Below are 61,682 nucleotides of genomic sequence, written 5' to 3' on the forward strand. Positions count from 1 at the left end.
AAAATATGACATTTTTGTGTCAGTATAAGCATTTGTTTTTTGGAAAATCTAGAGGCTAGATTGCATCATTTTTCAAAATTGTAAAACACAATGTGTTTGCACAGTGTTTTAGTTTCTTTTGTTCCAACTTGAAGGAAAAGTAATTCTGAAACACAGATTTCTCCAGCCAAAAGACACTCTGTTCTTCCACAGTGCCTTAGGTGCTGCAAACACTGTCAAGTTGAGCACTTACCATTTGCTGCTCTGCAACCTCCTTTGCTCGGAGCTTACTGTAACTGTTCACCTGGGTTCTTGTGTCAAGTCTTGTCTGAGCTGCCAAGGCAGTATTTTCTCTCCATGTTGTTTAATTCTGTCAGTCTCACATGGCTTCCCTTGAGGCCTTGTGCCTGCAAGCCCATATACCAATCATATAGACGGTTCTTATGGGATGCAATAGCCATCAGCATGGAGAATCACCCTTCCAGCCCCTCCCTTTAGCTCATCTTATGACTTTTAGTTTATATTAAGGAAATTAAAAACTTGGAGCATAGCAAAATAGACAGTGGTCATCTAGATACCTGGACAGGATTATCCAATGAAAAACATGTACAAAAGTGTAGTGCTGGTCCATGTGCAATGCCTGTGCCCAGTTAAGCGTGCTACAGTCAGCATGAGGAGCTGACATCATGAATGCGAACAGCCCATAGTATCTGGAGATCATCCTAATGGAAGGTACAAAATGCTAGAGGACAAGGATGATGATGGCTACCATCACTATCATAATCTTCTGTGTTAGAGACACTACAGAGGTGGATGCTCACCTGGCAATGACTCCCAGCTGATCACAGGGAGAGGCTTTCCTTTTTTTTCTATCTTTCTTTTCCTATTGTTTTTAATACCCTTAGTAACTTTGAAGTTGGTGTATATGCCTTCGTTTCCAGATTGGTCTAATAAAGATGTGTGCAAAATGCCAGTAAGCCTGTCTCAATTTCCTTTATGTGACACTTTTTTGAACACCTGTACTATTCAGTAAAGCTGGTTGTTGGTAAACGTGGTTTATTGTGAGGCCTGGTTATTTTGACTAAGACAAACTCTGTCAAACTCTTCCTGACTTGAAAAAAAAAAAAAAAAAAATGTTTTCTTCTTGCAGGGTATAACAGACAGCCAAGAATTCATTATGTACTTATGTGAATTCTGTGTCGTGCATTCCTGTTGTTTGTTTTCTCCCTACACAGAGTGAATTTCTGCTTGAGAGCAGGACTGGGCAAACCTGCACAGTCACAGTGTCAAGTTTCAATAGTTAAGTTGCCAGGAAAGATCAAAGCTGAAACAGAGAACCAAAAAAGCAAGCTGTTACTTGCTTTTCTCTCATCACTGCCAGCTTACCCCCATACATATCTACAGTATCTTCAGGTTTAAAAGACTTTGCTTAAAGTAATCTGTCCACATCCTCAGACAGTGTTAACTTATTCTGTGGCTAACATGGACTAATACCTAACCAGTTAAAGGTGATAGAAAGAGTCAGGTTTTGGGTCATCCCCAAAGGAATTTCCCTATCTTTGTTGCTGGTGGCCATCCAGAGAGCTTATGTGACTTATTTATGGGAGAGCACATTACACAGGACTGCAACCCTCCTGGATACAGTCCTGTATGATGGGCTCTAGGTGATCCTGCTTTAGTGGGGTAGTTGGACTACATGATCTCTAGAGATCCCTTCCAACTCTGACAGTTCTGTGATTCTATGAGATTACATCATTATGATTCTTATACTCTGCTAGTGGAGTGCAAAGCATTGAACAGGCTCTTGAATTGCATCCCTCTCTCTACACAAAGGCTGCAAAGGGAGCCTAAATGACTAATATATGCTAGGTACTTAAGTTTTAGATGGCTCAAGGTAGGTATGATCATTCGCAGCCTAAGTGCTCTGCTCTTCTTTATCTTCTGCTTTTCTTAATGGTGCTCATTTTCTAGCCTTATCTGAAGAACATGGAGCAGCACTAAGTCCTGGCAAAGCACTTGCTTTTGCTCTGCCTGAAGTCAGTGGGAGATTTTGATTGCTGTTAGTAATTGCAGAATCAAGCCTAGTGACCTTTCTTGTTTGGTACAAATGCAAATATTAAATAGCAAAGGCAGATGCTGCTATCCCAGTGGCAGAGCACGTTAAAGGACTCAGCTTGTGGATCTCCCTGTACTTCTCTGGGCTGCCCAATTCCCTCTTCACCCTGGCTGTGCTGGAGATCGCAGAGGGTAATTATGCACATTTGTTTATTTACACTTCTTAGCCTAACGAGGAATTGATCACTCTTACAAATTAGTTATGACCCAGGGAATGGAAATGAAGCCACATTTTCCTCCTGATTGGGTACGCCTCATTAGGTCCACGACAGCCTTTGGCTGCACTCCCTGCCAGGGTAATTGGTAGTGACAATGGTACCATTTTACCACACAGCAGTCAGCGTTGGCAGGAACAGCCAGATCAGTGAAACACACAGAAGGAGGTGAATCAGAAAGATTACAGAGACGTCACAAGATTAGTAATTACGTAAGACCTCCAGAAAGGCGTGTCTTAATCTTATTAAGAGCTGTTGAGGACAATCATCTGTCTTAAGTAACAGATGACTGAGCATATAATTATGAAGTGCCAGTTAATAGAATTAGCAACAGACCACAGAAGCTTCCAATGTTGGCTTGTAAACAGAGCTCAGTGGAAGAGGCAAACTGTTCTTCCCTTTTTTAATTTCTCATATATCAGCCAGAAAGACTTGCATGTGTGAGCTTTCTTTTTTTCCACTCTAAATAAACTTTGGTGAGCTGTTTACTGCTGACTTCAGACAAGCCTGCAAGTCCTATCGGATAGAGTTTATTGTGAAACCAAAGAAGGGAGCTATATTTAGCTTACAATGACAGAGCTACTGTGAAACTGATGTTAAAGTTGTCAGAGGTGATATAGCAAGTCTAGACTGACATTGTTCTGATCCAGTCTGATGCTGCTGTACTCTGTAAGCAATCTAATTTGACCTCACTTGCACCTCTTACATATGACCTTGATGCCATGTAAGCAATGCAAATATTTCAATGAGCAAATTATTCACTTCTTTCCACAAAATATAGGAAATTATCTCAAAACCTTTGTTGTTTGATTTGCAAATACAGACGTCAAGTGTGAACCAAACAGGAATATTTTAATCATAATTTCTAGGATTATTCTAAGAATTTGGCTGTAATTTGACAAAAGATTTGTCTCCAAATTTTGGAAAGTAACACAGTTAACTATAGTGCAGTAATGTGCAGGAAAAACACTGCTAGAGCCCATACAGAAGTAAAAGAGGAGAAAAAGACTGTCATGAGGATCATAAATTCTGAATATCTTACTTAAAGGATTTGTCTGCACAACTTTTTACTAATTTAATTATATTATAAATAGAGCTGTTCAAACAATGTGTGGATCAGCCAAAACATATGCTAAATATATAGTTTCTATTAAGCTTTGCAGCATAAACAAGCCACACAGCACAACACACTGTCTGCCAAAAGCTGTCACGTGGCTGATACAGTCTTAAGGGTCATATAAAAGTTGAGCTTTTAGAAGTATGGTTACAACGATGATGGGATTGAAACAACTAAGATTGATTAGCTGTATAGATGTCTCTATTAATATTACATAAGAAGTGTGTTTCTTGTTTTATGAAAAATTAATACTGTAAAAAACCCAAACCAATTCCTTTCCAGCAGAAATATAAATAAAGAAACATTATTTAAACTATTTTTCATTGTTGAATTGTATTTTTTGTTTCATTTCATAACAGAAACAAATATTTTAAAAAGTAAACTATGCCTTTCATTTCTGAAAGGGAGTCGAAATGCTTTGTTTTGAAAGTTCTGCCAAACTTTCCTGGAAAAATGTGTAAAAAAGCTCAGGAGGAATAGCTTACTCACAGAAATTATTTTTTTTTATTATTTTATTAATCAGGAATTTCTGAGAAGAGATGTAAAAAAATCCTACCAGTTCTAATCAATATAATGTATATAAATCTAGAACAATTGTATTGTCTGAAATTGCTTGTAGTTTTCACTATTTTTTCACTCAGTATCTTGTCTCTCAAAATTTCATTGAAACTGTGTAAATCATTTAACCTTCCTGATATAACACTGATGTATATTCATTGATAAAGGTATATATATATATATTTATTTTTTTTTTTCCCCATAATCTAGAAATGAAAGGAATTTTTCCTTCTTTTCATGATGTTTTCTGGATCTTCAAGTCTCTGCCTGTGCCTTAGTGTTTCTGATCTCCCTTTTTATTTTTGCTTATTCGAACTTTGCTCTGTTCTCTTGCATGTTACTGAGCTCGTTGCTCCCCTTACTTTGCTCCCAAACATTACAAAGGGAAGGAGAGCTTTCATTTAAAAAAACTGAACTCTGGGTACAAGTAACATGGAGAAGCATGATCTCCTTTCTATATTAATTGATGAGGTAAGAACCGATCATGAGTTCACTTGGAGCTGTGGTTTTTTAGTTTCTCTAAACTAAACATGAGGACCAACACATTTGTTAGATACCCCTTGCTTGATTCTTCCCATGTGTTTTCCATTGCACTTCATTCACCTTTAAGTGGGGACCTTTAAGGCAGAGCCAGCAGCTGTTCAAAAAAGACACTAGCAAAGATTACATCCATCACAGGGGCATTATATAGGTGTAGAAGGCATAAATAAGAGCACCTGCCTCACAAACTTGGGCAGTCATGGTGGGGAGTGATAAGCAGGTTCAGGACAGCCTCTCAGAGACAAATATATAAGCATAAATAAATCAAAATAGTGATGAACTGGACAAAAAAGTACAGGCTTCTGAAACAGGCTTTCTCTATAGCTTTGTTGGTGTTGCTGTTGCTCTCATGCAAACACAACAAATTGGGAAAATCAAGAAAGGAACTGATAATTTTCTCCTTTGGAGATACAATTGGAATTGTGCTTAGGACATATTGCCTCATGTTTACTTGTTCCCCTTATGTACTCTTCCTCTCTGTAAAGTGATTATTAATCCAGTGGTATTCATGCTTTGCCTGCCTGTGTCTTTTCTTGCCTGCAGAGAATCCTGCATGGAGCTTTTGGTACCTGCCCAGATTTTTTTGCTTTATACTGGGGCTGTCAAAACAAACGCCTCCTGCCAAAACACCATCTCTCATTTTGGGGAGTGGCGCATGTATTTCTTTTACCTGCCTTTAGAAGCTCTTCTTATTAACTGCCTTTTCCTAACATTTGAGAAGTCAGTTCTTGCCTTTAAGCCATATTTCACATCAGATAAACCTGTCACTCAAAAAGCAAGAAGGGATTTGCCTATGCTGTGTCTTTAATCCAGTCTAATTCAGAGCAGATGGTTCAGAGATACCTGAGGTACAAGCCTGTCCCTCCCCATGCCAGCACCTGCTCATCAGCAGCAGGACAGTCCCCGACTGCCCATGAGACTGGAGAGGCTGGAAGCTCCTCCCCTGCTCTGTCCCCTACCTGTAGGAGTTGAGAGTCTTTTCACATGCCTGACTCACCTTATTATTTGTAATCTTCTGGAAGAGGTTAATTAACCTTAAACCTTCTTCTGTCTCTTCAAATCCCATGACCTCATTGTGGAGGATGAATGCTGTCTGGTTAGTGGCTTAGAGTGTGCAGAGGTTGGAGCCCTCGGCGAGGCAAGCAACTGTGTGTGCAACACACAATGTCAATTGATAGTGAGAAGTAACAGGTTAACTCGCTGTTTTCTTCTTTCAGAATTGAATTAAATGCACCCTTGGAAACTACTCAGTGATGGATTTCCCTGGCAGGCCCTTGAGAAGAACTGAATTCCCCAGTGGATCTCTTGAAACCTCTTGTATCAGTGTCCTATAGCTGTTTGCCTGCTCTTCTAGATGCTATAAAAGATGAAGTCAACAGGCTGCTCCACAACTGGGCTGTATTCTGAAGGGACAAAGTATGTGGTTTCTTTCTGACCGAGTTTAGCACACAGGATGGATGGCTTCAAGTGTTCAGAAATCTTGAGCAAGACCTACTGCAACCCATCTTCAGAATTTGAATTACCTTGCGGTTTTCAAATTTAGAAGAGGTTTTTTGCCTCAGTCAGGAGGGGAAAAACTTTGTATTTTTTAATGGAAGCTGACAATCTGCCAGAATAATGTAAGTATAGGACCTTTATGAAAGACACCAAATATAACAATGTCATGATAAAAATCACTGACACTGGATCAATTTTTTGCCCTGAAGCATGCAGTGTGACAGCCCTTAGAATTTTTATGCCAGCAATAGTTGCTGCAGATCTTATCATTATTTACCTAAATGAAATATATAATCCTTTTACTGAAACATTTTCAGCTAGAAATCAGCCCTAATAATTTAGTGGTTCCAGCCCAGGTACTTACTCTATTCCCATCTATTCAGTATCTGAACAGCTTGTAAAATTAAAATATACTAAGAATTTCAAGGTCACTGCCTGTTTGCAATAATTGAAGTAGGCTCTTTTTCCCATGAATAACTGATTGCAATTATTTTTTTTTTAGATAGAATTCTGCACTTGGTTTTGCATGTGATCTGTCAGTGGTAGCATCACAGAATCTCAGAATCTTAGGGGTTGGAAAGGACCTCAAAAGATCATCTAGTCCAACCCTCCTGACAGAGCAGGATCACCTAGAGCACATGACACAGGAATGTGTCCAGGCGGGGTTTGAATGTCTCCAGAGAAGGAGACTCCACAACCTCTCTGGGCAGCCTGTTCCAGTGCTCTGTCATTCTCACAGGAAAGGGGTTTTTTTTCTGATGTTTACATGGAACCTCCTATGTTCCAGTTTCCACCCATTGCCCCTTGTCCTATCAGTAGTCATCATTGAAAAAGACCTGGCTCTGTCCTCCAGACACCCAACTATGTTTTAAGAAAACATTGTCTCTGAGGGACATGACAATACAACTAAAATAAAAGTGAGAGTGAAGAAAAACTTGAATACAAACTAATTTGGATGTTTTCATAAAGTCTTGCAGACTTCTTTCCACAAACCATTAAGTCCTAATTGCCACACTAATGTTATTTTATATTGTAAGTGCATCTCCCAACTCCTGATATTATGGCACCCGGTGGAATTAAAGCAGGCATTTAGCTTTCTCAAGTTCTCTGCTGTAACCTTTTCAATCCGTGATTATTATTCTGTCAACGCACGCTTGTTCATTATTACTTAAAGGTGCCGTCCCTTCCACCAGGATGACATGCTGCTGTGTAAATGAGGGCCATAACTAACTTGGTTGGGTGCTGAAGCAAGCGTCTTTCTTCTGACATGCCATGAATTAAGGGCTTTTTTCCTCCCAGTGGAAGGAACTTCTCTCCTTCATTCCTAATAAGGGCAATGCTGAGGTGGATTTAAAAGGTTCCTTTCTGTTAAAGGAGTTTGAGCTGTGATAATCTCTTATAGTCTGGAGACTAGGAGCAAACTGTGCATTAGGCCTGGATTGCAGATCCACCTTCAGCCTTTAAAAAAAATTTAATTGTTTGAAAACATCCTTTACCCTTCCATAACAGACTCTAAGGAAATATCTTTCCAATTAAGATTCAAATTTTATTAAATATTGGTATTTAATCCCAGTTCTGGTAATTGCATTCCTCATTCAGGAATTTCACAATCATTAAAAAAATTACAGTGTTCAACAGCAAACTGCTATAACTCTGTTATCCTCACAGCTGATTTTCTTGTTCTGAATGTATATGGAGTAGATGCTGTGCCGTTCAGGAAACTCCTCATTTCCATTTTAATTCAATATTAAATCTCTTAGAGTTACATTTTCCAAATAAATCATCCTATTAATTTGATTTGTTTTGTTCTTGTGTTTTCAGTCATGAATTGTTTCTGACCTACCATAATGCTAGCAAATCTTAGTCTCATTTGCACATAATTTTGGAGAAAGACATTTTATTTTAGGGTTTGTGATTATATTGCTAATTTCAGCTGTTACATTCCCTGTATAGCTGTTTGTGGTAGATCAAATGTTATTACTTCTACTCCCTTGCTGGACAAGAATAACTTTTTCTATGGCCAAATAAAGAAGAAGACATAATGAACTGCAAATATTGAATGGAGCATACTGGTACTCATGCAGGAGTATGGGATGCCAATGCAGGCAGCCATAGAAGGCTCATTCCCCATGCAGTCATATGAATGAAAAATAATGCCATAAATGTTTATGAGTTGAAGATAACATGGGATAGACAAACCACACTGGAACCAAACACATTTCGAGTCTAGTTGGGTTTTCATCAGCACAGGTGGTAAAGAGAGTTTCATTCTCTCATCAGCTGCTTTCTACCAGATGAAAAATAGCAGGAAATAAAACAGCCGAGGGAGACTCTTACCAGTGCAGGAAAAGACTCTCCCCCAGCTGTTTAGGCTGCTAAATAAATCCTTCTCAGTGCGCTGAGGATGAGAGAAAAGGAGACAAAAATTTAGACCTATAGAACTGCTATAATTTAGACATGTCTCTGGCACTGCTTGAGTTCACAGAATCACAGAATTGTTAGAGTTGGAAGGGATATCTAGAGATCATCTAGTCCAACTTTCCCACTGAATTAGGATAACCTATAGCACTTTACACAGCACTGCATCCAGGTGGGTTTCGAATATCTCCAGAGATGAACACTCCACAATCTCCCTGGGCAGCCTGTTCCCGTGCCTTGTCACTCTCATTGTAAACAAGATTTTCTTATGTTTAAATGGAATTTCCTTTGTCCCAGCTTGTACCTGTTGTTCCTCATTCTGACACTGGGAACTACTGAGAAGAGCCTGTCTCCGCCTTGCTTGCACTCACCCCTTAGATACTTATGTACATTGGAAAGGTCTCTCCTTAGCCTTCTCATCTCCGAGCTAAAGAGTCCCAGCTCTCTCATCCTTTTCTTATAAGAGAGATGCTCCAATTCCCCAATCATCTTTGTCACCCTCCTCTGGACTCTCTTCAGTAGCTCACTGTTTGTCTTGAACTGTGGAGCCCAGAACTGGATGCAGTATTCCAGCTGTGGCCTCACCAGGGCAGAGCAGAATGGAAGAATGACCTTCCTTGACCTACTGGTCACACTCTTGTTTATGCAACCCATTTGCCTTCTTTGCAACAAGGGCACATTGCTGGCTCACGGATAATTGAGGCAGGCTAAGACCAGAGGAATACATATCCACCTCTGTGCAGCACATTTGGAGTTGCAGCTTTGTGAAGAAAGCATATGTGAACATTTCTGTCAAGAGGTATTTCGTATTTTGCCTAATTGACCCACAGTTTGAGCTTGGAGTAGAAATTCAAAATAAATCAATTCTTGAAAGACTGGAGATATATCCTGGTGAATTTTGGAGCCCATTTGGTCTAATATACAGGATTTCACTCTGAACAGCAGTATGGCCATCTAAACTCACCACAAATATTATGGATAATTGGGAATATGCCACACTGTACTCTTTATATTTTTAGGAATGAAATTCTATAGGTATAGAAAATAAATATATATGGCAATTTACTCACTAAACAGATCAAGCAGATTCTCAAAAATGTCCAGAAGAGAATACTTCTAAAGGGTATGAGATCCTCTCTTCACTAACATGAGATGCAGGTCACCTTCTCCTAAAGATTAATGCTGAAGCTCTTCACCAGATGTAATCCATATTAATGCCAGATACAATTTAAACATAGTGGCATTAACAATAAATCTAACATATCTGACATAGTAATACCTTCTAGCTATTTGAAAACTGGGTCACTAGTCTGATGTTCGTAAGGGCTATACTTTGTCTCCAGCTGGAGCAGTGACAAACCAATGGGTCTGTTTAGTCAGCATACTTATGGTCAATTTATTTGTTTGTTTTGTGGTTGTTCTGAGGAAATAATCCTGAAACAGCCATTCTAAAACTACTAATCAGGAGTGAAAAGGTAGCAAGGGCTCCACCAGTGAATTGTGTTCATGCCATCTCTTGGGAGAAGGATGTCAGATACCTCTCAGGAGCTCAGTTAATCAGATCTTGTTACACTGAAGAATTAAAACAACTATAGTTGTAATAATCAGTCACAGTACTCAAAGTTGTAGTGGCATAACTGAGAAAGGAGTATGGTCAAAAAGCACATCAGCCATGTTCTGCCTGCCTATTCTTCTGTGGTGTGCAGGTACTTCATAGTACCAACTGGGCTGAGATGCAAGGTAGATTTAAAAAATAGCCTCTTGTCTGAAATTAATGATAAAATAAAGTGCATGGAGGAGATGTGAAGCTTGGTGAGGGGTGTGGGAAAGTCATGGGTCCTGAAAGGCCATAATATACAGTCCTTCCCTCTCAAATAAACTCAAGCTGTCATAGGCAGGTCTAGGTGGCAGAAGTGGGGGGCCTCCTTCTGGACTGAGGTCCTGGGGGATCTGTAACCTACACTTCCCAAGGAGGTACAAGTTCCTCAACCTCTTTCAAGATCATGCTTAGTGGTCTTTGTGGAGGAAGTCCAACCCAGGTGTCTCTGCCCCTCAGACTTGGGGTGGCCAAAGCCAGAAGCAGCACAGTGATTTTGGCCCCCATCCACATGCAGATAACTGTAGTCCAGAAGCGGCAGCCAAAACTGTATTACCCTCATCTGTATTCATGATTTCTAACCAATGCTAACCATTAGCCAACACTCTGGATATTATGGGTAGTTAGATTTCAATCGTTTGAGTCTGTGAATATATTTGTGTAGCAGCCCAGCCACACAGCAAGCTGAGGCTCTCTGGCATCTGTTAAAAGTATTTGTACTAATGGCCTCAGGACTGTATTTTCATGCTTTAAAGGTTCAACTTTAAAGGTTCACAATCCCACTAGGTTTTCTTCAATAGAAAGCCATCATCTTATGGTTTGTATTAAACACAAGAACAGATAAGATAGCATCTTCTGCTGACCTTAATTCTAGAGACACTGGTTTCTTCAGATCAAATTGGTGAGTGTTTCCTGTCTCATCCTCAAATATTACTACACAATTTGATATTGTGCAATGGTGTCTTGGAAAATGAGACCTTTTTTTCTATACATTTTTTTGTTGTGTGCATATCTAGAGGTGTATTTTAATGGAAGAGAGAATATCTGGTCTTTTGTTTCTCAAAACCATGTAAGAAAGGCACTTTTGAAGTGATGATGGGTTGCTGGTTTTTTTTGAGTTTTTTTACATTACGGCACAGAGATTCATATATTATAAGGTTTATACTCATTTTAATATCATTTCTATTGCTGTACACATCAGTCTGTATTTGGCAACAGTGAGGCACATGGGAGGTGTATTCTGACCTTCTTGCAAATGAGGAATGTTCTTATCATCTCTGTAAATAATCACCTGTCCATTCCCAATCTCCTTGGGCAACCGAGTCTCAGATGGTAAGAACTGGCTTTTTCTAAGTCAGGCTTGAAAGGCTCAGAGGCAGAAATTCCAAAACAGAAGTCATCCAGAGCTCGTTCTTGTCCCAGTTTTAGTTCTAATTTGTGCTTTAATTGTCAGGGTTTGAATTTTGGAAGAAAATATTTGTTTCCTTATGGAGAACAGGATAAGCACTCCTGGCCTATTAGGCTTTGGGTCAGCATTCACTGAAGTTTACCTGAAGATACTTTCTCTGAAGTAACTAGTGTTGAACACTATCACAGGATATAAGGCTAGGAAGGATTTAGTGGGCTAGCTAGGTCTAACATGTTCTTACATCAACATGCCTCCTGTCTGTGCTGTGAACCATATAATGAAACCCTCCTGGGGATCCTGCTTCACCAGGTCCAGATTTTGTGTGCAACACCAGTTCCATCAGTAATCAACACACAATTCTCTGCTGCAGTAACACTTGAATCATATCAGTCCAATGAGTGCCATTTTCTGTCTATGGTACAGCAGATTTATGCACCTAATTATTTGAAGTTTCACGTCTCTGTGTCATGTTCAAAGGAAGGAAGATTAACATATCTTCTGTCTGGCTTTCTGTTTGAGCCTCATTACCACAGAATGAAAAGTAGACATTGCACTGCATACAGCCCTGCCTCTGCCATCCCAGATCCTACATTTCATACCAATGTGACTACAACACTGGCAAAGAGGACCAACTTCCCAAAAGTGTCATAGTCTCTTTCTCCCTGTGCAGACACCCATTTATGATTTGACTCATAAATGATACAAGTGGTAAATAACTGCTCAATAGTAAAATATTCCTGCATTATTAATTGCAGGGAAAAGGATAGGATTATTAATACTTTAAAAATAAACTAGTCTCACAGAAGGAACTTTAAAAGTGTCACAAAAGACGTCCATTCAATGTTTCATTATATGAAAAATATGGGCAAACATGGCTGAGCAACTTTAACAAGTTGATGCCCACCTCTGTACAGGTAACTAATGGAGCATTTTCATCTTCTGTTTTCAAACTAAGATTTATGGATTTTAAAGCCAGGATTTACTTTCTCCTAATACAGGCCATTGATTTTCAATGTTTCACTTTCCCACCAATTGCTTTAGCCTTGTGTTCAGTCTCCTTGTGTGACTGACTATATAACATGTGATGCTGTCCTCTCTCAAAAAACACACCAACAAAATGAATCATGGCATTGGCAGCACATTTATGGGCACAAACAGGGGCAGTGAATGCAGAACAGTAGCTCCCTATGACTGCTTGGCTCTCTACAAAATGTGAGTCCTCATCAAAGGAGATCTGTCTGCAACATGTGATGGGAGGATCAAGTGAATAAATGCTCCAGAGTTGAGCCTTTGCTGTGTTCATGAAAGGAATGAATCCTTTTACCTGCAGTTAAGTTAATTTGAAGCACTGAACTCTCCCAGCTGGGATGAGATGCAGATTATCAACTAATCTGCTTGTTAGTAAGAGGAGGCTTCTCTTCTGTCTCTCCCATTAATGTTTCATAAAATATGTAAGTGTTCCTTTATGACCAAACTAGGAAATCTGACCACCACAAACTATACAGTTAAAGAGCACAACGTGTACAACTATGCATGTGTTCACATGAATGTGAATGCATGAATACAAATTCACAAACTTGATAATGTATCTATATCTAGAAATATATTTTTATCTCTGGCACTTACCGTCTGTTGGGAGTGTAATACCAGGAACAAGCATCTGGCACAGTTTCATATAGTAGTGCCTTTTGACAGCTGATGCTAGGGAGTGCTGTACCTTTGGGGACTGAGGAGTAATTAATTAGGACAAAGAAAATATACTGCAGCAGAGAAAATTCCTATATTGAAAGTAAGAGTTTCAAGGAACTCTGATTTAATTTTCATCTGGCCTACAGTGTAAAACCAAACCTAACAAAGCTTTTGGAGGGAACCCCTTATCGTGTTCAGGGTAACTCAAAGGTGAAATATACAAGATGTTAATAATATCACTTGTTAAGTCCACATCCAGAATATTATTAATTATACATCCAACATTTTCCAAGTGTTGAATTGCAAACACTGAAAACAGAGGTGAGAGTTAATGAGATGTTCCAAAGAAACGTGATCAGTGGAATTAATCCAGTGTTCCCCAGGGCTCAGTGTTTGGGCCAGTTCTGTGTAGTATCTTTATCAGTGATCTGCACAAGAGGATTGAGTGCACCCTTAGTAAGTTTGCAGGTGACACCAAGTTGGGAGGGAATGCTGATCTGCATGAGGGTTGAAAGGCTCTGCAGAGGGACCTGGGTAGGCTGGATTGATGGTCTGAGGCCAATTGTATGAGATTCAACAAGGCCAAGTGCTGCACTTGGGTGACAACAAACCCATGCGTTGCTACAGGCTGGAGGAAGAGCAGCTGGAAAGCTGCCCAGAGGAAAAGAACCTGAGGGTGTTGGCTGACAGATGTCTGAATATGAGCTGGCAGTGTACTCAGGTGGCCAGGAAGGCAAATGGCATCCTGGCTTGTATCAGGAATAGTGCTTCCAGCAGGACTAGGGAAGTGATCATCTCTCTGAAGTGGGCACTGGTGAAGCTTTGCGGGGTTTTGTTTCTTCTCCCGAGTAAAAAGTGATAGAACAAGCGGAGATGGGATGAAGTTGTTCCAGGGGAGCTTTAGATTGGATATTAGGAGAAATTTCTCCACCAAAAGGGTTGTAAGGCACAAGAACAAGCTGCACAGGGAAGTGGCAGTCACCATCCCTGGTGGCATTTAAAAGGAATGTAGGTGTGGACATAGTTTAGTGGTGGACTTGGCAGCGCTAAGATAATCATTGGACTTGATGATTTTTAAGGCCTTTTCCAACCCAAATTATTCTAAGAATCTATGATTCTGTAAATAAGCTGCAAGAAGTAGAAAGGGGTGCTGCGTGCACCATATGGTGTGCTGTATGTTACCCACAGGTTAATGGGTACAAAGCATTGCAAACAGATGTGACATTCAAGCTATTCAAAGACTAAAATGTTTTCTTGGCTATCATCAGGTGGAATTATTCATTGTCCTCTAGGTTAGAGCCTCTGGGATGCTTTAATCATTGCTGCATTTATTGCACTTGCTCAGATACCTCCAAGGGCTCTTAAAACGCTTTGCTGAGTGAAGAGTCAGAATGGAACAAGCAGAGACTTTTGGAATATTGTTTGGTTCTGTTCCCAGAGTGAATCAATCCCATGGTGTGGGATATAAACAGATTTAGCAAAGGAAAAGCTTTTCAGTTTTGCATCATACAGAGCAGAGGTACCTTTCATTGTTTTGTTGCTATGCATTGCTTTATGACTGAATTTATCCAAATTGTAACCAAGCACTGGGTATAGTGTAGAGACATATAAAAAGTTATCTTCCTTTAAGGTTAAGAGGAAAGCAAATTTGTTGCTGTTTTCTAGAGCTGGCAAACTCAGAAAAGACATTTGAAACCAGAAATATGTTCCAATTAATTAAATCTTGGAGGAAGATATAAATAAAAGGAAGTAATATGGTTTGCTTTGCTATGCATATGTATATACATAAACATCCATGCACACACACACACAGTTTCATTTTAATTTCATTCAATCATTTGGTTCCTAGCAGACATCAAATGAAATCCACAGTATCATTAATTTCTGAAATTTCCATTTTGTCATCTTGTTTAATAGCCTACAGGATGTTATTTTGGGGATTTGTTTTGGTTTTTTTTCAGCAGGACTAACCGTGTGCAGAATTTCACAGTGGACTCATAACCTATTCATTTAAGTAAATGGAATGTTGTCTTTTTTTAAAGAGAAAAAATATTTTTTTTAAAAAAAAAGTTTATTCCACTGCTAGAAAAGATGTCAAAAAATTAACTAGCAGGGTTTGTATACTCATATGCAGTTGTCTTTAACTATTCCCACAGGCTTCACTTTAAATTCTGTAGCACCTTTAATTTTGCAAGCTCCTTTTTTCAGAAGGCTCTTGTTTATCTCCATTGTCCTCATCACTATCTGCTCTATCCAACACTTGCATCTGAAGCATTGCACGCTATATTTTAATTTGTGAGATAGCACTGCTTCTTGAGACATGTATAAATTTCTCAGTATAAGGTTGTGAGACCAGAGGACTTGGCCATTGGAGCTAGCTCAGCTCCTCAATGTTGTGTGAAAATATTTATTACACAAAAGTAAGTATTCACCAGCTCAGGTCATTTCACCAGCCGCCAACATACAGCTGCTCTCAGGAGTGGAGGAAGAGAGAATCTTTACCACACAGCAACATTACATAAAAATTATCAAATCCAGAGATTCTGAGTGAGGTGCACACATAAAAATGAAGGTAAAATAAAGGCAAGGTAAAGACCAGTCAGGTTACATGTAGACAACCCTTGGGTCATACTGGTACATTAGCAATTAGGATATAGATTCAGAATGTAACATAAAAGACAGATATCAGCAGATATCAAAATGGTAAAGGGAAAGCTAAATAATTTCAGAAGTCTGCTTGGCTGGCTGCGCTAGCAGGAAGTCGTTGGTGGCACCTGAAGGACGATCACAACTCAGCAGGTGTCCAGGCACTGACACCACCACATCAGGCTGCTCCATCCCTCTCTCAGGGTTGGCTGCTCGTTCACTCGCATCGGGCTCCCTGACTCACCTGAGTCCCTGAGTCCTCCTCCTCCCAAATGCCATGGGCACCAAAGGTAATTGCTGGGGACTTAATTTTACTCAGTATATGCAAATTTGCTGATGTGGATAGAACTTCATTCATTAAAGCTAACTGAATTAAAATTAACAGTAATAAATGCAGCTGTTAGATTGTGGACTTTATTACTTAAGTTCTTTGGCAACTATCCATTATTTTAAAGCAGCATCTGTTGGCTTACTTCTTCTAATCTTGTATGAAAAAGTAAAAGAGATATTTTCCTTTTAATAAAGAAAGTAGTATAGGACATTACTTTTGAAAATTCACAACTACATGTGCTACTAATACTGATGATTAACTCTATGGCTAAATTGAAACAACCCAGATGTTGGGTTCAAAGTGAAGCAGCAACATAATAAAAGAGACCAACCACACCACAGTGTAACAAGGAAAAGAAAATAATGACATGAACGTCTTTAAGAGTCTTCAGTACATCATAAATGTAAATGTCACTAATGGCTAACATGAAGGTGCCATCTGGACAGTTGGATGATATAGATTCTGGGACTGGAGGTGTCATTCCTCTTGAAAACTGTGAGAAAACTTTGAAAGATGTTGCAAATAAAGTTTTACTGTCTCTCTTTCGAATATACTGGTGTTGGCTGTGAGCAATAATATGAGCAAAACCCTACAGTCAGGTCATAAGCCTAAAAAGGCTCCCTTTTATTTATGAGGATTTTGAATCAGGGTTTAAAATACATTGGTGATGTATATCTGAAAAAAAAGTTAAATGCCTTTTTACAAGATCTTTGCTCACACTTTCCAAGAAGGTCTGTATTTCTTGATTCTTACTTCATACCTAAAATCATTAAGTCAAAGGTAGTTTGAGAGAAAGAAAATGTAGATTTTCAAGATATTTTCAGAAATGAGTACTTAGGCTTCAAAGCAGACCACAGAACAACAAATAAATGAAAAGCAGGTACTTTTTTTTCCCCAAGAATGTTTTTACTGTACATTTTGTAGCAAAAAGAAAAAAAAAGAAAATAAAGGAAAAATATTCTGATTACAGGGATGTCATTTTCTAAAACTCCAAGTAGGAAACGTGACGAATACAAGATCAAGTACACAGCCATGTCACAATATATCTCTGCACCTTTAAAAAAAATATACATTTAGTTTTTTCATGTGTTTTCTTCTCTGTGCCTTGCATCCTTTTTTCCATATAACTTTTACAAAACCATAGAAACAATGTGCAATTTCAAAATGGTTCCCAGCAGATGATCATTGAATGAATTAATGAAAGGACAGTTGCAGCAGCCACCAGAATGCTGGAAATCACCATAAGGTCTTCAAAAACAATGAAGTCAGCTGAGTGGGCCATATGCATTTCCACAACCATAGCAATGCTCCCCAAAACCAAATTTGACTATCAGTTTACAAGCCCTAAATAGCTCCTGTTCTTGGTTAGCAAGTACCTTAGTGAGGGCAAGAGACAAGGGGACAGGAGTACACTGAGGACTGGGAAAGAACTCACTGTAATGTTGGGGACATATAGGAGGCCCCCTGAACACCCAAATTTAACTTGACTTCCATGGCTATTTGGAAACATGCCAAATCCCCTGAAATACATGAAAACCTTATATTTCTGGTGATGCTACTGATGCAGACAAGCCCTATCAAGGTGACAATACAGACAGAGCTCTTGTCACAATAGGGTAAAAGTCTGTGTTTCCTTTTTCTGTTGAAGGGAGTGACAGTATGACTTTTTTCTAGAAACAACCAGCATTCATAAAGTGGAAATTTCATGGGAGCCACTTTTGTTGTCATCTTCTTTATCTTTTAATAGGAAAACTTGATTAATATTTTTTCCATCTTTGATAGCAACACCCTTGCAGATATCAATAGCTGCTGCAATCTGCCTTGAGCATTCAGAAGCAGAAACCATGGAGAAGATGGAAGAAAGAGGATTTTTGTTTTGTTTTGTTTGTTTTCATTTATTAGCCTCTAAATTTAATTTTGCCTAGGATGTAAGACCCATCATGGAGGTGAGTTATACAATGAATCAGAAATTTGACCTTCATTCATACCCTCTTTTCATCTGGGGGATTTGATGAAACTGAAAATAAAACCAAAAAATACATGGAAATGTACGTTCTGCTGTGGAGAAAAAAAAACAACAACCAAACAACTCAAAAACAGTAACAAGGTGAAATAGAACAGAAATCATTAAATCCCAACCAAAAGCCCACTCAACAAGTATTGTTTTCCCAGATGTCACAGTTAACACCATGAGATTACGCCGAACAATTTGTTCTGATCTGTCCCTGTGGGTGCCCTGCCTGCGCTTCTGAGAAAGTCACTTGCAATGACAACCAGATATATACTAGCACCAGTCTTGTATCCACAGAAGTGTATTTCTGTGGCTAAAAGAAAAGAAAGAGGTGCCCTTTAAAGAAATAACATTTTAAAAACTCTGTAAAATAAATTTTGTGCTGTGAAACCTCTATTCATCTTTCCTGTTTAATCTTGTGTGATGGTTCACCAAGAGTCTGAGTACCTTTTGGAAAGCAATGTTAAATACAACTAGTAAATTCCTCGAAACATTCACACGTGGTTTAGTTGGGGCCAGACAAGAATGGTGCCATATGTGCCTATTCACATTTCACAACATTCTTTCTCTCTTTGTATCCCTGTTACTTATTTGTTTACCTGTCTTTTTGGCCAGTACAACTGAAAACGTCTCCTCCCCTCTCTTTCCAAATGCATGGCCCTGCAGCAAGCCATGCTTTATAACACATGAGGGGAGAAGAGAAGGAGGGGAGACACTGATATTTACACTGTGCTTTCCATTACCCACTCTGAGCTTCCGAAAGTTCCTTTCGCCCCTGTTAGGTCATTGTCATCATACTGCAAAAGCATGCCATTCACCGAGAGGCTCCTCTTTGTCCAAATGTTTGTTATCTTTTTTGGGTAGGTGCAACACTGAGATGTGGTGAAGTCCCCCATGTCAAAAGAATGGCTACGTTTAGTTTTGCCCTCCAGAGGCAACGTGAGGAGGCTGCGAAATTTGGACTCTGGCTGGCCCAGCAGTGGCTCTTTGTCCGAGTGGCGGGCCACTGTTGAAGTTCTGGAGTCTGTCATCTCCTCCTTTTTCTGACATTTCAGTTCCAAGGAGGCAAAAGCTCCCATTAGCCGGTCAATGTTGTGTTTTGACCTGGATGGAGGCCTCCACTTACTGGACAATGTGCCCTGTTCACTTTGGAGGCTATAGTCATCACAGTCACGGCTATTTGCAGAGCTTGAGGAAGAGGAGATGCTACTCCGTGCAGATTGACAGTTAAACTCCCTAAGTTCATTTCTCACCACCACTTTGGGGTTGACCTGGGGCAAGACTCCGTTTTGAACTGGTTGTGCTCCATTTGTCTGTGAGTAGACATTGCTGACGTTAGACATCTTCCCCTGGGAATTGTTGCAGACCTTATAGCGGACCATGAGTATTACAATAAATACCAATAGAGTTGCCACAATGATGCCTCCAATGATCAGAATCATGGTCCCACCCAGGAACTGGCTGTGCATCGACTGGCATTGTGGATAGTCCTCTTTGGTGAAGAACTGGGCGCATCCCACAATATTGGTGGCAGTAAGGGTTGTGGCAGTGTCATCCCACATTGCCAGGACACAGAGGTCATAGCCTGTTCCAGAAACAAGGTTGTTTACAACAAAGGCTTTGTTGGTAGCTGGAATCATCCTTTAAAAAAAAAAAAAAAAAGAAAAAAAAAAAAAAAGGAAGAGAAAAAAAAATGGTTACTCTTGACACTAGGGAAAAAGAGAGGAGAACAGATATAAGAGCAGTGTGGTGTTTACTGTGCTCAAAACAGGCAGAGGGGAGTCAGAGCCATAAAATTCCAACAAACATTCAAGCTTCCCAGCTCATGTGGTTCCAACATCCCAGTATTCAGTAGCCCACAGGTTTTGAGAGGTATTTCTCAAATATGAAATAAAGGGAACAAGAAAAAGGAGATCAGGCTAGTCTAGGTTTTTTTACCTCCTCACTTGTGTCTGTCCTAATCTTTAATCTATTCAAACCTGAACAAATAACTCAGAATAAAAATGTATGACTACAAAGAGCAGATCTTTTTGAGTGTGCAAATGACCCTAGCACTTGCTGAATATGAACTTGGGAGTTGTCACATCAAATCACAGGTGCCTGAACATTTACTGTCTAACATCAGCAAGTTGTTTGTCTCGAGATGAAGAGGGACTGCATTTAGTTTTCTCATTCCCTGAGAAAGTAAGGTAGGCCGCCACTTCTTTCTCTGACTCCCCTCCCTCACCTACTTTTCCCATCCTCCTACTCCTCACTGTGGAAAATATCTCCTAGAAATGCATAATAGAAATCATATTAGCCAGAAATGTCTTCCTGCAACCATCTTCCTCTCTGTGAGTGAAAATGAAATCCTGGCATTGGTGGTATGAGCTGTGGAAGTTTAAGGAGAGGTAGGAAGATACAGAGGCAGAAACAAAGTTTATTTAAAATAAATATTCTACTCAAACAGAAACCTGTTTTCAAAAACCAGTTAGCTAGGCTGAAGCTGTGCTGCAAGTTTGATCATTTATAGATGTTATTTTTTGCCATCACAAAACTTAAGCAGTCATTTGAACTCATGCAGTATTAGAGCATGGCTAGCATTCCAAATTAGCAGATCAGAATGTCCATGGCCAACCCCCACTTCAAACTGGTGAAAATGGCAGCACTTTAGTGGAATACAGTGGAGAATCACAGATTTGGTGCCTAGCGTGTAGCCAAGAATAAAACCAAAGAGATACCCCATGCATGTTTCTATTTACTTTCATATAACAGGCATGAGTGAGAGAAAAAAACCTGAAATTAAACCCAGTCCATTCTGATTTAGAGCTGCAGATCTTCAACAGTAGCATCAAGGGAGCCCTACCACACTTGCACCACACAGCAAGTTGGTGTGACGGCTTTTGGGACTGCATTGGCCTGGCCAGAGGAAAAAGGCACAGTCCTTGCAGGAGTGACAGGCTGTCTTAGCCTCAAATCATCATCAGAGCTAGCATTAATTACAGCTCTGCAGAGGCCCTTCTGTGCAGTGGGAGGGAAAAGGCCTGCACAGAGAAGCAGCCACGTCAAGGCACTACGAAGATGAACTTCTGATCATCTTTGCATTTATGCATTCACACCACTTACACAACCCTTCAGTCTGGCCCCAGGCAAGGATGTGGCTCCTTTGTAAAAAGCAAACACAAATAAATTCTGTAAGGAAAAGAACTATCAGTCAGAGACACCTGGAATATAAACATCCCTTGGCAGGTTTACTCAGTGTTATATTTGAGATTCTTGGCACATTTTTCATCCTAATGGAGACGGTCTGCACAGACATAGATGAGCTATTCAGGATGAGCTGAGAAATGATAAATTAGTCCTCCTGGAAAACTCCAGATAGAGATGCTAAAATGGTTTCTAATAGTCAAAAATGGTTGGTCTCAAGTTATTTCTAGTTGTTCTGTTCTGCCTGTGGCTCAGAGAACACCAAGCCACTGTCCAGAGCAGATGAGGCACTGCCTGCACTCTGTTGAATTGTTCAAGGAATTTCGTATGCACACACCAAGGAGGATATATATGGAATAACAAAATGCTATTGATCTTCAAACATATGACCTTCAAACTGTTGAACAGTTTCTCCAATTGCTTCACACCTCCTTCAATAACACCTAGTACTATGCTCCACTTTCTACCATCACTGCCAGCCATGTGCCTAAAAAATTCTGCAGTCCTTCAGAAGTTATTTCACTGTGAAACCTCATTACAAACAAGTAGCACTGTTAGCAGAAAGAATAGTTAGCCCTATAAACTGGGTCTTGGACTTGGTTCATAACTCTCAAAAAGCATAGCACTGTATGGTGAAGTAGCTCCTTTTGCTTTCCACTGATGAAGCACAGAAAGACCTCTATATTCTTTCCAAGTAAACAGAAAACAACTGGGCTTGCATAGGATATAGCGTTGCACATAATTTACACATACAGAAATGCAGTCTTTCAGCATAACATGCTATGCCAATTTTGTGGAGTGTACACAGGTAACTTTAATCATTTACAACTTGTTTTCTTCAAATATAATTACACACAAGCTTCCAAGAAAGTGTAACTACCTGGAATATTTCAAGGAATGGCAAGTAGTGATAGTAAAGCCAGTCCATTCTTAAATGTTCCACAGTGAGGCCACAACCAGTCCTAACGTTTGGCCAGGCTGACTGATTAATTTTTAATCTCAATCAGTCCTGAAAGCTATAGCTGTGATAATATTTGAACTAATAATAGCTTTGGAGAAGTTTCCAGCTGCAGTCCCAATTATGGAAAAAGCAATCAACTTTCCATATATATCCAAAATGAAAAATTGTGGGTATTTCCATAAATAAAATTCAAATATTCTTGTAACACATTCAAATTAATTGTTATTGTAATAGAACAGCTGAGCATAGGAATAAGGGATAAGTTCAAGAGTATTAGGACTTAAGTAATTAATGTCAGACTTAGTTTTTTAGCTTGCAGGGAAGATGATATTTTTTTCATGAAGTTGCCAAATTTTATGAGCATTTTGGCATTTCTCCATGTTTTAGCACACCCTCCCCAAACATCCTGCCAGTCAACTATGATGAATGACACCTCTCAACATTCCCCACACCTGAAATCGATACAGACATATTTTCACTCTGGGATATTGATGACTCTTTGATTGTCCCCAGCATGGGTAGCTGCAAGATGCCACTTCAATCTTTGCTTTGCTGCCTAAGAGAAGGAGTCTGTGGCTGCTCTGTATGTCTAACACCATTAATCATGGAGCACTGTGTCCTGCCATTGAGACTCAATAACTAGAAGCTGCCACAAAACTAAAAGGGGGTCATTAAAACTGTGTCTAGGCAGAGATCTTGCAAGGCTTTTTACAGTCAATGCATCAGCTAAATGCAGAAGGTTGATTCCAGAGAGCAAGATTCTATAGACTGGTTCACTGGAGACCAAAGCCAGCCTCTTTTGAAAGTTGCTAGCTTTCAAAACTCAGAAGATTCTACTGCTCACTTGTTAACCCTCAGATAGCAAACATGCTCAATTGCAGCAGTATCTTGAGGCAAGGAGCCTGATATTTTCCACCTGCTCTTCAGGGCAGTGTGATCTTTTAGCCATGCTTCTTGTCACCGAGGAGGAATAGAAATTTAAATTTAATACTAGCCTTTTTTTACAGGAAAAAAAAAAATATCTGCTGGCAAACTGCAAGAGGAGATCAACGTGAAAAACTCTTGCTTCTTTTTAAACTAATGATAGTTTATGATAGGTTTAAATGTGTGCAGTTTATGAGCCGAGGAACAGTGAGAACTCTGAAAGCAAATGAAAACTCAAACGTCAACATGTAAGTGCACATGTATTCCTAGCTAGGACAAGAAATTTGAAAATTTCTTTATGGGAATTTCACTGTGCAGACACATAAGACACAGTGATCTATGCCTTTCTCCAATGGTTTATTTTCCTTGGGGTACAAAGAGTAGGCAAATCTCCACACCAGTGCCAGGATGTCATTACCTGATTGTTAAGCTGGTTTCTGAATCCTAAGATCACAATGCCTTGAGAAAAACTATTAATACAAGAACATATTTCTGACCTTTCCAAAAATCTTGCCTCTAAGGAATTGAAGGAATATAGGAGTCTTACAAATTAAATTAATAATTTATAAAGAAGTCCTCTTCTCTCTTTGGTACAATACTGTCAGTTACTGGAGGAGAAGATCTACGACTAGGGTTGGGTCATAACAGAAGCATCTGGAACAGAACAGCAATAAACAGATGCTCCTGTGAGAGTTTATGTGTGATGAGCTATGAAGCTGAGATGGAAGTTTGCAGGGCTTTTGCAAACAATACATTCTTTTTAATCCATAGAGATTTGTCTCATTTTTTGAAAGCACCTTTTTTGAAAGAAGGAAGGGGGGATAGTGCCAGCCCCCTTCTTTGAAGTCAAACTTATTTTCTACTACAACTACTAAAAAGTCCTTGTTATATCCTTGTAGGCACAACATATGGAAAGCAAATAATTTTGTAATTATGCAATTCAGTGTGTGGTGATATTAAGAAAATTAGAAAATAAATTACTTAGGAATGCAGGAGAAAAAGGTTTGCTGCACACTTCCCTTGTAATCCCAGATGCAAGTGAGCACTGAAGCTTGCAAAGAGTGAACTGTGCTGAGAATTTAGGAGATCCAAATTTTATTCTCTACTTTATCAGTTACACTGATATCAGGCTCTACTTTATCAGTAACTCTCAGTTCCTGAGAAATCATTTTGCTGTACTGTAAGTCTCCTCATTTAGAAAGTGAGGATAATGCCAGCAATCTCCTTTCAAAACTGCCCTGTAGTGTATGGAAGTAAATTAGTAGATACTATGATTACACTGCAATATACAAATGGATTCTTTTCTTCTTTGTAGCTCTGGGGATTAGCGAGGGTGAACTGCTGGTTAATACTCTGGTTATGCAAAACAGACAAATGAGAGAAAAGACAGATTAAGCTAATTGGCTGAGCAATTCTCTTGCTTTTCTCCATCGCAAGAGAGGCATGATACCATCTAGTTTTAGCTTGAAACTGCTTTAATTGCAGAATTTGTAGGAGCTGTAAAAGCAATTCCTTTGGAAAGACACTTGCAGATCCCAAGACTCAGTTTTATACAGACCTGTCAAACTATGTTACTTTTCTCAAGGTCCTTTTTTTTTAATTTTTGGATTTTCCAGGGCTATAAGCTATCTATATTGTAATATGATTTCTCCTTTTGAAGTTAATGTAAAGAGTTTAAAATGGAAAGTCACGATAAATTATTACATCTTCCTGTAAGGTTTTACATCTACATGCAGTGTCCCAGGACAGACACCTCACAAGATATGGTCCGTATCTCTGCTGGCAAATTCTCTTCCAGAGTGTTTTCAGAAAGCTGCATATCAAAAACAGCCTTTGGAATATTAGCTCCTGAACCATACTGGAAAAAGCATGCAAGGAAGTGTACTAAGACACTAGCAATATAGATGATGGAGTTCTGGCACATGGGAATGTTTCTGTATTGTCATTAATTTAGCAGAGCAGTTGTAACTTATACACTAATTATGAAGCAACTGCTAAACAATATTTCTGAACAACGTCATTGTGCACTATAGTTTGCAAGGAAGAGAGGAAAATGATGAGGAAGAGGGATACCAGGCTGAAATAGCTAGTGTTTCATAAAATCAGATTGCAGTTAGCTAGCACACACACTTTCCTATATAGTAATGTCTTAGTGTGAAAAAAATCTCACAGTACATACCTATTCTTAAACTTCCTCTTACACAAAGTAGAGTTCACATAAATACAAAATATTACCCTGATTGCTCTCAGAATTAGAAATTGATCCAGAAAAAGTTAACACTGGAATCTGAACAGTTTTCTTTTTTAAGTGAAGATCTCAAGCCAGAAATATTTATTTAGTTCAAGAAGTTTGTCCCCTATTTTAAAATCTTTGTTGTTTTTTTGTGTTTGTTCTTTTTTTCTTTTTCTTGTTGTTTTTTTTTCTCATTCACAGGTAATTCTGAAAAGTGTTGATTCCAGCTAATCTTAACTTAAAGTATTGTATAGAAGTAGAGTCCTACTTTTCAGATAGAATGTCCACCTCCTGTTACAGTGAGATTAAAGTAGGAAGACAGAGAAAGGGGAGAGGGAAAGTGTCGGTGGTGAGACAGTGGAGAAGGACTGGATAAAGAGTACACAAAAATAGAGGGTGATAAGAGAATAGAGTTAATTGCCTGAAGAAAGACCACAGAAAGTATCCTTTAAAGCTTGTTGGATGTAGCTCATGACTCATATATCTTGCTTCTTACCAGATAGAAATAGCAATGGGTTGTTATTTAATTGAGAACAGGTAAGGAAAGAAGAAGGAAGAGAAGGATGAAGTGAGAGGAAACACAAGAAAGAGAGAGTATAGTGAGCACTGGCAGCTCTGGCAGCATCAGAGCAGCAGAAAATGATAGAAAGACAAATGAGTTCAAAGCAGCCATCAGCAGGGCACTGTCAGGCACGTGGCTACCATCAAAATGATGGAAGAAGTCCAGGTGGCCACTGAATGGGGACCAAGATCACATAAACAGTTCAATACATAGTTGAGTGCAATCAAACACAGGTGAAGATCTTTCAGCAAAAACAAGACAATTAGAAAGATAGTGAAGTGAATCAAGGCAATAGAAAGAGTTCAGATGGTGGACAGAGATTAAGGCGGCTGGAGAAAAGGGCAAAAAAAGATCAGAGGAAAACTAGAAGGATCTAAATTGCAATGAAAATGTCACACAAGATGTATTGCCCAGGAGCAAGAGCAAGTAATTGACAAATTTGGGCTGCACAGTTGGCATTCTTCTCTGCTGCCAACTTTTGTAATTTCCTTGGAAGTTTTATGGTGTATACTGTTGTCATTTATTGCTGTGTTTTTATCCCAGAAAGCCTTAGTCTCTGCAGTCATGGAATGGAAGTAGAATCTAAAATGTTATTAAAAATTAAAATAACAATGGGAATTAATTTTTTACACTTTTTTTTTTTTTTTTTTAAAGCCCTTAAAAATATTTCCACAGATCATCCTAAAGCTTCAGGAATAATAATAATAATAATAATAATAATAATAATAATAATAATAATAATAATAATAATAGTTATTATTATTAAATACAAAACACGAAGTATATTATTGTGTGAGATTTCACAATCTTTTGGCACCTGATTCAAGATCTTTTAATCTAAGAATCTGAGAAAGACAGAGACCTACTGTGACCTGCAGCTCAAAAAATGACAGTCATATTTTTACTGTCCTGAGAAAAAAGAGAGTTGTTAGTATTAGCAACAGGGTGTAATTCCTCTGTCAGTCATGTCAACATAAGGAAATGTCAGATAATACCAGGAGGTAGCTAGACTTGTTCAGTAAACACTAACTCAGCTCAGCATGAATAATTTCCTGCATTTTTTATTTTATTAGTTTTTGGGAGTTTTATGACATACAATCATAATTTTGCCTTCAGATGGAACATTTATTATTAAACACAAATCCCTTCCTGCTTTTCTGAATCTCATCTCCTCATCACTCCTGCATCCAGCTGCTCTTCAGAGAATCTGTCTTGTCAAATGAAACACATAATACATATCGTTTCATTATTTCCCAATTTGCTTATGCTCTTTTCTGCTCATTTGAAAAAGTAGGTTGGGAGGTGGGAAAGAGAAGATGGAGCCAAAAGCATTTGATGTGTCTGTCACAAGATGGTGAGCCAGGAAGATACTAATAATGAATATATCCTCTGTGCTAGAGACAAAAGGAAAAAAACAATGCCAAAAATTAAATAATTAGGTCACAGAATATATATTTCCGGTGATATCTGATAGACTGCTGAACTGTGTCCCCTGGGAGGGAAAGCACTGAAGTAATTCAGCAGGCGACAGAACCAAGAGTAGACATCTAGGGGACATTACTGCACAAGGTTAAGAAAGGTATTCTGCTCCCTTTCATTGGCCATTCCTCCTAAGAGGAAATGTTCCTCTCTCTCTGTCCTTCTTAACCAGATTCTTACAAAAAATAGGCAGCTACAGACAGACAGAACTGGTGAGCACTTCTGGATGAATGAAGATCACCATAACTATCTTATATTGCCCTCAGCCAAGGAAAGTGCTCAGTTGAGCTGTCCAGGTGCAAGATACTCCACTGGGACAACCTCATTTTGGTTCATGTGGGTATGGCAAAAGAAAAACTTTCAAGCTCCCTGAGTTATGCTATCATTTCCTTCATGTGAACAAGATAGCAGCAGGCATTTAGTGCCTTGATCATTAAATTTTATCTTTAAGGGGCATGCAGACATACCCCAGGAACATTTGACGGCACAAAAGATAAATCTAGTCACACCTAGGCTATTCAGCTACACACAGAACACCTTTCACCTCAATACATCTGGGATGCTGACTGTCTGTGAAAAAAAATCATCACACTAATTCAAACCCAGTAAAACATGTTTAAGCTCATTAGCAGAGTAATTGAAAGCCCACGCTATATTTCTGTTAGCAAATGTGAAGCTGAAGTATTTCTGGAGACAATGCGTAACCATCCTAATAAATTCACTCTGTATCCTGTTAACATAGAGTTAGAAAAATAGCATAATTCACACCAATGTTTGAAAAAGACAGAGAGTAAATTTTAAATTAATCAAGTAAGATCTAAAGCCAGGATGCAAATCTGTTGACGGTCACAAGATGTTACAACTACCTCATTACTAAAGATGGGAACAGATGAAAGTTACTCATTAAAGGTGTGTTCAAGTCAGAGTGGGAGACCTGGGACATTCTTTTCTTAGTTTGCTATAAACAAATGGCCCATTGACTTGGCTGAAGTATCATTCTTATTCTTTCTGACTCAAGTGATTTTCAACTCTTTTATGCAGAGTTGGACAGTTACACCAGAAATGTCATCTTACCATATCAGTAAAGGTTCCCAGAACAGGAGCAACATTAAAAGCAATGAGCACATTTAGGAGCTCCGAGGAAATTAATTTGAAAGAGGGATTCTGTTCTTTTCCTGGCAGAATACAGCTGTGACATTCAGCTATATGCTGTCCTTTCCTGAGACTTACAAGTGGGGCTTTCCACTTATTTCTAGACAGTGAAATCTGTGCAAATTATAATTATAGGATCAAAAACCGCTGACTGGGATCTTATAGTGGTTGGCAGCTGCCCATCCCCTTTTTCTGTAAGAGCTCATATGAGCTGAGGTGTAGAGGAGGATCTTCAGGGATTTACTAGCAATTCTTGTTCATGTTTACTGTGCAAAACTTTTATACTAGGTTACAATTCATATGTCCTGTAGAAACTCTGTGTCCTATCACACAGGCTAATTTTATCTCTGAAAGATTGTGCTGGAATAGCAAAAACTCCAGGCACTGCTTGAAGTTATGTTTGCCCGTGTTTTGTGATTGGATGCTCAAAGCAAACCTCAGCATGCTGTTTCAGACTCTTCTGTCACAAAATATTTATGCACTTGTAGGAGAAGTGTGGTGTCAGCTATCAGCTAACAGGACTAGTCTAACTATTCTAACCAAATCAAAGAATCTATGGAGTGAATCAGATGTTTCACTACCCATAGAAACTCGGTATGCAAGGATATATCAATCTGTATAAAAAAATGTTTCACCATCAGTTTAAGACACAATTTATGTGTTACTAAAAGGTTTAATCGTGGGTCATGTAAGGGTACCCCCACCTCAACAATTGAACTTGGTGTGGTCTCAAGAGATTTAGAATGCTTGCCTACCAGAATCTTGAGCATGTCTCTCATTATCAAGTTGAAAACATGAGTTTGATTCCCAGTGGAGAGGAGGGGAGAACTTAATTTTCCAGTTCTCCAAAAATGAACTAAAGAAATACCAACTCACCAAACTTACAGTCAGAGTATATCTATATTCAGAGAAGCACGTAGCCATGATTTAGAGACATGAAAAGGTGTTTATTTGGGGAGATTTTGGCCATGACTGGCAGATTGAAAAGCAAGTAGAAAAACAATAAGATTGAGGACCCAACCCTCTAACCTCTTAGCAAACATTGGAAATACCTTTTACTACCTAAGATGGCTACAATAGAATTGTTTGCTTCTTGTATATTAAGAAAACATATTGGAAAAAAAAAAAAAAAAAAGGAAATGTTTGAATAACAAACTCGTATTATTAAACACTAAGTTTCTGAGTTAGAAAAGGGAGAAAATCTTTTGCAACAACAATCTCTGTGAAATGTGCACAACAATGCAAAAGGTAAAGAGAACAGGGTGAATTTTGCAGTAACACTAGGAAAGTGTCTTTTTCAATTGAACGATGAGAACATGGTGCAAAACCCACTAATGGTGAAAAGCACTGTCTCTTGAAGGGGGGGGGGGGCTGGAAAAGCAGGGGGAAAAAAAGCAGCATACACATGTAATAAAGTAATTTCTTAAGGCAGAGGTTTGACATTTTGCTACTTTCTGGTTATTGCATACAATGCAAAACAAAAGGAAGGCTAGAAGAACTAGATAGGCTTAAAAGGCACGGAGACATTGAATTTCAGAATGCCCTACAAAAGGCCAGAACACAATTCTACCTTTTAATTTTGTGATGTCAAAATTGGATAAAAACATTTCTGAGCAACCAGAGACACCCTGGTCCTTTCAAAGATGAACTTGGACTGAAACCATCCTGTGCAAAGAGTGACATATACATTACTGAAAGAGAAAGTAAAATCCATTCACTAAGAAAACAACTTTTGATTTATAATGACCACAGAAGGAAGAAAAGGAGAAGTCAATGATAGATTCCAATAGTAGCGCAATATTATAACCTCGAAATATCTTTGCTAAAGGATCTTAGGAATGTGTCACAGATTTCCAGTACATGAAAAAAAAGCGTACTAAAATGTAGGCTACTAGTTCTTTAGATGTTACAAATGAGACCCAAAAAAACTGAAGGAAGCTGACATGAGTCCTCTAATAGGTTAATGGTGTGGCCCAAAAACTGGATGTAAGCAGTCCAGCATCCCAGGCTGGGCATTCCAATAATAGTGAATCCATCGCAAAGAGGAAAAAGATGAGCAATGCTTATTGGATTTTTTTCCTTCCAGGTACTAGCCATGTAGTTTACAAAGACATAATTGGCACTCCTCATGTTATTTCTCACTCATGGAAAGAACACAGAAGGTTTGGAAGTACTTGGAAAGTAAAATCTTGGAAGTAGTACATGGAAATCCTACTTTACAGCAAGGTTACCTATTAAATGAGTTTACAGCTATAAGACTGCTCAAATTTGGTGCTTCCCTTTTATTTCAAAGATCCACAGATTATCTATTTAGCTTTGATGGTGTAACATTAAGAAGAGGCTAGAAATTCTTACGTTTCAGCTTCTCCAATTGATGAAAATTTTGCCTGATTCCACTTACAGCTTTAATTTAAGCAATTTTGCTGACTATAGTTTTAGTATCAAATAGACACAGGCAATGAGAAGCTGATCAACAAGTTAATAAGCTTTCACATGGAAACCAACTACAACAAATCCTATGTATATCATCCATCTGTCGCAATACCTACATGCAGATCTGCTAAATTTATTACTTCTTTACCACAAAGGTTTTTGCAGTCACGGATATTTCATTATCCACCAGTAAAACAAAAGCTTCCACATGTTATAGGCATTCCCATGGAGTAATTTCAGATAACAGAAACCAGCTTGTAAATAATTTTATTGAAAAAAATCTATAAATAATTTGGAATCTTATGTGTAAGAGGGCCCTATACTGTTGAAAGTGAAATAAAAGAAAAACCTATTCTTTATCTTTACTTGAAAACCTTTCAAAGCACTGAGTAATGAAGGGACTGGCAGATTGCTCTCCTCTGCAGAGTTTCAAGAGTAAAGCCTGTAAAACTCTCTCTTCTTCACTCTGAGCTTTCCTGCTATAACTCCAGATAACATAAGTAAGTAGGAAATGCAAAAATTACTCTGAGAACTAAATAGGGAGTGCATGGAATAAAATGCAGATGAAATACACAATGATACTAAGCCCACAGTTTTTGCCCATTTGAATAATACAGAATCCTTTCTCACCTATATTTTCAGGTAAGGGAATGCTGTCCTCACCCTGTCAGAATCAGCAGTTGTAGAAATTTGCCAAAAGTTGATTGATATTTAGACACAAAAATATGAGTTGAACATTGATTCGTGACATCAAGCAGAATCACAACCTCAGTGTGACTCCTCTGAAAAAAACAAGGATGAAAAATCCAGACTCCGTAATTCCTAACAATGAGGGTTAAAAAGATACGATAAAAAATCATTACATAGAAAGATAAGATTCCAGGCTTCTTGGAGAGTGCAGCCAGACTGTATTCTAAGGTACCTTAGTTCTATGACTCTGTTTTCCCGTACATCTATTCATGGAAAAGGGGCTGGAACTATATGATCTTTAAGGTCCTTTTCAGCCCAAATAATTCTATGATTCTGTGATCATTAATATTATCAATAAGATAATTACATTCAACGTTTCCAATAGCCAGTCTAGTCCTTCAGATAAAACTTGAGCATGTCCCTTCTTAGGCACTATATAGGCTGGGAATGTTCCTTAAACCTGCAGTCAAGAAAGAACAAAATCTGCTACCTTCAGTAAAGCATTTTCCCCTTCTTTTCTCAATAAATGATCCCAGAAACATTGGAGTGCAGCTCAGAATGAGAGAATGAAATAGACAAAAACTATTCCCTTATGAAGTCTTGCAAAGTTGTGCTTCACTAGCAGAATGGCTGATTCTGGTTTCTCTGCAGTGGGGTGGGTTGGGAGGAGTCCTAAACTTGCTTCTGCACCACTTGATACACAGCTGCTGGGCTGCAAGTTCCCTTCTCTAAATGATGATTGAATCTCCTTTCTAGGTCACACCAAGGTAGTGCTATTCATGTGACGTGGAAGTTGGGTAGGTACTACCATCTGTCTGCAACAGAACTTCAACAATGCTTAGTGTTTGTCTTTTTGCTTGAGGAGAGAATGAGGGCTAGACTTGAGCATCTTGACTGATGAGATGACCTTTCCTACTGGTCTTGGTGAGGAATTCAGCCAGCTTTGGAGAGAAGGGATTTATATTCTTTTTTAAAGTTTAATTTCCTTCCTTACTTTTCTGCCTCACCAAAATCAAAGAAGGAGGGATAGTCACCAGCAGAAGAAATGAAGCTGTAAGCCTGCTGAGCAGCAACTCTGACCAAACTGGAGGGTAGGATGTGGCGTGTATCCAGGTGTCTGTAAGAAGAACACCCACATTCTCCCCAGAAGCTGTAGCAAAAGAAGGAAAATGGAAACATTCTAAGAAGAGCTGTCTTTTGCCATTAAAATCTGTTTTGAAGCTTCGTTTCCACAGTCTCTAAAAACATCTCAAGCAGAACAAAACAGGGGTGTGTGACTTTCCCAGGGTAAAGATAAGAAAAATCCCCTAAAAACATCTCAAGCAGAACACACCCCTGTTTTGTTCCTTAATGACTTTCCCAGGGTAAAGATAAGAAAAATCCCATGTCCAAGCACCTCAAGTGCTTTTGATCCACTTCAAGATTCAGGATTGCTTTCAGAAGAAACATCCAGAGTGCACTCCTTTCCCGGCTGTGTGCATACTGTCTTTGCATGAATGTGTTTGTACTATCCTCCAATGTTTGGTGCAAATCTTTTTCCTAGACCTCACTTGAAAAATACTGGTCATACTGTGACGCTTCCACAAATCATTATTTGGTGATAGAAAAGTTTTGCAATCAGGGATGAAGTGGAGATACCTGTGGCACTGTGGAAAACTTCCACAAGCTGCTGCCTTTTACATAGCTTGGAGAAGTTGCTATCTAATGTGCCTTGTGAGCAGATAAAAAATAACTTACTCCAGCCAACAGAAACTACTGACAAATCCAAATGATTCCCCACAATACGTTTCTCTGTTCCACATTAGCCTGACTATAAGCCACAAGTCAAAGACGGTCTTGTCCTAAGTTCATGTGGTTTGCACCTAATGAAGGTGTAACTCTGACTCATGGTGATTAAATTTTAATGAAATATTGAAGAATGCTTAATTGGTTTTAACACCTCAGAGGCAGAATAAAATTTATTCTGTCATGACTAAATTTAAGAATTATGTTTCAGATAATTAGTTGCTTTTTAATGACCATGCTGACAAGTTTTGCAGTGTGATAGAAAAGGTGAATGGATGGAAAAGTTTTTGCAGTTTCTCACTCTAGTGTAAATGCACAGTAGCCTGTCACAGGTTTAGCCTAGGCCTTGTTTTCTTACATGCCATCTGGGTTTGTCTGCAGATACTGGCCTCTTTATTCTCTAAATGTCTCAGAACATTCATAGACATATTTTTGAATCCACTCGTCTGTGGATTTATTTTTTTTTTTTTTTTTTTTAACTTTACTCTGGAATGAATTACTCCACCCTCCCTCCAGCACAAAGACAAATGGGTTTGCTGCTGCTGAACATATGGTACAGCCTAAAAAAAGGGTTCTCTTGTAGGAGTGTATCTATGGATTACTTATCACACATCCCCCAATGGAGGATATAGGAGATAGCATCTCTTTACTCCACCCTCCCTCCAGCACAAAGACAAATGGGTTTGCTGCTGCTGAACATATGGTACAGCCTAAAAAAAGGGTTCTCTTGTAGGAGTGTATCTATGGATTACTTATCACACATCCCCCAATGGAGGATATAGGAGATAGCATCTCTTTTTCTTTCTCAAACTGCTCATGTTCAGCATTTTCCTGTCTACTGCTTTCCAACATGTTCATGATTCCTTGAGAGAGAAAAGCTCTCTCATTATAACTGGCCTTTTACATGTTACTCAGCAAACTTGGATCCACTCTACTGCCAGGGACTAGTTGCATGAAGATGTAAAAACAAGTATACAAAAGGTATCCTTCTTTCTGTGTTCATCATCCTAGATTTGTCTAGATTCATTCCCCATGATAATGAAATTCAAATTTCAGAGTATTTAGTGACATTATGCTACAATGTTTTGTCTCCGAGAAGAGCAGCCTGTAATAATGTGAAAAGACAGATTTTTCAAAGTTGTAAATTTCTATGCTGCTCTGAGTTTGTGTGTGGTTTTACAGTCATATTTTAACCCAAAGAAATCTTCTCAGATTACACCGTTTGTTATTGTGAAGAACCTATAAACACTTTCAAAGACAGCCGTGTGATGAAAGCAAAAGGTCATGATTTCACAGGAATTCACCACAGTTTTAGGCAAAGACTGAGATGACTTCAAAATACTTTAACCAATTTCCACAAATATCTAACTAGAATAGTCTCTAAATAAAACCCTTAATAAAATTCAAGTTTGAATTCTGAGTTGAAGCAACACGTGGCTCTATTCTTGGCTATAATACATTCCTGTACAGGAGGAGTTGGCTCCTCCAATGTTTCTGTGCATTAGCTAAAATTGATTTAAGGCTTGGTAGAGCAATGGCTACTGTGGTTGCCCATAAAAAAGTTTAATAAGGCATGGCAAAAGTGGATCTAGCTCAGAAACCTGACTGAAACACAAACCCTTTACCAAAACAGAAGTTGCAAGTTTGAAGATGGCTGGTGTCAGGAGTGCACACTTTGCAGGGTGAGAGGAAGAAAATTTTGCAGTGGTTGTAGGATAACTTGGATAAAGATGAACTGTAAGTCTGTGACACAGTATAGCCGTAAAAGATGATACAGCAAAAATGCAAATGCATTAGCAGGTTTCATGTTGGTTTTAAATTAGAGTCATGAGAATGGGCACAGTGGTCCTAGGGAGTTTTGTGATACTGAGACTGTTCACCCAGCTGCCTGCACAATATGCATTAACTCTTCCTTTAGTGAGTATCAGCAGAAATCTTGTAGGGCTATGCTTGTGCTCATTAAATCTGGCCAAACCTGCACCTTTGGACTGAGCCTGTGATTATTTTTTTAAGAGAAATCTGATACTGCAATCTCTCATCTGCAACCCTGCAGTAGTTGAGAACTTGACACAGACATATCAATAATACCATCAGAATCTTCAAAAAGGAAGATACTGGTGAATGACTGATCACCACTAACCATCCTAGACAATAACAGACCCAAAAAAACATATCTAGAGTAAATCTTTTCCAAAATGACTAGCAACACAGAAGGCAGAGAGATATGTCTGCAGTGTTCAAAGTATCCTTGGATGCAGCTGCCCGAGGACTGGCTAGCAAAGAGCATCCCTACAGTCAAATAAGAAAGAAGTACACATTTTCATATCCTTCCTTCTCAGTTGCTGCCCAGTAGCATAGTACATTCTTCTCAGTTTACTCAAAAGTACAAGTGTTTCTTGCAATCTGGATCTTGCTGAGATAAAATAATTGAAAAGATTCCAGAGGAACAGGACAGGAGAGACTTAATGGATCACAGCTTAATTACTTACTCAGAGAATAAATATTATAGAGAGATACTTTGATCCTACCATGTGCTTTCTGCAACTGTGGACATTGTTAAAGGTTTGGTAGGATCTTTTCTGCTTGAATTCTAGACCAAGAATCTCTGAAATTATCAGTACCTGTTGTTTTTAACAGCCTTACTTTCAGGGCATTAAGAAGATGGTTGATTCTTGAGGACAGGACCTGACTGAATGCTTGGCAGCCTTTTATCCTGTCAGTTAAAAAGACTCTTAGTTCTAGAGGAAGATGAGGCCATGTAATACCTATTTTCGATAGAGCCTAAGAAGATTCATTCAGCATACAATTGCTGTGGCATGACTGCCAGTTAAAGTAATGAGTATTCACACTCACAAAAGTTAAGGCAATTGAAATCTTAATGCATACAATTGTAGCATTAGTGCATAGGGAGATGTTCAGTTTTATTGAACCTGCTGACTTTATGAGAAGACTTTGATTGACACATTGACTGAGTTTACATTCTTGCCTTTGCAGGGAGCTGGTTCACAAATGGTAAGAGCAGTACAAGTAGTCATGATCATCTATAGCCTGACCTTCTGAACAGCCAAGGCCAGCACAGGCTGAGGAGTTTATGCTGGGATTCTTGTGCTGCGTCCCAGCACAGAGGCTTACTGGACATATGGTCCTAAGACAGATGAGGAGTTGATGACTCCAAAAGGTTAAAATGACACATCTTGTTTCCAATTTGAGTATATAGGTCTTCAAACTGAGAAATATAAAGATATGTTTACACATCTGCATATAATGACAAACAATTAAGCAATCAACGGGCTTTGAGGCAGGATGGAGACAAAGTCAGCCTATGAGGTTGTGAATTATTTAAGTTGTGACTTTTGCTTTTGGAAGAGTCAGAGTATGATACGAGCTTCTATACTTGGAGGAGGAGGGCAGGAGTTGTGAAGATTTGGAATATAAAGAATAATGTCATAGATGATGTCTTATTGGCTAAGATGACTTGCTAAATAATCAGTGTTTCCTCATTAAATATTTGAGGGATGTGATTGAGAAAGCCCCAGTGGCCACAGGCAATCTAACCAAGGCCATGATAAACATGAAGACAAGTATCTAGAGTTTATTTATGGGAAAAGGCCTAGGAGAACTAGTAGAAACTGAAGACGATGCAAAGACACCATGAAAAAATGAAGACTATGACATTTCATGTGAAAAAGTAAAAATAAGATTGTTCCAGGTATTTAAAGCCAGTTCTGGAGTGTCCACAGATAGATAATTTGTTTTTTATCCAGCCACTTCCTTTTGAAATGTGCCTGTGACTATGAGGTTCATTCTGTGTGTTATAATCACTATTAAAAGAGGCATAGTAAAAAATCCCCAACCATTTAGAAGATTTTCTGGAGGTCACAGGACCACATGAACACAGAATAATGTAAAAACCATTGTAATTTCATTTTAGCATGTTAGTTAAAATTTCTACAGTACTACTCAGTTCTAAGGTACCTCTACTATCACTTTTATCATCAGATAGTCTGTGGGAGAAGCCAGTATCATTCAGCCCAAGGGCTTTGTGCAGACCTTTAATGCTTTCATGACAAGGCATTTTCAAAACTTTTATCATATAGATGAAATAAAGATGATCTGTATCCTTTACTTTTCTCCAATCAAGGTCAAAAGTAATTCTGTGATCTACTGACAAAGGCACGTGATGCCCATGGAGGATATCCCATTGCTGCCAGTGATTAATAGTTGCATTTTGCTCTCCTCAGGGCCATAACTCAGTCAAAACTTCAGCATTTGAGAATGATGGAACATCGCTGGAACAGATAAATCCATAAATCCTCCACAACCAACACAAAAATTCTCAGCTCTCTATGAGTTTCTTCACATGTCAGGCTATAGTTTTTAATTTAATCTGTGCATGTAACATGAAGGGGAGGGAGGAGGGAACCAGATGATTTGTAGGAGAAATCAGAGGATTAATTTAAGGCTGGTTAATTTAACTTTCTGTACTCTGTTTATTGTTGTTCCCTTCATGGGAAGAGAATGTCAGACAGGCAGACATCACTTACTGTCCACAGTATGTGCATCTGTGGCAGTCACCTCATTTGCGGTTGTGCTGGTAAACGCATTCTGAAGCACACGACTTATCCCAAAGCAGCTGTATAATAACATCACAAGCCAGCCTTCAAAAGGACTGCCTGTGGGAGTAGTGTATCAATCACGCCATTTGGAGATATATTTATTTCTGATAGCTCTGTAGAACAAATTCGTGGCTCAGAGAGCTGGACTATGTTTAGGTTACTGCATCATCTACAAATGGCTCAGCCACTAAAAGCTCCGCCTTCCTAGCTGGCCAGAGCTCAACATCTACTGCTATAGAGACACAATCTTGCCTCCATCCTGGCAACATGAAGGCAAACTCTACTGGTTGGAGCTGTGGTGAATCCAGCTCACAGGTCTATCTGAGGCATAAGCCCCGGAGAAAGGAACAGATGCTTTCATTCCCCTCTGACTGCATGCTGAACCTGGCCAGAGCAGGAAGGGCAGCCCTTCTTGAGCTGTCTCTGCAGTCACTACCTAAATTAGATGCTGGAGGCCAGTGTTACTAAAGCCTCTCCTAGGGACACAGGAAGTCTGTTTGTGTAGCTTTTCAACTACACTCAACTTTTTCATAAACAAAACAGAAGGCATGTGAGGTTGGCAAAATGCAAACTGTAGGAATACACACCGTGAAGTTCTGCTTTGGAATTTTTATAGAGATTTTCTGGACTTGTAAGAAAAAAAGTCTCCTATAGTTCTCAGAAGCTATGGTTTATTTAAAAAAAAATAAATTAAAATGAAGTAGCTTTATTTGCATCTTCTATTTTTAATAAGAGTTTTCACAGGTTCAAGAAAAAAAAAAACACATCTTATTCAGCTATCCATTTTCAAAAGTGAAACTTAGAAAGCTCTTTCTTACTGCTTGTTTTTCAGAGAAAAATCTTTAAAATTTTAATGGAGTAGAAAATTATTTCCTATGCATATTTTCTTATATGTTGTATAATTTAACTTTTCATTTTGGGGGAAAAAGATCTACGATTTTCTGAGTTGTTCTGCCTATAGATATTTAGAATTACCATTGGCCTAATTAAGAAAAGCATGAATACTTCTTTGAATAGTCAGTCTCTGCAAAGTTTTGGTGCTTATCCAAATATAACTGAACAGCAGTGAAATTTCCATAGCTTCTGAGGATACAAAATAGGACTGGAACCCACAGAAAAGGCTGTTCGGTTTCCATTCTTGGATTGCTCTACAGCAAAAGAAAGCACCTCATGTTACCCCTGTGCTGGAGTATAGAAAATACTTATTTTCTAGAGAACTTTAAGCTGTCATTGGAAGCACTATTGCATTTCTCTGAGTACTCATGGCAGGTTGCTTCCACCTCTGATTATCTCAAGTCTAGTTGCCATTATGTATATAATGGACACATGTATCAGGAACATCTTATGTTAACTGATGAAACTGTGTCCCAAGTGGATATTCATCTGCCTGTGCTCAGTAAAAAAATGGCTAGCATTAAAGGTATTTCAAAATAGCAGAATGAGAAGAGAGTGTTAGGATAAATAGCCAGTCAAATCACAAAACATAGTCCCAACTGATTTATCTGGCAGAAACTTTTAAACAAAGAATTCATGAAACAGAAAAGTCAAGAGTCATAGCTGTCATAGTAACACTAGTTAGCAAAGAACCCCCACCCTCCAGCTTGATAATTCTTAATAGAAAATAAAGCTGAAAAAATCTCAGTCTTATCACAGGTTAAATCACAAGTGGAAAAAGGTGATTCAGTCCTGACAAGTGGTCTGTTGTGACTCAGCTCTACTCAGGCATTGATTTGTAAAGAAATCCATAGGGGATAAAATGAAAATAAATAAGGATTTTGTTAAGCAAAGTTACATGTAATTCATATTTGGGAATGGAGGGGAGGAAGAAAGGAAAATACTTTTTTCTCTCAAACTGATCCCTCTGCCTTCACGTACTTTTTTAATGTGTTCGCATATGTCACCTTTTCATACTGTACCTCCATCCTTCTGCCTTTAACTAAATGTTGTGCAGCTCTCTGCCTCTTTAAACTGTCATTAAAACAACATGCAAGAGACAGCTCTGCAGATAAACAGCAACGAGTGTCATCTGTTAAGTTGGACTATTAATGCAGTGGAAAAGACAAAACATCAGGCACTCAAAACTCAGCAAAATATCTGAAAATGTAGGTGGGGCTTATTGTGTCAACTAATTGCAAACATTAGTTGGGAGGGTGTAGCTGGGATGGGACAACTGTAATATCTGTTGCTAGTGTTGGAGAATGACTGAAAATTTGATGGCTCCCAGGACAAAAACTTCACCTGGAGGTTTTCAGCTCCTGAAGCTGCAGAAAGGACAGAGCCCTTCAGTTTCTGTCTGGCAGAGGAGTTTGTTAACTCATGCTAAATCATCCCCTCCCTGAGGTAGCTTGTGTAAAGCACTCAAGTATTTTTGGGTAGTTGGTCATCTCTCTTACACTAGATGCATCTAGCAAAACCTTGGTAGTATGGTAGCAAAGCTGGTCATATACTTCAAACGAAACACACTTTTTGGTGTTAAAATAGGGATTTCTGCTAGATACTTTTTAATTATTTTTTTTATTTTTTTGTTTCTTGTCAGGAAAATTAAAATGAAAGCTAAAAGTATAGGCAGGCACAGTGCTTTTCCTCTCCCTGGCACCTGGGAGGAGTGCTTCACTTCCAGCCCTTGCTCTGCTCCACGCCCTTCCCAATCCCCTCAGAGACAACTGCTCCTTTTCCTTGTACAATCTGACCGTCCTTTTACCACTGCAGGGACTGAAAGTGGGGACAGTAAGTGAGGAAGGAAGATCTCTGCAGTGAGGGGAGAGACAAGTGAATGGGATGAATCTAGGGAGCTTTGCTTCCAGGAGGAGAATACTGCCAAGGGACATGATGTATGGTGGGGATGGGGCTGTCACTCACAAAGCTGCAACATCCACAAAGAGATTGATAGCAACAATTCCATGTTTCCAGATGAAATACTTCTAAAGTTTTTGTTGTTGTTGTTGTTGTTGTGTTTGTTTGTTTATTTTCCATAAGCAAACAAAACAACTGTTGTGGAGAATTTTCAGCCTGATGCGTGACAGAAACAGATGTTACAATACTGGAATTTCCCATGGGACAGATATTCCAGGGTTTTTTCCATTTTAAACAGGGTTGAAAAAAAGAACTCAGTTGATAGATGCTTTGCTTTTTCATAGTCATTGCAGAGGCAGGTGACTGGTTGGAGGGTATGCTAGACAGATGTTGCATGCTGCTGCCATGACTGTGAGACAAACTAGTGCAGATCTTTGTTTTTTATTTATCAGTTTCTAAATCTACTCCTTGTTCAATGTAAGGAGCAAGCAATTACTTTGTGGTTCTGTTCCATTATATGGCAGATTATAGTTTATTTTGGGTAAACTGAGACACTAGCTTCAACATTTCCAGAAGATAATGCCTCTTGTTTGGGAACTAATAAACATATCTGATTTAAATAGCCTGCAGCCTTGCTGAGTATATGCCTTCCTGTCATCAACTAGCTTAACCAGGGTTAAACAGAAAAGAGGAAAATGGCAGAAGCCTGGAAATCACTTGTGAATCATGTCCTCAGGGACTATCTCTAAGTAGGAAAATCTTCTATGTTTTTTCCTGGACTCCCTTTGCTACCCTAAAAACATGGAATATTCTGGACTGAAGTCACATGAAGAGGGCTAGAAAACAGCTTTTGATCTAGTGCAGACATACACAGTTTCATTAACCATTGGATTTGAATATCAGCAAAAGTGTCAGTCCAGTCTTAACGGAAGCTGTATGGGGACCAGCAAATTATCAGGAGGTGTTTTACTCTAACCAGCAAAACTGGAAACTTCTCAGCATCATGAAGTTGTAAGGTCACTGCTTGGCCACCTTGAGCTAGAGAGCCATCCTGACTAAGTTCATAGGAAATGTAAGTCCCTACACATTTTGTCAAAGCCTTGGTGTTGCTAAATTGTCTACAGCACAATCCCACATATACACATTGAAAGTTTTCCATTAGGCAGAATTTGTATAGTTCAAGACCTCACTACCACTTCATCCCACTCCAACTTGGTGTGGTGCAAAGGTGAAGCACTGAGACCTGACGTGGGGCTGTTGCAGTCTCTCAGGGTTTTGCTAACACTCTTCACAGGCATGAATCCTGCTGAGTGTTTATTTCATCCTTCCCCTGTCCTTCACCTCATGAAAAGGCATTAATATCTCCAGATAAAGAAAACAGAATTTAAACTACTAGCTGGACCTGTTGCCTTGTGTCTTATATTTATGCGACTCATCTTCTCCAGCAAATCTACAAGTGCCAAGTGTCCATTAGAGGTACTTCTGCACTGTTTTCCCAGCAGAAGTACTGCAGTTTCACTAGTGCCACCGGGGGTGCAAGTTTGCCTGACACTACCCAGAGAAGATGGAGCTGTCACTGCCCTCTGCCCAGCTAGCAGCCTGTGACAGCAGCCACCCAGGGCACCACGAGGCCCTGCACAGGTAGGTGACTCTTTCCATGGTGGCCATTCCTCCTTCCACCTGCTCAGAGAGCCAGGCACTCTCATGTCATTGACTGAAACAGATCAAGGGATGGAGGAGAGAAGCAGTGGTCACCTTAGCTTCCTTCCTTCCTTGCTCATCTTATATGAACACCTGTCCCTCTTTTAGGGATGAATGGGAAGAAGCACAGAGAGACTGGCCAGTTTCAAGCCAGTTGCCTTCATTCTTCCTCCCCTTTTCCATTGCCAGACATAGGCAGAGCTGCCAATGGCATTCTCCCATGGCACTTCCAGACTGTCAACATCTGCATGTGGTGGAGAGAAGAGAAAGTACCAGGCTAAGTGACCCATTCTTGCCCCAAGTGTAACCAAGTGTAAATTCTGCCTCTACATACTCAAATTAGCAAGATTCTAGTTCAATTGGATGTTGGCATCCCAGCTCCACAGTACAACTTGTGGGGAGGCTCAGTGATCACTGCTATGTATCTTTCTCATCATGAGAAGAGGCGGAGACATCCCCCATCCTCACAGCACTGGCAGAAGGACTGATTCATCAAGTCTGACTCTCTGAGGCAATCTGCCAGACGACAGAGCTGCTGGTAGGGTGCCTTGATGCTGTCAGCTGCCCATATGTCTATCGGGCAGCTACTGCCTGTGCAATCCCCACACAGAGAAAAATTCAGAGCACGGTTTGGGTTATCTGCATAAGAACTAATTTCTCAATCCAGGCCAATGAAATAAACAAATAGATAATTTTTAAAACAACAACAACAACAAAACAACACTTGTTTGAGCAAACATCTCTTTTATTTGTTTTCTTGTCCAAATGAAGTAAAATGTGAGGTAATAAATATATTACAAAATTTAAACCTTGTCAAAAGGAAAAGGAGGATAGATGGGCAAAGTCAGCACAAATTCATACCCAGTGCTGGCTGTCTCAAACTGCTCATCCCTGTAAATAAACTAATATGTAAAACAGGAACAACTGAACAGAAGGTCCTTACCTTGCTGTCTACAGGGATTTTCCAGCCATCCTAAAGCGTGGCTGTAGCCTCTAGTGAAGGAAATCTTTCCCATCTGAGGATGTCAGGCTGGGTCTCTCTTTCTTGCCCAGCACCAGTGCATCCCTCTCTGTTGTTGTGACACAGATGACTTTGCTTCCAATCTACTGTGCCCTCCATCAAAGGCTGAAGACAATTCCTGTTTCTTTTCTGTGGAGCAGCACTTTTTGGGATTCTTATTAAATAGTGTGGGACCTAATACGATGATGCTGTGACTCTATGACATCAGCAGGGCTGTGGCAATGGGACAGATCAACCTCCTGGCTGGACTGCTTTTTCTACAAAATCAGAACATTCATTTTAAATTCTCAGTGGCATTATAGTTTTGAGGTTTCTCTGGGTTGCAGTACTATCTTGTTATTCTCACATAGGACTGGATTACCTTTCTGCTTGGCCCTATTACAGATTATTATGGATTACAGAGTGCATGTCTCTACTGCCCTCATATTAGGGCAAACAAGACAAGTTTGGGGCAAAAGGGTAATATAACAATGAAGTAATCCATATTATGTTTCCAAATACATCCATTACATCTCATTTTCTTTTGAAAAGTTGAGATATATTTCTCCTGTGTCCTTTTTAAGAGGAAAAATTACTTCCTTGTAGTACAAGCCTTCACTGAAAACCGACAAGAACAACACTCAAAAAATTACATGGGGTATGAATCTGATTTCTGCCTTAAGTTTTAAGTTCCTCAGCTTGTCTGTAATCTTCTTCTTTCATCCTTCCCTGACTAGCATATTAACACAAAAACTACTCACCACTACCATCTCAAAGCCTCAAAATAGGTTTACATAAGAAACAAATTTTGCATTCACCTTGTGGTAGATCATCTGAAAAGAATTATTTTTGCACTCTCTGAGTGCATGTCTTTTGCTTAGAAAATCTATGATAGGCAAATCTAAAAATAACCAGGCTTGCTAGAGCTGAAGTTAATGAAGATTTTATATTGTAATTTATTTAGTTTAGTGTATTCTGCTTTATTATTTATCCAGTGCTGTATCTGTTTCAGTTCTATATTTTTCAAATAGAGTCTTAAATCAGCTCTTTGATGAAAGAAGCTGTATCACTGGCATCATATACAAGGGTTGATAAGTGCAATTGTACAAAAAAGTATGGTTTTTTTGAAAAAAAACAAACAACTCAGCACACAAGTAGAAAGTTTGGTATGAAAGACTGAGGGTGCAATAAGAAATTCAGAACAAACAATTAGACGTAAGTTTGCAGTTACTGCAGTGAAATAAAGCAGTAGGTTTTGGTTATATTTGTAACTTTGAGATATCCCCCCCCTGCCATCCTCTTTATCTTGTCTCACATATCTAATAGATAAAATAGTCCTACATAAAAAATTAAAGGTATTTTCTTGCATTAACTCCAAAACAATGCCTGCAGTTAGAACTCAACTGTTCAGCTCTAGAGAGACAAGAAGATTTAGAAACCTGCTGCAGGAGGAGCAGGTGCCCTCTTCCAAGTACCTCCTACCAGAAATCTAAACCAAAACCAACTTTGAAATGGATAAAAAGCCTTCCTATGACTTTTTTTGGGGTGGCTGTGCCAGGTGCAGTGTCAGATGGCTGGGGAGGCAGCAGCTGCCAAGGCCTCCTGCTTCACCTACCCACAGCCTGGATCTCGTGTATGAGCAAGTGGGAGCTAAGTTAAGCAGAATGATCTCAAACTGGCAAGGCAGATTTTATGAACTCACTTCGGTTTAGAAATACAATATGCTTTAAGCTTTTATCTTTTATTTATGACTCTTTTGCAAAGCATCTGTGGATAAAAGTAAATCATCCTCTCTTTGAAGCTTTTAATAGAGGGTCACCTCTCTTGAAGGAGATTACCTCATTAGTTTGGAGATTACCTGAATTGCTGGTGTTTCAGTTAAAATGAAGGGGTAAATTGAGGGGACAGAGGAAGTTCTAAGACATTTAGAAAGGCTAGCAGTAGTTGTCATGTTCTGGTCACTGGTATTTTTTCCATGTCTTGTTAAGGGACCCAAATGTTGATAGCTTGTGACTCAAAATGAGGAAGGAATTAGGAGTGAATTTATAATACCACCTGGAACTCAAAGGATCAGCACTGCAGAGACAAGGAGTATTGGTGCTGCAGGTACGAGAAGAAGTGAGAACTCAGACATCAAGTGGAACACCTTGGATGCTTAAATGTCCATTGTGTATACAAACTATGGAAGAAATCAAGCCTCATTGTTTTCCCTATTCCTTTTAGGAGACCACACATCTCTGTTGAATACGTACATGTTTACAGTGAAGCCTCAGTCTAAGTTTGATACTATTAAACATGCCTTTCCCAAGTCAAACAGATTTATAACCTACATTTAACAACAGTAACAACACCAAGAATGCTACATTTTTCCCCCAAATCACAACATTATAAGATAAAATTACATGACATTACAAGGGGAAATTAGCAGTTTGAAATGTGCAGAAGGACTTTATTAGGAACACAGTGAAAGGTAAATCAGGACTACTTCCAGCTATGATTCTGTAAGCATGTTTTTTCCTTCCATTGGTTTACTGAATTACCTTGAGAAAGCTATTTAACCTCATTCTCCCTCCAATTGTCTCTCTAGAAAATAATGGTAATCCCTAAAAAGCAAGACTTTCAGGATGAAACAAAGACCATCAGAGTAAATTGTGCCTACTCATTTCTGAGGGCTTTGAGCCAAGCTTTCAACTCAGCATTTGCTCAGTTAACATTTGTAACTATCAGTACTACTATTACTTTACATGACTATGAATGATATGGGAAGTTATTACTGTTAAGCAATCAGTAAATGGCAAGAGGTTTTTTTTCACAGAGCAGCATATGAACTGCTACAAGTCTGCCCTAGATTTAAAATAGGAAAGATAGTGAAAACTGTACAGCTGTGTTCTGACTTCTTAATTTTCAGGAATGGTATTAATCTAACTATATTACAAATTTTCAATTAGATATAAAAATATTCTCACCTGAAGCTTAATCAAAATTTTATTTCAATAGTTCATTTTGGCATCAGGTGTGTAGCTCGTTAGTGCTGTGATGGGTGGGGACAGCTCCTTGGAGCAGCTAAGAGAGGGGCTGTGGCAGGTGTTTTGGACAAGCATTAGCTCATCCCAAATTCCCCTCAAGTAAAAATGCTGAGCCTTTGATGAGCTAAATAAATAATTAGCAGAAGAGATTAAATGGGTGTACTGCTGTTTTATGCTAAAAACTGTTTCTGATTTCCTTCCCACCCTGTGCACCACCTTTGGCTGTGGTGGGGTTACTTCCCAGCAGCATAGCTGTGGTGGAGATGAGAATCAAGCTCTTTGTCTTTCTATTCAGCTCCTGAGGCAGTGCTCCAGGGTAGAGTTGTATCATCCAGCCTCACTACAGACCTTGCTTAACACTATTTGACAGTTGCTAAACTTTGAAGGAAACGGGAATGCCTCCAAGGCATCAGAAGGTGTTGTCCTGTCTTTCTCCGATGTGCTGGGGCACTGCAATGTTTGCAGCAGCAATGCAAGTGCCCTCACATACTTCTCACATACTCACATAAAGAGACATCTCTCCTGTAGGGATAAGTGGATTCTCTGGTGGTTATCAGGCAAGAAAATATTGATCTGGGTAGTGTTTCCATGATCTGCGTCTGCTCATGTTGAACTGAATTGTCTCTGATCAATGGATTTCTTGTCAGTTTTGGTACAAGCATTAGGTGGATGACAGTTGCCACAATAACCTAGGACAACTTTAGTTGCAAATCAAAGACATACATCAGCTTTTCTTTAATTCTTGCTTTTTAATATATATATTTATATTTATTTCGTAACTTATATTTCTATTTTCCATTTCAGCATCTGGCAATAGATGTAATTTTGTAATTTTCACCACATTTTCTGTCTTACTTTAAAAAAAAAAAAAAATTATTGTAAAAGAAAAAAATGAAAAGAAGGAAAAAACAAGCAAATACAAGCAAACAAACAAGCAATAATCCTAAAATACCCTTTGTCCCTATATCTCTCCTATTAATAGAGACAAAATGAAAAGGCTAGATGAACACTTTTTCAGCTTATCCAAATAAAATCCCACAATCTCAAAATAAATACTTCTGTGAAGTATCTTCTCCATTGTGTCCTATGCCTTTCAGTAAGCCTGCGTTTACTGAGGCCCTCTAAAAGTCAAAGCACACTACTGCTGCAAACCACTCCCAAATGACCTGAAGTATCAAATGTTTATGTCAAACTGTGCTTATATAAATTTTGCTTCCGTTCGGGACTGTGACTTCATGTTTTGTATTTTTATAGAGTTGCTGTCTCAACCTGTCAAATACAAATGATTAATATATGATGATTAATATCTTTATGTATTAGTATGTTCATGTGATGACCTTCCTCCCAGTGGTTATTTTATTCAGTGTTTAAATATATAAACACTCTGACCAAAACCAGGGTTGTATCCAGGATACCATGCAAGCAAAATAGCTCAGCTCACATGTTGAGGATGAAGAGGGGCTTTTGCACCAGCTGTGAGCCATGGAGGAAGGTCAATGGCCTAGCCAGGCTGGACACAAGGGTAGAACTGAAAAAGGGCTAGAAGTGTGGCAGACATTTACCCATAAGTCTTCACCTGTATGCACCCACTGTCCAAATCACAAGTAAGAAGAGATCTTTGGGCTTTTCAGAATAAATTAATCTTCTGCCTTTTCTAAAATTACCAGAACTAGATATTTCTGACTTTCGTCAGAGAGAAAATAATGTAATCACTCATCACTACAGCATTGGGATGTTGAGATTATTTGCCCTGATAACAACTCGGTAGAGCTCCGTTTCCAGTCTTTAGCTGGTAGACCTCCACAAAACTGGTTTTTGTTGTAAGGCAACTCGGTAGAGCTCCCTCTGTTTCCAGTCTTTAGCTGATAGACCTCCACAAAACTGGTTTTTGTTGTAAGAAGCATTAGCAATCTAGAGAATGGTATCCTTCTGATGCATGACAATGTTCAGTGTGGCAGAGGACATCCTTACCCAACTTAGATATTTCTGAAGTTTGCAGCACCTCAGTCATAAAACATTTCCTAATTGAAAATAAATTGACTAGAAGAGTGCATGGGTACATTTATTCCATGATGCTATAGGAAAATCAGTTAATTACTTCCTAACTAGTTAAAGTATCCATAAGTGCAAATGCTGAAGGTTTTTTTGCTCATAAAATGAAGTAGCACTATCAGCTGACTGCTAAACTGCAGCTAATATTTAACTGAGAGGTGACAGATAGAAGTGGTTGGTGGAGTGATCTTTGCTCAGCCAGTCTGTACAGTACTTGCAGTAAAGGGAGCTGTGCAAATGTAAATCATTATTATATTGTTTAAGTAATCAAATCCATGGCACCATTGTTTAAATAGACTGGAGATGTGGAGCCATTTATTCATATTTTAATGCTTAGAGTGTCTGCTACATAAAATATATATGGAAAAAATAAGCTTTCAGAGATATATAAAATACTTTTTTTTTTTTTTCCAGTGCTGAATTTATAAACTTGTAAGACTATAGTGCTACAGTAATTCTTAATTTGTATAGTCATTTTTATCACTCTTAGTATGAAATACCACCATATAAAACAGACCTAAATCTCTCATAAATCTAACGAGAGCGTCGCAATTCAGATGCACATTTTTAAGTGGTTGCATCCTTGCTTTAATTCAAAACACAGCCAGAAGGCTCAGTATAACCTGAGAAGCTCTATAAAATACTTGCAGATTTATTCATCTTTTGAAACAGTGGTGAATTTATATATTACACCAATGCCAGATGGCCAAAACTGAGATTTGGTCCCACATCATGCAGAGTGCTCTAGACATAAAAAGGTACAGTCTCTGTCTCCAGATGCCTTCCTCAAATTCAAGCAGTTATCTAATACTCCACCTTAATCATTCATGACTATCCCTGTTGCTGCAGACCACACAACTTCAAAGCAGCAGTCTCCCTGTTCATTTATGTGGGCTTCTGGTTCACAGAATCACAGAATCACAGAATCTTAGGGGTTGGAAGGGACCTCGAAATATCATCTAGTCCAACCCCCCTGCCAGAGCAGGGTCACCTGCAGCACATCAGACAGGAACTTGTCCAGGTGGGTTTTGAATGTCTCCAGCAAAAGAAAATCCACAACCTCTCCAGGCAGCCTGTTCCAGTGCTCTGAATGGTTCCACAATAATTTTCTAAAGTGTTTATGAGGTAAGGCAGTGCTGTCACTCCAGGTTACAAGTGGCAAACAGAGGCCCAAAGATACTATTTTCTGGATTTTTATATTTCAGTTCAATCCTTAATTCAAAATAAATTAAATATGAAAGTTCCTGAATTACACTTATAATAAGTCTGATGCCCTGTGCCACTCCAGTACACTCATGTCTCTCTTGTACTGAGGAGCCAGAACTGGGCATGGTACTTCAAGTGTAGCCCCACCAGTTCTGAGGGAAAGATCACCTCCCTTGACCAGCTGGCTACAGTTCCAATGCAGCCTAGGATGCCATCAGCCTTCTCTATGGCAAGGGCATGTTGCTGGTTCATGTTAAATCTCATGACTCAGAGAACCATTCTAGTTGGAAAAGACCTTTAAGCTCATTGAGTCCAAGCCTTAACCTAACTCTACCAAGTCCAGTGCTAAACCATGTTCCTAAGCACCACACCTACATCTGTCTTAAACAACTCCAGGCATGGTGATTCAACCGCCACCCTCAGCAGCCTATTCTAGTCTTCAGTGAAGAGGGTTCTTCTAACATATAAACTAAACCTCCCCTGACACAACCTGAGATAATTTCCTCTTGTCCTGTTGCTTGTTACTAGGGAGAAAAGACCGCCAGCTCTCTACAACCTCCTTTCAGGTAGTTGTAGAGAGCAATAAGATCTCCCCTCAGCCTCCTTTTCTCCAGACTAAACAACATCAGTTCACTCAGATGCTCCTCATAAGAGGATTCACCAGGAACCTCAGTTCCATTTCTGCAAAGCTGCTTTTGAGCCAGGTGACCCTGGCATGCCTCATGCATGGGGTTATTACTCCTCAGAGGCAGGACTTGGGATTTTCTTTTGTTCAATATCATGGGGCTCCTGTCAGACCATTTCTCCAGTTTGTCAAGGTCCCACTGGATGACAGCATGACATTGGTCTATTACCCACTCCTCGCAGTTTTGTATCATTAAAACAATTGATGAGACTACGCTCTGTGCCATTAAGCAGTATATTAATTAAGATATTAAATAGGATTGAATGTTAAATAGATGTGGACCAGTATTGACTCTTGGGGTATAACAGTAGCTACTGGTTTGCAACTAGACTTAATGCTACCAATCACAGCCTTCCTAGCTCAGCTGTTTGACTAGTTTTAAATCCATCTCACTGCTCATACAGCCCATAATTCATCAGCTCCTCTACAAGAATCTTATGAGACAGTGTCAAAAGCCTTAGTTAAGTCAAGGTAGACATCTACTGCTCTCAGCACATCTACCAACGTAGTTATTTCATCATAGAAGTTTATCAAGTTTGTCAAGCATAACTTTGAAACCATACTGATGACTTCCAATCCCTTTTGTCCATCATGATATCTTTCCCAAGTGGCATGATTATTCAAAGTTAATGGCCTCACACTGACATCAAGCCAGATCTCTCAGCACTAGTGGGGTGCATCCCACCAGTTCCTGTGTATATTCAGTTTGCTTGATTGGAGCAGCATGAACCATGGCTACAGGTGCCAGCCAAAAGATTTTATTATGTGACAGTACTTTAAAAATTACTTGCAGTTCTCAAAGAAATTTTAGTTACATTTTAAAAAGTTCTGCTCTCATATCCTATGTATATGAACAGGAGACATAGATAGCAATCCATTATCTTGTCACTGTGGCACTTGCTGGCCATCATGTGGCTTCATAATCTTACCACCAATTTTCGCTTTCACCATCCAGGGTAACATGGGTTCAAACAGCATAAAGATGAATAGGACAGTTAAAAAACATGAAGAGGAAAGAAAACTTATAATGAATAAGCAACATAAATCAGAAAAATGAAAAAATGCAAAAGGAAAAAGAAAAAGAAAGGAAAAGAAAGAAAAGCAGGTAAACAAAATAAAATAAAAACCCAACAAACAAAACACAACAAACCTACAAACAGAAAGGCAAAACAAGATTTCCTCTTACTCTGCCTAGAACGGGAGGAATCTTGATTCTGTTCATTATCTTGACAGTGGGATTACTAAAAACAGGGCAACAACAAGTCAAGAGAGACAGAAAGAGCTCACAGGGAACATACACAGATTAGTAATGCAATGGTGTTTGCTTGTGTGTGAACCACAAATCCAGTACCGGTCCACATTGTAAGATCTTTTTCAAGATTGTCTGGGCTGGTGCAACCAGAGATACGAATACAGACTGGAGGAAGACGTGCTAGAGAGCAGCCCTGAGGAAAAAGACCTGAAGGTACTAGTGGATCAAAAGCTGGACATGAGCCACCAATGTGCAGTTGCAGCCCAGAAGGCCAACTGCATCCTGGGCTGCATCAAAAGAAGTGTGGCCAGCAGATTGAGAGAGGTGATTCTGCCCCTCTTCTCTGCCCTGGTGAGACCTCACCTGGAGTACTGCATCCAGCTCTGGTGCCCCCAACACATAAGGGATGTGGACCTGTTGGAACATGTCCAGACAGGGGCAACAAAAATGATCAGAAGGCTGGAGCACCTCTCTTATGAAGACAGGCTGGGGGATTTTGGGTTGTTCAGCCTAAAGAAGAGAAGACTCTGGGGGGACCCTATAGTGACCTTCTGATACCTGAAAGGGGCCTATAAGAAGGCTGGAGAAGACCTGTTCACAAAAGCATGTAACAATAGGACAAGGGGTAATGGTTTCAAGCTAGAAAAGGGTAGATTTGGGCTGGACACTGATTTGGTGCCAATGCTAGGGGCAGTTATTGTCTTTGTAGGTTGACATTGACCAAGCTGCCCCTTTGAGAAATTTGCACAAGCTAGCACTCCCTTCAGCTTCTGCTCTCATTCTGGGAAGCCATGTAGAGCAGAGTGCTGATCTAGGACTGTGCTCATTAGATCAGTATCAGAAACATGCATCCTGAATCCACTGTAAGAGATAAAAATCTGCTGTTAGCTTCAGTAATAGCCTTGAGACAGAAAATACAAGGGAAGTTTGGATGGGATGAAACAGCCAAAAGTGATCCTCCTGCTAGTCCTCCCCAAGTAAGACGTACCACATCAGTAACACTCACCTTTGGACCATGTCCTCACTGTGATGACATTGGTATATTCAGAGACAAACTTCAGATTCTGATAACACTTCTGCTCAGTGAAATCAGGGGGCCATACAGGCAACACTTGCCTCTATCTCCCACTCTTGAATTTTCATGGGGCCATTGCACCCCATCATGGTCCCCTGCAACCACTGCAAGTGGGAGACCACAGCTGGGATGAAGGCAGGAATTGGACTGGTGTCCTGGGAAATGATCAGGAGAGATGCTAATATCAATGGGGAGGGAAGAACTGCTTTCACTTTGTCACTGTGACCACCCTGCCATGAAAAATTCTTTGCAGAGAATGCAGAAAACTTTTGTCTTTTGCGCACATATTTCTTACTAGTGAGGTGGGATTCCTTCAAGCTGAGCACAGCCAGTGTACCTCACTCTGCATATACTGACATATCTTAACATATATTTAGTGACCATCCTTTTAGCAGCTAAGCAGTATCATATCCCATTTAGCTCATACACTGCATTTTATAGAGCAAAGAGCTGTAGAAATCCTTTTCCCTTAGGTTTTTCTGCACACACATTGCAGTAACATGCATCTGACCAATTAAAGCAAAACAGCTTTAGTTAATTAACTCTAAGGGACTGAGTGGTTCCCTAACTGAAAGTCGTAAGAGCTGGTTTTGATTTTATGAGTGTCTCAGATGCTGGACAAGCCTCTTCGTCTTTCTATGCTTCATTTGTCCCTGGTGCAAAATGTAGAGAAATAAAATTTGTTTTCTTTGGTGAAGTGCTTTTGGGAGCTGTGAATGAAAAGAGCTATGCATCATCAGTGAATATTCAAAAAGGCCTGATGGGACATATATGGAAATAGCAATGTTCTCAGAGTGCTCCTGGAAAATGGAGATACAACCTAGTAAAGCAAAAAAAAAAAAAGGACGAAATCCTCACTGAGAGGCAGCACTGGAGACAGGATAAGATATGTTAGCGTTGCCTGACACCTTTAAAGCCACTTGTTCCTCCAGTCCAGGCTGGTAAGATGGCATCTTTCTCTCATTTCCACCCACGGCATCTGATTTTCACCCATCCAGATACTAACTTGGGTGTCTTCACTTCTGCATTGCATTGATATATGCTGGCCATCCTCCTCCTCAGCAAATCAACACATCCAATCACACCTGACAACCTCCATTAACATATATTTATAACTTTAGGGATATTCCTGTTCACTGAGCCAAATTCACCATACAGTCTCATGACTATACACATCCTTCAGACTATTTTTCCAGAATTCTACTGGGCTAAAGAAATTAACCACAGGTAAGTTTTTGACAAAAGTTTTGTTTCTAGAAAACTGACACTAGTATATTATCTTTCATTCTATTCCTATTACTCTCTCATTGATTTTGTCTTATCCTCTTATTCTTCATAACTCCACGTAGTTGCAAGTCCCAAAGCTAAGACATCAGTTCCATGGTACATTAGCCAGAGCAAGGCAAATGATTTGTACCTCCTAATTGATTTGATTATTTCAACATATAATTGAGGAATGGAAGTAAACCAAATTGAATTTCCTCAGACTTATTCAATATTAAATTAAATAAATAACCTTTAAAAAAAGGACTTCAGACTTGCTGGTGAATATTCCTGCTTTTGACAAAAAGTGATTAAGTTTGGAGTACCTAAAAAAAATGGCTTTATTACTTCAGTTCTACAACTGGTTAAGATAGAAGTATTTCTGGAATACAATTTTATCCATGTTAACTGAACATTCAGCTTTCAAAACAACTTTAAAATTAGATTTCCTTGTAGGAGAAGGGTGAGTGGAAAATGTCACATGATGATTTATGACCTCTTGACTCTCTCGAGTCAAAGAAAATAACACTATGGCAAAGGAGAAAATATTGAGGTCTGTTCTGGGATCTGAAGGCTACGTACTGTGACTTGACTAGTGCCTCAGCTCTCACTGCAGGATAGATTAGTCTGCAGGCCAACAGATAATAACCCCTGGCCTACCAAGGATATCAACAGCTCTGACTATGTCTTGGTCAGAGTTTGTTCTCAAATTAGTGTCAAAACCCAAATCCCACTCTTCTACCAGATCCGATTTTTCTCTACAAGATTCAGGATGCTTGGAAAACTATAACAGCTTGTTATTTTGGTTCTACTTTATCCTGAGATCCTGACTTCTTCTGGTAGCTCACATATATCCAAAGACAGACTTAAGCTCAATGCATCTGATACTGCTGCCTCTGCAATAAAAAGACAGGAAAGGGTGGTTTCTGGGGATTCATCATTAGCCTGAACATACTATGTCAATCATTCTTCCAAGGCAGAAGGAAAAAGCAGTAACACTGTTTTCTTGTATTATTAAGCAGTTTCCTGCCCATTTTTAATTCCTAACATTTATTGCTTCCTTCTTTTTCATAGTTAAGATCACTGCAAGAGCAACTCTTGCTTTACATCGTTAGAAGTCAGAGGAGTTGTAGAACTAGAGTAGCACAACGAACATTTGGGGCTTGCTTTTGAAATTATCTCTCTCGTATTGCATTTAATATATTATAAAACAATAAATACTCCAGAGATGTAAGCCATTACAGTTGTGTAATACAGATATTATCGAAGTAAGAAATGAGTTTTTTCATGTAGGTGAAGAATCTCTTGCTAACAACCCTGAATCTTGAATTGCAGAATAATTAGAGCCTGTGTTATGGGTAGACAGCACAAACTTCCTCCCACGACACTTCCTCTCTCAATAGTATGTTTCAATCCTGCCTACAGGAGGTGGAAAGGGAAACTTTTGACTTCTAGCCTGTCAAGTTTTTCTTTCTTTGTTAAGACTAGTAAGGAGGCTACCAACTACAGTAGTATTTTTTCCTAAATTGGAAATTTTGCTGAAAACAGCTGTTGTTAGAGAATTAATACTAAAGGGATTTGTAACGTATGTTTTAGAAAAGTGATGAACAAGCACAACCGATAAAATCACAAATGCAATGCAAACCTGCCAGACACAGCTAATGTGACCAGTGGCAGCTCTTCCTCAGTTCAAGTTAAATCAGTGAGTTAAGAGCAAAAGACTTCACATCCTGCTTTTCTCTCTTGCCATCACCAGAGGAAAAAACAGCAATTGCATTTACCTGTAGATCAGGACTTCATCATCTGAGCAATTATACTGCAGCTGATACATTTTTACCCGAGGAGCCGACTTGCTCACCGTCCACTTGACCAAAGCTGAGGTAGTGGTCACATCTGACACCAGGACAGCCCTTTCTGGTGGGGCTTTTGTTTCTCCACGATTAGTCTTGCTGGAACTGGTGATGTCCGAGAGCCTGGATTTTGGTTCTTTCTATGCTTCATTTGTCCCTGGTGCAAAATGTAGAGAAATAAAATTTGTTTTCTTTGGTGAAGTGCTTTTGGGAGCTGTGAATGAAAAGAGCTATGCATCATCAGTGAATATTCAAAAAGGCCTGATGGGACATATATGGAAATAGCAATGTTCTCAGAGTGCTCCTGGAAAATGGAGATACAACCTAGTAAAGCAAAAAAAAAAAAAAGGACGAAATCCTCACTGAGAGGCAGCACTGGAGACAGGATAAGATATGTTAGCGTTGCCTGACACCTTTAAAGCCACTTGTTCCTCCAGTCCAGGCTGGTAAGATGGCATCTTTCTCTCATTTCCACCCACGGCATCTGATTTTCACCCATCCAGATACTAACTTGGGTGTCTTCACTTCTGCATTGCATTGATATATGCTGGCCATCCTCCTCCTCAGCAAATCAACACATCCAATCACACCTGACAACCTCCATTAACATATATTTATAACTTTAGGGATATTCCTGTTCACTGAGCCAAATTCACTATACAGTCTCATGACTATACACATCCTTCAGACTATTTTTCCAGAATTCTACTGGGCTAAAGAAATTAACCACAGGTAAGTTTTTGACAAAAGTTTTGTTTCTAGAAAACTGACACTAGTATATTATCTTTCATTCTATTCCTATTACTCTCTCATTGATTTTGTCTTATCCTCTTATTCTTCATAACTCCACGTAGTTGCAAGTCCCAAAGCTAAGACATCAGTTCCATGGTACATTAGCCAGAGCAAGGCAAATGATTTGTACCTCCTAATTGATTTGATTATTTCAACATATAATTGAGGAATGGAAGTAAACCAAATTGAATTTCCTCAGACTTATTCAATATTAAATTAAATAAATAACCTTTAAAAAAAGGACTTCAGACTTGCTGGTGAATATTCCTGCTTTTGACAAAAAGTGATTAAGTTTGGAGTACCTAAAAAAAATGGCTTTATTACTTCAGTTCTACAACTGGTTAAGATAGAAGTATTTCTGGAATACAATTTTATCCATGTTAACTGAACATTCAGCTTTCAAAACAACTTTAAAATTAGATTTCCTTGTAGGAGAAGGGTGAGTGGAAAATGTCACATGATGATTTATGACCTCTTGACTCTCTCGAGTCAAAGAAAATAACACTATGGCAAAGGAGAAAATATTGAGGTCTGTTCTGGGATCTGAAGGCTACGTACTGTGACTTGACTAGTGCCTCAGCTCTCACTGCAGGATAGATTAGTCTGCAGGCCAACAGATAATAACCCCTGGCCTACCAAGGATATCAACAGCTCTGACTATGTCTTGGTCAGAGTTTGTTCTCAAATTAGTGTCAAAACCCAAATCCCACTCTTCTACCAGATCTGATTTTTCTCTACAAGATTCAGGATGCTTGGAAAACTATAACAGCTTGTTATTTTGGTTCTACTTTATCCTGAGATCCTGACTTCTTCTGGTAGCTCACATATATCCAAAGACAGACTTAAGCTCAATGCATCTGATACTGCTGCCTCTGCAATAAAAAGACAGGAAAGGGTGGTTTCTGGGGATTCATCATTAGCCTGAACATACTATGTCAATCATTCTTCCAAGGCAGAAGGAAAAAGCAGTAACACTGTTTTCTTGTATTATTAAGCAGTTTCCTGCCCATTTTTAATTCCTAACATTTATTGCTTCCTTCTTTTTCATAGTTAAGATCACTGCAAGAGCAACTCTTGCTTTACATCGTTAGAAGTCAGAGGAGTTGTAGAACTAGAGTAGCATAACGAACATTTGGGGCTTGCTTTTGAAATTATCTCTCTCGTATTGCATTTAATATATTATAAAACAATAAATACTCCAGAGATGTAAGCCATTACAGTTGTGTAATACAGATATTATCGAAGTAAGAAATGAGTTTTTTCATGTAGGTGAAGAATCTCTTGCTAACAACCCTGAATCTTGAATTGCAGAATAATTAGAGCCTGTGTTATGGGTAGACAGCACAAACTTCCTCCCACGACACTTCCTCTCTCAATAGTATGTTTCAATCCTGCCTACAGGAGGTGGAAAGGGAAACTTTTGACTTCTAGCCTGTCAAGTTTTTCTTTCTTTGTTAAGACTAGTAAGGAGGCTACCAACTACAGTAGTATTTTTTCCTAAATTGGAAATTTTGCTGAAAACAGCTGTTGTTAGAGAATTAATACTAAAGGGATTTGTAACGTATGTTTTAGAAAAGTGATGAACAAGCACAACCGATAAAATCACAAATGCAATGCAAACCTGCCAGACACAGCTAATGTGACCAGTGGCAGCTCTTCCTCAGTTCAAGTTAAATCAGTGAGTTAAGAGCAAAAGACTTCACATCCTGCTTTTCTCTCTTGCCATCACCAGAGGAAAAAACAGCAATTGCATTTACCTGTAGATCAGGACTTCATCATCTGAGCAATTATACTGCAGCTGATACATTTTTACCCGAGGAGCCGACTTGCTCACCGTCCACTTGACCAAAGCTGAGGTAGTGGTCACATCTGACACCAGGACAGCCCTTTCTGGTGGGGCTTTTGTTTCTCCACGATTAGTCTTGCTGGAGCTGGTGATGTCCGAGAGCCTGGATTTTGGTGGGGCTGCTCGGCCTGTGTCGTTGCTGAGATGGGGGAGCTGAACAATGGAGAGCTCAATTGTTGCAGTGGACTCTCCAGCAGCATTGGCTGCTATGCACGTGAAAGTCCCGTAATCCTTGGAGGTGGTGATGAGGATATCTAGGGTGCCATTGTCATAGACGGCTGTCCTTGAAGAGTTCCCAATGAGACGGTCATCAGGGGCCACCCAATGAATGATGGGGATGGGATCTCCAATAGCTTTGCATTTCAGTGTAGCAGTTTGCCCTTCTAAAACCAGCAACTTGTGAGTATGTTGTGTGATAAGAGGAGGCTCACAAACAAATTCTTCCTCCTGTACATACCAAAAGTACCTTCCTTTTAGACCTGGAGGAGAAGCACAAGTTTCCATATCGTCATCTCTGTCAAGTCGCCTTAACCACAGTAGCTCACAGTTGCAATGTAGTGGATTGCCCCCAAAGCTGAGAGACAAAGGTGGAGAAAATGGGGTAACGTCTAGTGGAATGACTTGAGATCTGGCAAATATAGGGTCTGGGGGGAGCTTCTGAAGTCTGTTGGATGTTAGATCCAATCTGGCCAATTTCTGAAGATCTGCAAACGTCCCTTCTGTAATATGATCTATCAGGTTATGATCCAAACTGAGCTGATGCAAGTTTATCATGTTCCTTATAGATTCCCAGGGAATGCTTCGGAGGTTATTGTAGGAAAGATCTAAGTCTTCCAATGTCAGCAAAAAATCCTCAAAGGCTTCATCAGAGATGCTGCTTAGTTGGTTGTTGTTTAAAATCAGATGCTGAAGGTTAATTAAGCCTCTCAAAATATCCTCTCCAATGTCAGGCAGCCTGTTGCTGTCCAAATGTAAAGACCGAAGGCTCTCCAAGTCAGTGAAAGAGTAGGGCTGTATGTAGCTGATGGTGTTTCTGGACAAAGTAAGGTCAACAAGCCCGGACATATTGGCAAAATCCTGTCGGCTGATGTTAATAATAAAGTTGCCCCCAAGTCGAAGTTCAACAGTCCTTCTGTCTATGTCTAGTGGTACAAATAGGAGACCCTTGGAGGGACACAAAGTCCCCAGAGACTCAGACAGGTTCTGGCAGACACAATATTTGGGACAAGCGTTGACCGTGACAGCCATTCCAAAAAACAGGATGCTGCAGAGCAATTTTTCCATGGTAAATCATGCAACAGTACCTGAAAGAAATTAAAAGAGTTACAAGGAACATCAGCAGTTGCAGTACAGCCACCTTTCCTGTTATATTTTACCTAATATCAATAGGTGCCACACCTAAAGCAGCCATCACTCTGGAATAGGAAGATTAAGTGTTGTAACAACATATTTCTCTACGTAATGGATTTATTTCTAAAAAAAAAAGGCAAAAAAAACCCCACCAAATAAACAAAGACACCCCTAACAACAACAACAAAAACAACCCAAAAAACCACACACAAAATCCCCACAAAACTCCAAAATAAACAAAAGAAACCCCTAACAACAACAACAAAAATCCCACACACAAAACGCCCACAAAACTATTTTGTTTCCAAATCTGAATGGAATAGGAATTGTTAGTTCTTATTCCTGGTAATAGGGTCTTTTGAGTACCTAATTCCTAGTTACAGTTTTATAATTTTTATTAGGTAGTTGGTAGAGGACAAATCTTGCTGTCAGATTGCATGGCTTACTTAAAAACCTGAAAGACTTCATTTGGAATAGTGCCTGCTACTTTGAGGGTAGAAGCTGTCTTATAGTAATTACATACTGCAGCATAATAATGTAGATTTAGTCTTAGGGTTGAAAGAGCTGATTCTATGGATAAAAATAACTCCATATTTACCCTTCAGTAATGTGGTTAGTAATGACCATGTAATTATCTGGCCAGTCCTGGGGCAAGTCAGTTCACTTGCCCAGCCACAATAAAATTTATGATAGGCAGCAGAAGTTGCTTGCATAATCATTACCTGGATTGACCCTGCTTGCAGCCAAGCTGGAGGAAAGATGACATTGCATAGTGCCAGAGAGAAGAGATGCAGGGGAAACTTATGCTACCTTAGGCTCCTGGCAAGCTTTCTGATACTTTCATGTTCTCACACTACTAGCCTCTGTTATGGTGACAGCAGTGCTCTGAGCTGCATCCACAGCCCTCTCTTGCATCCTGCACATTTGTGTTTGCACCATTATCTCCTTTTGTGTTTGTTTGTTTTTCAGCTCTTGCATACTTTACAGCTTGAGCTATAAGATATGTGTCTTTGAAGAACAAACAAAATGTATTTACAGGCTGACTCAGAGGGCCAGTTGTGGCTGGGAGCACTTCAGCCACACTTCAGGTTAGGGAATATCTTCTTACATGGGGTCACTAACTTTCTTCCCACACGTGAAAGACATAAGCACACTTGTTTCCTTTCTGCCTCTCCCTTGCCCACACCCTTCTATCAAGGAGAGCTTAGGAAAGGGCAGATCATTAATATTTAACCTCCCTTTTCCCAATGAAGCAAGAAGCAGGTTGACAAAGAGCTAGATTTTTGTCCAGTATCTCCTAAGGTTTTTTTGCTGAGATAGTGTGCTCATGTCTCAAGCCCCTCACCTGTGGCAGTTGTTACAGACACAGTTCAGACTATCATTTCCAGTGTGGCTATTTTGCCTCAATTCCACCCAAACTACCCCATCATGACATTTTGCATTACTGTCATCAGTACTAGGTGTATGCCAGATCTCTTCTCCAATCACGCACGTGCTCATCTGCTTAGCAGTTTTTTTGCACTTGTGTTTCAAGAGCAATCATGGCACAGTAAGAGATGAGATCCCCTCATGTTTCATCAGTTGCCCCTCCAGTGCCTAAGCAGTGGATGGCAGGCAGTCACCTGTGCCTACACTGGTTCTCTTCCTGC

The 61,682-nt window shown here is 39.3% G+C and overlaps 1 protein-coding gene across 1 annotated transcript; it reads right to left on the reverse strand.

Moving 5' to 3' along the window:
• Window positions 1–18,843: 18,843 nt before the first annotated feature.
• On the reverse strand, window positions 18,844–59,967 carry LRFN2 (leucine rich repeat and fibronectin type III domain containing 2). The gene is made up of 2 exons (XM_009996805.1): window positions 58,595–59,967; window positions 18,844–19,762 (listed from the first exon to the last, which is right to left on the reverse strand). The coding sequence occupies exons 1-2, from the start codon at window positions 59,965–59,967 to the stop codon at window positions 18,844–18,846; spliced, it is 2,292 nt and encodes a 763-aa protein (XP_009995107.1).
• Window positions 59,968–61,682: the final 1,715 nt, after the last annotated feature.

Source organism: Chaetura pelagica, unplaced genomic scaffold (assembly GCF_000747805.2).
Source record: "Chaetura pelagica isolate M959 unplaced genomic scaffold, ChaPel_1.0 scaffold14, whole genome shotgun sequence".
NCBI lineage: Eukaryota > Metazoa > Chordata > Aves > Apodiformes > Apodidae > Chaetura > Chaetura pelagica.

Excerpts from the sequence above, each read along its gene's own strand:
- LRFN2 (XM_009996805.1), bottom strand. The coding sequence starts at position 59,967 with ATGGAAAAATTGCTCTGCAGCATCCTGTTTTTTGGAATGGCTGTCACG. Across the intron at positions 19,763-58,594 it reads GATGAAGTCCTGATCTACAG|GATGATTCCAGCTACCAACA; the intron begins GTAAATGCAATT and ends TTTTTTTTAAAG.